At 46.4% G+C, this 51302-nt stretch overlaps 3 protein-coding genes across 3 annotated transcripts; 2 read left to right on the forward strand and 1 right to left on the reverse strand.

Annotated features, from left to right (window-relative positions):
* The first annotated feature begins 2166 nt into the window (after positions 1-2166).
* KRI1 (KRI1 homolog) lies at positions 2167-25945 on the forward strand. Its single transcript, XM_083719142.1, has 19 exons — positions 2167-2312; positions 3227-3300; positions 4523-4628; positions 4797-4899; positions 5535-5586; positions 6002-6036; positions 6640-6736; positions 9085-9162; positions 11989-12119; positions 13284-13404; positions 13620-13715; positions 15081-15251; positions 16644-16719; positions 17767-17879; positions 18805-18946; positions 20395-20525; positions 22107-22171; positions 22634-22729; positions 23944-25945. The coding sequence occupies exons 1-19, from the start codon at positions 2228-2230 to the stop codon at positions 24371-24373; spliced, it is 2202 nt and encodes a 733-aa protein (XP_083575268.1). The 5' UTR covers positions 2167-2227; the 3' UTR covers positions 24374-25945.
* On the forward strand, positions 25730-36172 carry LOC310834909 (galactose-3-O-sulfotransferase 3-like). Its single transcript, XM_083719432.1, has 2 exons — positions 25730-26465; positions 33844-36172. The coding sequence occupies exons 1-2, from the start codon at positions 26347-26349 to the stop codon at positions 34982-34984; spliced, it is 1260 nt and encodes a 419-aa protein (XP_083575558.1). The 5' UTR covers positions 25730-26346; the 3' UTR covers positions 34985-36172.
* A 1279-nt stretch (positions 36173-37451) lies between these two features.
* ATG4D (autophagy related 4D cysteine peptidase) lies at positions 37452-51073 on the reverse strand. The gene is made up of 11 exons (XM_083719311.1): positions 50902-51073; positions 49147-49448; positions 45894-45977; positions 44564-44737; positions 43758-44091; positions 42698-42762; positions 42408-42556; positions 41336-41414; positions 40357-40433; positions 39482-39601; positions 37452-38874 (listed from the first exon to the last, which is right to left on the reverse strand). The coding sequence occupies exons 2-11, from the start codon at positions 49364-49366 to the stop codon at positions 38692-38694; spliced, it is 1485 nt and encodes a 494-aa protein (XP_083575437.1). The 5' UTR covers positions 49367-49448; positions 50902-51073; the 3' UTR covers positions 37452-38691.
* Positions 51074-51302: the final 229 nt, after the last annotated feature.

Here is a 51302-nt window from a genome sequence, read left to right on the forward strand (position 1 = left end):
GGGTGGTGTCCTGCCCTTGGGAGGGCTTTGAAATTCCTGGGTTTTATGTGTACCATAGTGTTTCTCCTCTCTGCGCTCTTCCCAGCAGTCATTCCTCTTCCGGTCACTGCTATTGATCCAGTAGTGATATCTGGAAGTGAGAACTGGACCATAAAGAAGGCTGATCGCCGAAGAATTGATGCTTTTTAATTATGGTGCTGGATGAGACTCTTGAGAGTCCCATGGACTGCAAGAAGATTAAACCTATCCATTCTGAAGGAAATCAGCCCTGAGTGCTCACTGGAAGGACAGATCCTGAAGCTGAGGCTCCAATACTTTGGCCACCTCATGAGAAGAGAAGACTCCCTGAAAAAGACCCTGATGTTGGGAAAGATGGAGGGCACAAGGAGAAGGAGACGACAGAGGACGAGATGGTTGGACAGTGTTTTCAAAGCTACCAGCCTGAGTTTGACCAAACTGCGGGAGGCAGTGGAAGACAGGAGTGCCTGGTGTGCTCTGGTCCAGGGGGTCACGAAGAGTCAGACACGACTAAATGACTAAACAACAACAACGGATGCATGACCTGACTTGTGCGTCTCCAAGCATTGTGGTCATCTGCAATGGATTCCCACATGTTGCCAGCCTTTGTGTCATGTTTGCAGACATCTTTGTAACACAGCTGGTTTGCCAACGGGCTTGGTGCCGGAAGCTAGCTCCCCGTAGACCACGTTCTTGAGGAACCTGCCATCTTCCCTTTTGTGGCCATGACCATGCCAGGGTAGAGAATGCCACCTGCACCAGCACATCTGCCCCAGCTGCAACAACACATGTCTTTCCTGTATCAGTCTCTGTAACTCTTCAACGGTTTGACTTCACCCCTGAAGGTGAACTCCATTGTCTCCCAGATGCCAGCCAACCACTGAGGTGGGAGGGGCAGGGCTTGCTGATGCCAGGAGGAAAAGGTGGACTTGACCACTGCTCAGCCCAGAGGCTCTCAAGATAGGTGTGCTCACATAATACAGAATTAGTTAACCTTTCTAAATATAATATTTTGCATTGTACTTGGCCCCACTGAGCACACAGTAGCTTCCCACCAAATAAATAAATATATGCTAGCTAGCAGCCTCGTTGGTCCATATAAACCAGGGGTCAGCAACCTTTTTCAGCCATGGGTCGGCCCACTGTCCCTCAGACCATGTGGTGGGCTGGACTATATTTTTTGGGGGTGGGGGGTGGGGGAATGAACGAATTCCTATGCCCCACAAATACCCCAGAGATGCATTTTAAATAAATGGACACATTCTAGTCATGTAAAAACACCAGACAGGCCCCACAAATAACCCAGAAATGCATTTTAAATAAAAGGACACATTCTACTCAGTAAAACATGCTGATTCCTGGACTGTCCGTGAGCTGGATTGAGAAGGTGAATGGGCTGCATCCGGCCCCCGGACCTTAGGTTGCCTACCCCTGATATAAACGAAGAATTAATAGTACGATGGTTTCTATATTTTACTAGAATTAAAACTGCAGCTCCATACAGACTTAAACGGAAGCAGTGTCCACCAAGCTGGGTTTACTTCTTATTAAACACACTTGAAAATGACCTACAAGAACGGCAAAGCAGTGAACCAGCAAAAAATTAAAAAATAAAAAAATTCAATCAGATCTACAGTCTGGAAAAAAAGTAGTAATTCATAATGTGTTTCCGTGAGTGAGTTTTTTTAGAGCATCAGACTTGCAGGTGGAGAAGGCAGAGACTGAAAAGTTTTAAGACTTTAATAGCTCTGCTTCGTTAGTCACTGCAAAACTATATAATTACACGACAGTTTGACATACAGGCACACATATACATAGTGGGATGAAATCATTATGATTTTATTTACTGCACAACATTTATACTTAAAACGAGAAAGCAAAGAAAAAATCCGAAACCATACTTTTAAAGCATACGAAGGTTAAAAATATTTCTGAATCGGCCAGTGTTTGCATGCGTTTTCCTCCACGCCCCAGATCCTCGGCGACGAACCGAATATTGTTTTCCTGACTCCAGTCCACGATTCGGGACTTTTAAATCGGAATTAGCAGAAGCAACCGCCCGATCTGCAGAGAGTTCTTCTCCTCCTGCTTTCCCTTTAACGGGGTGGGCGGAGCAGAACGCGCGTTTCGCAGCCGCGCGCCCTCACGTGCCGCCTTGACCCGGAAGCGCCCCGTGCCCACGTGCGGGAAGACACGGGGCGGAGGGAGCATGTCGGCGCAGCAGGAACTGAAGATCAACGCGGCGTTCGCGGCGCGCTACGGGCGCTACCGGCGGCGAGAGGAGCTGCAGCGGCGTGAGTGGCGGGCGGGAAGGGAAGCGGACCGAGCCAGAGCAGCTAGTGTTGCTTGCACTGGCCGGCAGCGGCTCCGCGGGATTTCAAGGCAGGGGAGCCTCTCCCAGCGCTGCCTGGGCTCGAACAAGTGCCGGATTTACGTATAAGCTAAACAAGCTATAGCTTAGGGCGCCACCCTCATGGGGGACCCCCAAAATATTTAAAGGAGGGGGGGAACTGGATGTACATTTCCAAAATATAAGATAAAAAACAAATAAAATAAAACCTACCTACAGCAACAGTGTTTTGTGTTGTGTAGGCTCCTATTTGTTATGTGCACATTGCTTTAGATACCTATTAGGTCCATAAATTACCATATAGCATATAGTCAACACTTAACATCTTTCCGCAGGGCCTGCAAGACAGAGCTGTTCCGCCTGGCCTTGGGTTTGGACTCATCTGACCCTTATGTTTCTTCCGCTTATGGTTTTGATCTATGGGCTACTATTCAAATGTGGCTGCATTTTAAATTGTATTTTTAACCTGTATTTTAAATTGGTTCCCCCCCCCCCCCCCATTATGCTTTTTATTGTAATTTTACTGGTGTTGGCTACCCTGAGCCCAGCTCTGGCCAGGGAGGGCGGGGTATAAATAATAATAATAATAATAATAATAATAATAATAATAATAATAATAATTATTATTATTATTATTAAAAAACAGCGACAATTTGTTGTTGACAAAAGACAGCTGGACATATAAAGGGCCCCATTACCTTCAGTCGCTTAGGACCTCATCAAACCTAAATCTGGCCCTGCTTCTGCCTGGGCTTGAACCCAGAACCTTCAGGGGCTGGAGGGGGGGGGTCGCCCTTTGCTGCTCCTCTAACATCCTGCCCGGCTCCTTCCCTCCTTCTCTCCCTTCCACCCCCGCAGTGCAGGACCGCTATGGGGATGGAGGCAAAGGCGACGGGTCGAGTTCTGAGTCTGAGACCAGTTCCGAAGATGAGGTGAGTCAGGCTTCTGTTTTTAGCCGCGGAGAAGTATTTTCTGTTTTCAGAAGTTCTGTTTTCTCTGCTGGGAAAACTTTTGGGGTTTTTGTTGTGTGTTTTTTTTAAATGGTTTTTCATATTAAAAATTTAAAGAGATTTTTTTCAAACATAAATCATAAAAACAAGACTCCAAGGCAAGGAATCTCCTGGACTTACATCCTCCCCTTTGTGGGTCCTGTTATTAATCGAGAGGTCCGGAGGGTGGCAACACAAGAACAGGCCTTCTCTACAGTGGCTCCCTGTTTGTGGAATGCTCTCCCCAGAGAAGGTCGCTTGGTGCCTTCATATCTTTAGGCGCCAGGCAAATACGTTCCTTTTTAACCAGGCCTTTGGTGGACCAGATTGACATTCAACACCCTTTTAGAATGTGGCTTTGGGGGAGGGGGCTGTTATTGGGTTATTGCTTTTGGTTTGATTTTATTTGTTGTGGTCTTGTTGTGAACCTCCCAGAGACCTCCAGGTATAGGGCGGTGTATAAGTTGAATAAATAATAATAATAATTCCATCCTGCATCTTATTATGATAAGCTAAATCTTTCACATCTCCATTGTGTCCAGAATTCACCCTACAAGTGATACTCCAATCCCACTAACAATTCTAACTGTTTACAATGTTTATAAATTTCCCCCATTCCTCATTAAAATTTTGGTCTTCCTGATTTCTGACTCTTTCAGTCATTTTAGCCATTTCAGCATAGTGATGGACTAAGTTGTAACTTGGGGTCTTCTGGTTTATTAATCAACTGTTTCTCAATAACCATGATTTTTTTTAATATCTCCTCTTTGTTTCTGTCTTTTTTCCTCTTTAATATGCTATTCTGCTGCAGAAAGAAACCCCTCATCACTGCCTTGCTGGCATCCCAAACTGTGCCAATATTAGTACCTTTACTTGTATTCAAATCAAAATATTCTTTAAGATATTTTTGAGCCCTTTCAAAAGTCTCCACATTATCTAATAAATTTTCATTTAATCTCCACCTAAAGCATGTTTTATCCTTACCTTAGTACCGAATTATGGCCAGATAGGGTTTTTGGCAAAATCTCAGCTTTTGTAATTCTTGGACTAAGTTGATGGAAATATTTGGGTTTTGTTCTTATTGGAGAAGGCCAGGAAGGCAGGTTCCCCTGAATATCTTTTTCAGAATATATCCAATCTTAATTGTGTTCTTCTCCTGCGGCAGGAGCTGGACCCCAGATTGGATCGCGCTTTTTACAGCACGCTGGCGTTGCTGAAAACCAAAGATCCCCGGATTTATCAGAAAGATGTCACGTTCTACCGCGAGGAAGGTAATCACTGATGCAGGTTATGATTTCTTGCCTTGGGGGCAACTGTGGAACGTTCTGGCTTGGCCCAGGGAGACTTTTCGGAGCATTTTTTGATCTAGTTTGGGTCCCGAGAGCAGCTTTTTTTCTGGAATTGTCTGTTGGATCATCTATGGTTGCTTCTGCCTTCAGATTCTTCTTCAGATAGCGAAGGTGAGAAACCGCCCCCCAAGAAGAAAGAAAAGCCCATGTTTCTGAAGGACTATGAGAGGAAGGTCATTCTGGACAAGGCAGGGTAAGATTTACCAACCAAAAGAAGAGTGGCAGTTGAAATTACTGGACTATGCCAAACTGGCAAAACTGACCGGAAAAATCTGGAACCACCAGGATCCGACTTTTCTGAAAGTCTAGAACAAATTTGTGTTATATTTGAAAGACAACTGCAAACAACTAACATCGCTAGTAGGGTTACAAGAAGTTTGTAAGGTTATATTTATTACTTATTCCAGTTAATTTAGTATGCAAACAAGATTATGATCTAATAGCAATAAGCTATACAAGAAAATGCAGTACATAGAGAATAGGTTTGAAAACCATCAGTCAGGGAGGGGGGAAGTCGCAGGCTGATGAAGCCAAAACAAAAAATGATAGCATTTGATCTCATTTCATTCTGATGCGAGTTCCCTGCCACCGCTCCACGTTTATTTCTAAATATTGAAGGTGAAGAAGATGACACAAACAATCTCCGCACTTCACTCAGTCCCAGCTACAGTTAGGGTCGCCGCCCCCCTTTCCTCTGATTTGTACATCTTACTGACTTTTTACAGCTGTCGTCTCAAAAATTAATTAAGATGCATTTAAAAAAACACACACGCTTCCATGTGTTGTACAGAATGGAACTATCAACTCACTATCCCTCTTTTCCTACAGCAAATATGAAGATGAAGAAAACGATGAAGGAAAACCAGTTAAAAACAGAAAGGTGAGTCTGGGAATCTGGAGATCCCTGTAGATCCCCGCGTGAGAAACAATTTTTATCCAAATGTGATTTTGGTTTTAAATGCAGTGTAAGGTAGTCTCTGTGGGAGTATATTGTATTTAATTATGGGGTATCAGAGTTTTTAGGGGGTTAACCAGGCTGGGATAGCAGGGATAGTAGGCTTGTTGGTTTTTGAATGTTTCATGTAGATTTTTTCAATTTCGTTGTTCTGTATGGGACAGTGACAATAAAGATTATTGTATCGTATCGTGAACTGGGGCTTGGTGCGGCAGTTGCTGTACAGTTCTTGGAAACTTGTGCTGTTTCTGGCCAAGGGAATTCCTGGCCCATTCTAGGAAAGGTGCACAGTTGTGGCACGGGGTATTAACCTTCTCCCTCCTCCCCCCCAATTTTTCAGAGTTATGTAGAAGAGCAGAAGCAGCTTAAGGAGAGGTGAGCTGAGAACTGTGCCGCAGGGGAGAGCCAGACTCGTCAATATAACAGGCTTGCGGACAATATCTCCCCACCCCACTTTTGACATTCCTCTTTGAGTGTGCCATCTTTTTTCTAGCGATGAGGTGCACAAGGGATCAGGCCCCATTCCCAAATACCATGCATGGGGGGAGTATGCTGCCATTACATAATGTGTGTGTGTGTGGGGAATCACTGCAAGTGCGCAGCAGCCCCTTGTTGTTGTTGTTGTTGTTTTCAGAAAACAGATTCTGAGACTGAGAATGAACTCCTTCCCTTCTCCTGAGCTGGGCTTTTCCCATCATCCCAACTCCCATCATCCCTAGCTAACAGGACCAGTAGTCAGGGATAATGGGAGTTGTAGTCCCAAAACATATGGAGGGCCGAGTTTGCCTATGCCTGATCTATGTTGACTGTCCCTGTGCACCATGCGCACGCACAGAAGCAACACCTCTAGTTACAGATTTTTTGGGGTGCGCATGGCACCCCAAAATGAATTAAATCTGTAACCAGCGGTATCACTGTATATCCGAGTTTTTAACACTCTTTCTAAACCCGACTTTGCCCCCCCCCCCCACTATGCAGCTTCCAAAAGTTTGTGGCCGACAGTGATGAAGATGATGATGAAGGTGGAAGCTCGACATCCTTGCTGCAGAAACGGCCCAAAAGTAAAGAGGAGAAGGTGTGTGTGTGTGTGTAATAATAATAATAATAATAATAATAATAATAATAATAATAATTTTTATTTATACCCCGCCCTCCCCAGCCAAGGCCGGGCTCAGAGCGGCTTACAAGCAATAATAAAAACATGTTGAATGATTACAACTTAAAAACAAAATTAAAATACAACATTAAAATATTGAAACATTAAAATATTAAAATGTAGCCTCATCGCAGGAGGAGAAGGAAAGGAAAAAAGAAAGAGAGGGAGGGAATCAAATTGGCTCCAAGCCAAAGGCCAGGCGGAACAACTCTGTCTTACAGGCCCTGCGGAAAGAAATCAGATCCTGCAGGGCCCTGGTCTCATGAGGCAGAGCATTCCACCAGGCCGGAGCCAGAGTTGAAAAGGCCCTGGCTCTGGTTGAAGCCAATCTAACTTCCTTAGGGCCCGGGACCCCTAGGGTGTTGCTATTTATGGACCTTGAGGCTCTCCGTGGGGCATACCGGGAGAGGTGGTCCCGTAGGTACGAGGGTCCTAGGCCGTGAAGGGCTTTAAAGGTCAAAAGCAGCACCTTAAATCTGACCCTGTACTCCACCGGGAGCCAGCGCAGTTTGAAAAGCACTGGATGAATATGCTCCCATGGCAGAGACCCTGTGCAGAGCCTCGCTGCAGCATTCTGCACCCTCTGGAGTTTCTGGGTCAGCTTCAAGGGCAGCCCCGCATAGAGCGAATTACAGTAGTCAAGCCTGGAGATGACCATCGCATGGATCACTGTGGCCAGGTCAGGGTGGGAAAGGTAAGGGACCAACTGCTTGATGCAGCAAAGGTGGAAAAATGTTGCCTTGACTGTTGCTGTAACTTGCACCTCCATGGAAAGGGAGGCGTCAAGGATTACACCCAAACTCTTAACGGAAGGCAATGGCACTAATTGGGCCCCCGCAAGAGAAGGGAGATGTAAAAGAGATGCCTCAAATTGCAAGGCTAAGGGTGGCAACTTCTTCACCGTCCTATAGCAGTAGAAGTTGCTTTCCTGGCGATGCTCCAAAATTCAAGCTTGAGCATCAGCAGGCATGCTGTAAGGTGACCCTGGTGATACCTGGCTTTTGATGGCCCTGGTGAAGACATCTTTCTTAACGGGAGCAGGAGGTGAGGGGCTGAACGATGGGTATACATATTTTAATAGCCAGAAGGTTGGCAGTTCGAATCCCCACGACGAGGTGAGCTCCTGTTGCTCGCTCCCTGCTCCTGCCAACCTAGCAGTTTGAAAGCACGTCAAAGTGCAAGTAGATAAATAGGTACCGCTCCGGCGTGAACGTAAATGGCGTTTCCATGCTCTGCTCTGGTTCGCCAGAAGCGGCTTAGTCATGCTGGCCACATGACCTGGAAGCTGTACGCCGGCTCCCTCGGCCAGTAAAGCGAGATGAGCACCGCAGCCCCAGAGTTGGTCACGACTGGACCTAATGGTCAGGAGTCCCTTTACCTTTTTAAACATTGAAATAAGGACGCAGGTGGCTCTGTGGTCTAAACCACTGAGGCTAGGGCTTGCCGATCAGAAGGTTGGCGGTTCGAATCCCCACAACAGGGTGAGCTCCCATTTCTTGGTCCCAGCTCCTGCCAACCTAGCAGTGCGAAAGCATGTCAAAGTTCAAGTAGATCAATAGGTACCGCTCTGGCGGGAAGGTAAACGGCGTTTCCGTGCTCTCCTCTGGTTCGCCAGAAGCGGCTTAGTCATGCTGGCCACATGACCCAGAAGCCGTCTGTGGACAAACGCCGGCTCCCTCGGCCTATAGAGTGAGATGAGTGTGCAACCCCAGAGTCATCCGTGACTGGACCTTACGGTCGGGGGTACCTTTACCTTTAAACTTTGAAATTTTAATGTTCAGATAAATGTAGCTGCCTTTAGTCAAGGTCAGGGTGGTGTGTTTTTGTTTTTGTTGTTTAGATTTATATACTGCGCTTCGTCTTAAGTTCTCAGGGTGGTTCACAGAATAAAATACAGGATAAAAACAAGCACATAATCTCACGTTGCCACCCTCTAGGCCTCATGTGTAGGAGGCACACAAAGAAGGGCCTCGGATGATAAACAGAGAATCTGGGATGGTTTATATGGGGAGAGGTGGACCTATAGGTATTGGGTTCCTGAGCTGTTTAAGGCTTTATAGGTCAGAACCAGCACTTTGAATTGGGACCAGAAGCTAGTTGGCAGCCAGTGCAGCCAGGCCAGGATTGGTGTTCTGTGCCCAAGCCAGTGAGCAACCTGGCCTCCAGATTCTGTACCGGCTGAAGCTTCCAAACAGTTTTCAGAGGCAGCCCTGTGTATAATCCATGACATTGTTGCCTCGATTCTACCTTCTCTTCTGTTCTCTCAGGAGCACGAGGAGGCAGACTACATCAGTTGGTTAAAAGGTCAGGAGAAGCCACAAGCAGAGGAAGTGCTCCAGGACTTGGTATGTATTATTATTTTTTAATATATATATTTTATTTATATGCTGACAAACAAACATAAAACCCATAGATGTACAATATATTACAAACAAAATACAAATACTATATAAATGTAAAAATAGAAAAAAGAGCAAAAAGGGAAAAGCAAAGAACGTATCTCAAAAATAAGGTATGTATTAACCTAAATTTGAATCCATTTTCTTTGTTGACTTCCTTCGTCCTCTACATGGGTCTAATATCAACCATGGTAATCTGCTTTCTTTAATCTTCTTCTTAACTTACTTTCTATTTTGATTGTCCTTATTCTAACCATACATCAGTTTACAGAAGTTAATTAAAACAAGTCCAAGAAGTAATATGTGGGCATTGCTTCTTCAGATAATCACTATATCACTACAAAAAATCACTACAAAAAAATTGTATCTAAAGATTTTCTTCATTTCTTCAAAGACCAAGTCCCAGAAGCCCTTAACTTTTTCACATTGCCACCACATGTGTATAAGTGTGCCCTCTGATCTATTGCACCTCCAGCATAAGTTGGATTTAGTTTTATACATTTTTCAGATTTTTGTAGGTGTCAAATACCACCTGGTATGCAATGGGCTTGGGGACCCGTCACTTTGGACGACACTACAATGGGCTACAATGATTGGCAGCCCTATCTGGCTCTGTATGACCACTGTCTGGTTTGTGGCTTCTTCCTAATGAATTAAGGCACTGTTTCCCTCAGACCTAGACAAGATTTTTGCAACAGGCTTCAGGAACAGCTGCGACTCCCAGAAACGCATGATTGGGGTTGCAGTGCCTCTCCCAAGACACTCAGTGTGCTGGTCTTGGTCTTGAGAGTCTCACGTTAGCTAGGAGAAGGGATCCGACCATTTGCTGTTTCCGTAAAAGGTAAAGGGACCCCTGACCATTAGGTCCAGTCGCAGATGACTCTGGGGTTGCGGCGTTCATCTCGCTTTACTGGCTGAGGGAGCCGGCGTACAGCTTCCGGGTCATGTGGCCAGCATGACTAAGCCACTTCTGGCAAACCAGAGCAGTGCATGGAAACGCCGTTTACCTTCCCGCCGGAGCGGTACTATTTCACTAGTTGCACTTTGACGTGCTTTCAAACTGCTAGGTTGGCAGGAGCTGGGACCGAGCAACAGGAGCTCACCCCGTCGCGGGGATTTGAACCGCTGACCTTCTGATCGGCAAGCCCTGGGCTTTGTGGTTTAACCCACATTTCCAGCCGCCTCAATAAAGTAACGGAACAGAAACAAGCATCTTAACACAGAAAGGATTGGGCTCCGTTAATTCCTGAGTCCTGCTAAATCCACACCTCGAGCTGTTTTCTGCTAGTCTGAGGCTAGCAGAACATTTTTCTGCGTGAGCAGGTGCTTCCCCACATTGCTCCAGGAAAGCATGTGTCTGCCCCATTGATTGATTGATTGATTGATTGATTGATTGATTGATTGAATTTATATACTGCCCTATACCTGGAGGTCTCAGGGCAGTTCACAGAAAAGATCACAGTATATAAAATAAAAATAAAAGCAGTAACCCAATAACAGCCCCCCCCCCAAGATCCACATTTTAAAAGGGTATGTCCATCAGGTCAACCAAAGGCCTGGTTAAAAAGGACCGTTTTTGCCTGACGCCTAAAGGTGTATAATGAAGGCGCCAGGCGAACTTCCCTGGGCAGAGCATTCCACAGACAGGGAGGCCACTGCAGAGAAGGCCCCGCTCTCGTGTTGCCACCCTCCGGACCTCTCGAGGAGGAGGCATACAAATGAGGGCCTCATAAGATTATCCCAGGGTCCGGGCAGGTTCATACGAAAAGAGGCAGTCCTTGAGGTATTGCGGTCCTGAGCCGTTCAAGGCTTTATAGGTCAAAACCAGCACTTTGAATTGGGCCCGGAAACTAATTGGTAGCCAGTGCAGTCAGACCAGGATCGGTGTAGTATACTCAAACCATCTTACTCTGGTGAGCAACTGAATTCTGCACTAGCTGAAGTTTTGAACCGTCTTCAGAGGCAGCCCTACTTATAATGTATATCACACACCGTTAGGATGAAATGGTCCTTTGTTCTGAAGAAACCAGAGGCCTTCCTTCTGGGCATTGTCGGCCAATCGGTGTCAAAGAAGGACAGAACTTTTTTTATGTACGCTACAACAGCAGAATACTTATTGCAAAGCAATAAGTATTCTACAACAGCAGAATACTTATTGCAAAGTATTGGAAGACACAAGATCTACCCACTTTGGAAGAATGGCAGACGAAGGTGATGGACTATATGGGATTGGCAGAAATGACTGGCAGAATCCGGGACCAGGGAGAAGAGTCGGTGGAAGAAGATTGGAAGAAATTTAAAGACTATCTACAGAAATATTGTAAAATTAATGAATGTTAGATTGATGTTGGATAGAAATTAAGTGATTTCCAGCTGTAATGCTTTAAGAGAATATGAAAAAAAGGGTTATAAACAGGTAAAAATCTAATGGTAAGGATTTGCCGAACCAACAATTTGAAGTGGAATACAAAAAAGGGAGGTATGAGGAGGTCCGGGAAACAAGCTAAAGGAAAACTAGCAATAGAAAATCTGTGTGTTTTTAACTATTTTTATTTTGTATTTTTGTTATTTTTTTCATTTTTATTGTAATACTTTAAAAAATCTTAATAAATATCCTATAATTTAAAAAAAGGATGAAATGGTCCTTTGGGGGATTTTCTGCACAGTCCCTGTCTTCCAGAGGAGTCTTTGGGTGTGGGCTTGATGGTATGGTGAGCCTTGCTCGGGTCTTGAGGCGGGTGACTTCATTTTGGGTTTCCTCTGTTTCCCCAGGCTCCCCTTAAAGAATACTGGAACGACCCACAACTCGATGAGGGGGAGCGGTTCCTGCGAGATTATATCTTGAACAAGCGCTACAAGGAGGCAGATGATGGAGGGGAGGAAGAGGAGGAGGAGGAGGATGGGTGAGTGCCGAAGGATGGATTTTTGAGTTCCTTAAGGATAGGGCATAACTTTCCCTGGTGTGTCTCCCCCTGTCCCCAATCCAGGTGAAGGTAGATGGAAAGGAAATTTAATTTGTTGAGCTCCCCTCTTCCCCCATTCACTAATAGTGCACCTTCATGGGCAAGATCTAACACAATGTCACTTAATGGAGGTTGATAATCTCTGGGCATGCCTTCTATAGTGACACCAGGATAACCTTAATAAATAAATTTTATTTTTTTAAAAATAATTCATCCATGCTCACATGGTCCAGAGGGATGTGTTCATGGGTCCATGGGCTAAGTTATTTGCACAGTGTTCTTTCCTCTTAAAGTTTCTGATTTTCACCAGCAATACCAGGAAAGATAGAATCATAGAGTTGGAAGAGACCACAAGGGCCATCGAGTCCAACCCCCTGCCAAGCAGGAAACACCATCAGAGCACTCCTGACATATGGTTGTCAAGCCTCTGCTTAAAGACCTCCAAAGAAGGAGACTCCACCACACTCCTTGGCAGCAAATTCCACTGTCAAACAGCTCTTACTGTCAGGAAGTTCTTCCTAATGTTTAGGTGGAATCTTCTTTCTTGTAGTTTGGATCCACTGCTCCGTGTCCGCTTCTCTGGAGCAGCAGAAAACAACCTTTCTCCCTCCTCTATGTGACATCCTTTTATATATTTGAACATGGCTATCATATCACCCCTTAACCTCCTCTTCTCCAGGCTAAACATGCCCAGCTCCCTTAGCCGTTCCTCATAAGGCATCGTTTCCAGGCCTTTGACCATTTTGGTTGCCCTCCTCTGGACACGTTCCAGTTTGTCCGTGTCCTTCTTGAACTGTGGTGCCCAGAACTGGACACAGTACTCCAGGTGAGGTCTGACCAGAGCAGAATACAGTGGCACTATTACTTCCCTTGATCTAGATGCTATACTCCTATTGATGCAGCCCAGATCAGGCTTACTAGCTGCTTTGCTTCTCAATATTCTCTGGTTGGCCTCTGTTATTTTCTCCTACCGATAGAGAACCCACCTCAGGACTCTATACGGGCTTTTGGGTACCCCGTAAGGGATAAAGTAGCAGTTATTTCTTATAACACTGTCCTTGCGCTATACTCCCTCTTCCTGCTCATGTGCTTCCTTCTCCACAGGCTCCCCGGAGCGCAGCTGGCTATATCGGATTCGTCGGATGAGGGCGAGCTGTTCTTAAAGAAGCAAGAGGATTTTGAGCGCAAGTACAACTTCCGCTTCGAGGAGCCTGAGGCCCAGCTGGTGAGGGGCAACGTTCTCTGCCTGCGTGGGCCTGGGAAGTTAGGCTTTCTTCTCGGTGTCCTGGCGCCATTATGTTATGAGTGACAAGAGGGACGTCCTCTCTCTGTGAGGAGACTGGGGTGATGAAAGGGGGTGCTGCTGGGATCTCTGCTCATCTGAAGAACACGAGGCTGAAGAGTTGTTCCTTTTCTCTTCTCCGATACCTGTACTGCCAGATGAAAACATATCCCCGCAACATTGCAACCTCGGTGCGCCGGAAGGACGAACGCCGTAAAGAGAAACGGCAGGAGACTCAGGAGCGCAAGAAGAAAGTGAGTTCTGCACAGTTACGAGCGGAGGATGTTCAGCACTATTGGGCTGCCTAGGAGGGCTGAAACGTTTGCCTATTATTATTATTATTATTATTATTATTATTTGAATTTATATACCGCCCTGTACCCGGAGGTCTCAGGGCGGTTCACAGAACAAAATCAAAATATAAAACCACAAAATATATAATCAAAACGAAAACAACAACCCAATAACACATCCCAAAACCCCCCACATTTTAAAAGGGCATAGGGCAGGGGTAGGCAACCTAAGGCCCAGGGGCTGGATCCGGCCCAATTGCCTTCTCAATCCAGCCTGCGGACAGTCCGGGAATCAGCGTGTTTTTACATGAGTAGAATGCGTCCTTTTATTTAAAATGCATCTCTGGGTTATTTGTGGGACCTGCCTGGTGTTTTTACATGAGTAGAATGTGTGCTTTTATTTAAAATGCATCTCTGTTTATTTGTGGGGCATAGGAATTTGTTCATTTCCCCCCAAAAATATAGTTTGGCCCACCACATGGTCCACCATGGTGGACCGGTCCATGGCTGAAAAAGGTTGCTGACCCCTGGTATAGGGTGTCAAATCAAATCAACCAAAGGCCTGGTTAAAACGGAACGTTTTTGCGTGGTGCCTAAAGGTGTATAATCATTTCATTTCTGTACCGCTTTACATTTTTCAGAAAAAAGCTCAAAGCAGTTTACAAACCTACAATAAAACATGAAAAAAAGTAATCCAGAATAAAACGTTACTGAAGAAAGTCAAATATAAATTATACATTCCAAGCAACATAAATATCGGGAAACTAAAATATTAAAGATTTCAAAATAAAATATTGAAAAGAAGGTAAACTATGGAACACACGTTTAATGCAGCAAAGTTAACCCAAAAAATTATCTGAAACATTTCAAAAGAAAACATTACTAAAGGAAGTCCAGTATAAAATGCACATTTAAAACAGCATAATTAGCAAGGAAATAAAATATAACCATAAACGTAGAGCATATCTGCTGCTTTTGCTGCCATTTCTGCCAATGGTGGTTCATGGTGGGCGACAGCAAAGGAAGCTCAGGCTCAGTGACCTGGGTCTGCACTCAGACAGCTGAGATGATCTCTGGTCTCTTCAGCAACCTCAGCTTCTGTAGCTGGAGTCAGTCCAGACCCCACCCTCCCAGGTCAGGTGGGGAAAGTCCTGCAAAGCGGGGAGCAGGTCTCTCAGGACTCACAGTGAAGTGTAGGCGGGTTCGGGCATGAAGGCACCAAGCGAACTTCCCCGGGGAGAGCATTCTTCAGACGTAGATCTGGGTGCTGGATGGGCCAAATAACGGCCTCCTCCCCTAATACTGTGCTTTTCTTCACCCTAAAAGGAGAAGGCTCAAAAACAGGAGGAGCTGAAGCAGCTGAAGAACCTGAAGCGCCGGGAGATCCTGGAACGGCTGGGGAAGCTGCGTGAGATCACCGGCAGTGCAACCAGCACCTTCCAGGAAATGGACCTCGAAGGGGACTTTGATCCCACCCAACACGACCAGCTCATGGAGGTGAGTGCATGTTGTATACCAGTGCCGAGGGTTCTGGCTGGCAGCCAGAAGACACTGCCCCAGCCCCTCTCCAAAATGTTAGGGCCATGTCAGCTGAATCCCCTTCTCCTGCCACAATGAGAAATTGAGGGAAGTAGATTTGGCTTGTCGTTTAACAACAGCTCAGTGAATTGGTTTGAAAATGGGGCAGTGCTTTTGCCCTCTAGGCAATAGCCAACTCTTCTTTTTTTTTAGAAATCATTTTTATTTGATTTTACAAATATCAATTTATAGCATTCCAAATGCATATCCATGTATAGAGATTACTCTGAATCTCGAGACTTCCCCCTCATCCCCTTCATGGGCCCTGTTGTCAACATTTACAACTGCATATTATTCTATGCGGTCGTACCTTGGAAGTCGAACGGAATCCGTTCCAGAAGCCCATTTGACTTCCAAAACATTCGGAAGCCAAAGCGCAGCTTCTGATTGGCTGCAGGAGCTTCCAGCTGTTTGGGGACGACAAATCCCATCATCTGTGTCTACTGGGCCTGTTAGCCAGGCATGATGGGAGCTGTAGTCCCAAAACAGCTGGAGGGCCAAGTTGGGCCATCACTGCTTTAGGCAGTAGCCAATGCTTGAATTGAATTGTAGAGCTGGAAAGGACCCTGAGGACTGTCTAGTCCAGTGTTTCCCAACCTTGGGCCTCCAGCTGTTTTGAACTACAATTCCCATCATCCCTGACCACTGGTCTTGCTAGCTAGGGATGATGGGAGTTGTAGTCCAAAAACAGCTGGAGGCCCAAGGTTGGGAAACACTGGTCTAGTCTAACCCTTCTCCCGGTATGCCCCACGGAGAGCCTCAAGGTCCATAAATAGCAACCTTAAGGTCCATAAATAGGTCCCGGGCCCTAAGGAGTGAGATTGGCTTCAACCAGAGCCAGGGCCTTTTCAACTCTGGCTCCTGCCTGGTGGAACGCTCTGCCTCATGAGACCAGGGCCCTGCAGGATCTGATTTCTTTCCGCAGGGCCTGTAAAACAGAGTTGTTCCGCCTGGCCTTTGGCCTTGGAATCAACTTGATCCCCCCCCCTTTCCTCTTTCCTTTCTCCTTCTGTGATGGAACTCCTATTTGGGGACTTCCCTGGCTTTTTCCTGGCCCACGTAGGACCAGTCTGGATAGTTGGCCTTGGTGAAGACTTGACATTTTCATCGCCCAAAAAGTTTTTGATTTGAGTTTCTACTGAAACGAGGCTGCATTTTAATGTTGTATTTTAATCTTGTTTTTAAGTTGTATTTCAATTGTTTTTATACCTGGTGTTAGCCCCCCCTGAGCCCGGTGGGGAGGGGAGGCTGGGGAGGGCTGGGTATAAATAAAATATTATTATTATTATTATTATTCTCTGTTTCCTACAGAAATTATTTGGGGACGAGTATTACGGAGTTGGTGAGGAAGAGAAACCGCAGTTTGAGGCAGAAGAAGGAATTGACGGTATGTCTAGAAGATGCCGTGGCGCATGGGCAGCTTGCCCTCGGTCTGAAAACAAATTTGCTTGTGAGGTCAGCATTGGGATCCCCAATTCTAGAGCAGTCCCCCCCCCCCCCGCCGCCGCCGCCGCTCGACCTGGTGCTGTTCTGGGTGAGGATGGCAGGATCTGTTTGTCCAAACCATCTGGAGGGCACGAGGTTGGGAATGGCTGCTTTAGATGGACACCTGCTCAGGTGGCTTTTAATGATGTGTTTGTGGAGTGTTGCATAAAACTGGATTTACTTTGGCTTGATCCAGCAAGGTTCTTGTTAGTCTTCCTTTTGGCGCATGGAAGATCTGTTGCAGAACCGGGAGATGTTTGCATACCATCCATCCTTCATATTTTACATAAAATAAATCATTCAGTAATCTATTGTTACATCCATCAGAACTTATTTTCACTGTTGAATTTATCTTAATGCTACCAGCATTCTTAAATGAACACAATTTTCACCCATATATTCAGTAAACATTTGCCAGTCTACATTATTTTTGTTCTCTTATTCTATATGTTAAGTCTGCAAGCTGCATGTATTCCATCAGTTTAAATTGCCGATCTTCTTTGGTTGGGACCTTGCTGTTTTCTATTTTTGGGCTGACAAAACATGAGCTGCAGTCGTAGCATACATAAATAGTCTTTTTTGACACCTGGGAATTGAATTATCCCCAACCAAAAGGACTCTGGTTTTTTGGTTTTTTTAAAAGTACTTTTAAACATTTTTTTCAATTCATTATATATCATTTCCCAATACTCCTTTACCCTTTTACAAGTCCACCACATGATAAAACGTACCCTCAACCTCATTACATCTCCAGCACGTGAAGCTCATTTCATGCCTACAGATACCTTAACAGGGGGACGCTATTTCTTTATCCAGCCCAACTTTGGTTGAGGGATTCTTGGCCATTACTGCATGCCGGCTCCTGGGTGAGGTTCAGAAAGCAATGGGACCAAAGGAATCATTAGCTTAGAAAGCAAAAATGTCTTTTTCGTCTTCATCCTGAATGCAGATGAGTGGAATTGGGACAAGTGGACAGGAGGGGATGGAACTGAAGCAGAAGCTGACCTGGGACTGCAGGACGACGAAGAATACCACCCCCACTGCGAGGATCCTGACTTTGTGGTATGTCTGGCTTGCATTCTTAACCAGGGGGCCCAGCTCTGGTTGCTGAGGTGGTGCGGGTCTTAATAATAATAATAATAATAATAATAATAATAATAATAATAATGAAGCGATAAAACATCAAACATTAAAAACTTCCCTAAACAGGGCTGCCTTCAGATGTCTTCTAAAGATAGTTGTTTATTTCCTTGACATCTGATGGGAGGGCGTTCCACAGGGCGGGTGCCACCACCAAGAAGGCCCTCTGCCTGGTTCCCTTTAACCTCACTTCTTGCAGGGAGGGAACCGCCAGAAGGCCCTCGGAGCTGGACCTCAGTGTCTGGGCTGAACGATGGGGGTGGAAATGCTCCTTCAGGTATACCTACGGGTCCGCCTCTCCTGGTCTGCCCCACAGAGGACCTTAAGGTCTATGAATAATCATAGTTTAGAGGTCCCAGGCCCTAAGGAAGTTAGATTATCCTCCACCAGGGCCTGGTGCGTTTCCGGGGTGCGTACTATCCTGCACTATCTCTGCAGCTTTCTTATGGCACCTGGAAGCATAGATTTGATCCAAGGTGGGAAGAGTGCACCCAATTATTCTCTCCACAGTCTTTACAACCCTGGACAACATTGGTTTTCCCCTGACCGTGCAGCTCCCAAACCACACACACAGACCATAAGTTAATACACTCTCAACAGTACAATGGTAAAATGCCATCAACAGGTCCTTTGAGAAATTATTTTATGGGGGCTGGGGCTGGTGAGCAATAAGCAGCAACTTCTTGCTTTATGTCTGGTTGTGTTCTGGTCTTGTTTTCCCTGCGTGACTTTTGGCACCAGGGGAGAAGGGAGGTTGGCTCTGCTCTCCTCCCGGGGTTTGCGCCGCCTGCGTGAAATGACCCTTGCTTTTCTCCTCTCTGCTCCCCTCCACAAACCACCTCTTCAGATGGATGCCGATTACGACCCCACCCAGGAGCCAGGCCCATCCAGAAAGCAACGGAGGCTGGAGGTTCCCCTTCTGGGCAAGAAGAAACGCAAGTCGCATTTTGCAGAGGCTGTCAGTCGGGAGAAAAAACCCTTTGACCCTGGTAAGGATGGTGGTAATAATAATAATAATAATAATAATAATAATAATAATAATAATAATAATAATTTATTTATACCCCGCTCTTCCCAGTTCAGAAAACCGGGCTCAGGGCGGCTAACAACAAATTTAAAACACTTAATCGATGCAACAAAAAACAGCATAAAATACAGTATAAAACGTGAATAACAATAAATTCAGAATTCAAAAATCAGTTTAGGAGGAAAATCCATCCAATAAACATTAGATGATCACCAGGGCTAGCTGGCTAAATTAGTCCTATTTGGGCCAGCGAGGAGACCAGGGGAGAATTAGCTGTGGGATCCCAGAGCGGGTAAGATGAGCAGGCCTTATTTGCATGGCGACCTTTGCCCATAGAACCTCTCCCAGGCCAGGCGGCGTCAATTGCATTTGAGAATTGTTGGAACTGAGAGAGAAGGGGACTCTCTCTCGCTCTCTTTGGGTGATGGAGGCTTCAGTGAGAGAGTGAACGCTTCTGGGCATTTTTCAGCTTCCCCGTTTAGTGAAAATCCAAGCTTATTTCTCTCTTCCTTCCCCCCGCTCTCTCTTTTTAAAATTATTTATGCTTCTCAGGTTTATACATTTCATTAATTTCACAATCATTTTAACCTTTCAAAATTTGACTTCCTTTGGTTCCTTAAATTTATTTTTAATATCTTCTGCATATCCAAATTCACCTTAATTTGCTTGATTATTTATCTACTTTAAATACTCTTATAAAACTGCAGGTTATTACAATAATCCTGCCAATGTTCTTATCTATTTAAAATTTATTTGTAAATACTCAATAAACTATTTCCATTCTTTTATAAGAAGTTTGCTATCTTGATTTCTTATTATTCTGGTAAGTTTTGCCATTTCTGCATATTCCATAAGTTTTTGCATCCATTCTTCCTTTGCTGGGACTTCTGCTTCTTTCCATTTTGGGGCGGGTAACATTCCTGCTGCTGTAGTAGCATACATAAATAAGTTTCTTTTTATTTTATTTTTTAAAATATTTTTCTTAAATTTTATTTAACAAATTTAAATTCAAACATTAAACATCCACACCATCATTTAAGCTTCTCTGAATCCTTCAACTCCCCTCCGCCCTTCCATGGTTACAATTATCAATCTTTTTTCCAACTGCGTCCCTTATATTCTTAATTTTTTTTAGAGAATATATTATTATTTTTTAAAAGAAATAATCCATTTTTACCATAGCTTTTCGTATATTACAAGCATTACTGCAATCCTGCCAAAGTTTTTAATTGTTAACAGTGTTCTCTTAAATACATTGTAGATTTTTTACATTGGGGAAAAATATGCATCAATAAGTTTCTATACAATTTAGGTATTTCTGTCCTTATAATTCCCCAAAGAAAAGCTTCTGGTGTGTTTGTTTCGTTTTTTACAAAAATTATTTAAAACTCTCTCTCTTTCTCTTTGCAGAGACAAAGACCTTTGAGCAATACCTAGATGAATTCTACCGCCTGGACTATGAAGACCTGATAGGGGACCTGCCTTGCCGTTTCAAGTACCGAACCGTGGTCCCCTGCAGCTATGGCCTCTCGACCGAGGAGGTGGGTCACTTTACCTTTTTGCAGAGACTGAGGCGGATTTCTTTTCTCCCACTGGGGTGGGGAGGACTGTTGTCTGTTTTGGTAATACAGCGGTACCTCGGGTTACATTCACTTCAGGTTACATACGCTTCAGGTTACAGACTCCGCTAACCCAGAAATAGTGCTTCAGGTTAAGAACTTTGCTTCAGGATGAGAACAGAAATCGTGCTACAGCAGCAACAGGAGGTCCCATTGACTAAAGTGGTGCTTCAGGTTAAGTAGTTAAGTACGGACCTCCGGAACGAATTAAGTTCTTAACCTGAGGTACCACTGTATATTAGATGAGATCCAACAAACTGAAGCTCAATCCAGAGAAGATTGAGGCACTGTTTGTGGGCGGTTTGGTAGACTGGATGGATGGAAGATGACCTGCTCTTAATGGGGTTACATTCCTTTTGAAGGAGCTGGTATGTAAGCTTGGGGATACTTCTGGACCCATTGCTGAGGTGGCCTCAGTGGCACGAAGTGTCTGTTTCGGCAGGTGGCCCACAGATGCCCCTCTTTGGACAGGGATTGCCTAACATCTGTCATCTAAGCTCACGTAACCTCCGGGCTAGATTATTGCAATACGTTCTACATAGGGCTGCCTCTGAAGACGATTCAGAAATTTCAGCTGGTACAGAATGCTGCAGCCAAGTTGCTCAAGACCAGGGGTCAGCAACCTTTTTCAGCTGTGGGCCAGTCCACTGTCCCTCAGACCATGTGGTGGGCCGGGCTATATTTTGAAGGAAAAAATGAACGAATTCCTAGGCCCCACAAATAACCCAGAGATGCATTTTAAATAAAAGCACACATTCTACTCATGTAAAAACACCAAGCAGGCCCCACAAATAACCCAGGGATACATTTTAAATAAAAGGGCACATTCTACTCATGTAAAAACACGCTGATTGGTGCAACATTCGGACTGCCTCACCAGAGTGGTGCATGCTCTGGTTATCTCTCACTTGGACTACTGCAATGCTCTCTGTGTGGGGCTACCTTTGAAGGTGACCCGGAAACTACAACTAATCCAGAATGCGGCAGTTAGACTGGTGACTGGGAGTGGCCGCCAAGACCACATAACACCGGTCTTGAAAGACCTACATTGGCTCCCAGTAAGTTTCTGAGCACAATTCAAAGTGTTGGTGCTGACCTTGAAAGCCCTAAACGGCCTCAGTCCAGTATACGTGAAGGAGCATCTCCACCCCCAACGTTCTGCCCGGACACTGAGGTCCAGCACCGAGGGCCTTCTGGCAGTTCCCTCCCTGCGAGAAGTGAGGTTACAGGGAACCAGGCAGAGGGACTTCTTGGTAGTGGCACCCGCCCTGTGGAATGCTGTCCCACCAGATGTCAAAGAGAGCAACTACTTCCAGACTTTTAGAAGACATCTGAAGGCAGCCCTGTTTAGGGAAACTTTTAATGTTTGATGCATTACTGTATTAATATTTTGTTGGAAGCCTCCCAGAGTGGCTGGGGAAGCCCAGCCAGATGGGCGGGGTATAAATAATAAATTATTATTATTATTATTCAAATAAGAAATGAATGATTCTTTCTCCCTAGATCCTGGCAGCTGATGACAAGGAGCTGAATCGCTGGTGTTCTTTGCGTAAGACCTGTATGTACAGGTGAGGCACGGGAAGGATGCTGTGTCTGTCTATACTGCAAAAGTGAATAAAAGTGGGGATCCTGCTGTGTGCAGTGTGGCTTGGGGACCAGGACTCCTGGGAACTAGCCCAGTTCTGGTTGTGCTGGTCGCCGCGACTCGTGCTTCAGTTTTTTCGAAGAATTCAAGATTTTCTGGCAAGCGACAATGAACAAAGGGGCCTGCGAGTTTGGGAATGGGGCGGAGGTGTCGGCTTCTGAGTCACAGAGCAGCTCCACCGCAGCTCCAGTCTCTAGCTAAGAGGAATCTTTGCAGACCTCTTGGTTTTTGGGGGGTTCTGCACCTGCACAAGGCAGCTGCCATGCTATTGTCTACAATGAGATGGTTTTGTTCCTTGCTCTTCCCCTCCCCCCCCATCAGGGTGGGAAGGCAGGGGAGGAGGGCACCTTTCATGTGACACCTGACAGGTGTATTCTCCATGCAGGTCTGAGAAGGAGGAACTGCGAGACAAGATGGCCTATGAGCAGAAAGGCCAGAATACTTGGAAGAAGAAGCAGGTTCTCAAATCCCTTCAGTCAGAGTACGTTCTCTATTCTATATCTATCTATATTACTATTTTATTTGGTTTCAAGATTGCATTTTAACACTCAATAATTATACTCTTTCAATGCTAATGACTTTCTGCTTGTCCATCCTCAAAGTTCATAAATATAATTTCACATAACTGCATTTTAAAGTACCCTCATGTCAAGCTTCATCCTCTTTAACAGGTTTCTTAATATAATCTACTATTTTTCCCCTTAAACTTCAAACCCCACTGTGGACTTCATGTATAAAGAATTACTTTTTAAGTCAGGCATGTCTAAAGTCCGTTTTGGGGGCCTAATCCCGTCCACCGGTTGGTTTAATCCAGTCCCTGTGGCAGTTTATTTCCTGAGGTAAAAGCCTAAAAAAGGCCAACAACTTTGCTCGGCCCTCACAGCCCTTCGCATCATCAAATCTGGCCCTCTTTGAAAAAAGTTGGGACACCACCGTTTTAAGTAAATTTGGCAAGGGTTTTCCTGTCCTCTTTGCAAGGATCTAAGCTTGAGTCTCTTATCGGTGCCATCAGTTTGGTCATATCTGCGTATTCTTTGATTTTTGTCAGCCATTCTTCCTTGGATGGTATTATTTCCTCCTCCCCCTTACGAGCATAAAGATTTCTTGCCACTGTGATTACTGTATTTCTCGCTCCATAGGGCGCACCTAGTTTTTAGGGGGGGGGAATAAAGGGGGGAAAATTATCCCCCTTCCCCACCCACGGGGCTGGGGCGGGGGAAGCCCGAGCTTCCCCCAACCCCAGCCCCCAGAACAGGCTGCTATCCGCAAGCCTTCAGAGCCCGAAGGCTTGCGGATAGCTGCCTGAAGCCCGGGGAGTGCAGCGGGAGTTGGTTCTGTGCTCCCTGGGCTTCAGGCTGCAGGCTGCTCTCCGCAAGCCTTCGGAGCCCGGCGGGAACTCCCGCCGTGCTCCAAAGGCTTGTTGATAGCTGCCTGAAGCCTGGAGAGTGAGAGGGGTCGGTGCGCACCGACCCCTCTCGCTCTCCAGGCTTCAGCGAAAGCCTGCATTCGCTCCTTAGGACGCACACACATTTCCCCTTCATTTTGGGAGGGGAAAAGGTGCGTCCTATAGAACAAAAAATACGGTACATTCCCTCCTGAGGCCATCTCTTTCACTCTGCAAGGCAGCAATAGCCCTCCGATATCCGCACGAAGTGTTTTTGTCCTGTTCCATTCATCCGTTTGCTCCCCTTTCAGGCCGGAGGAGCCAGAAAGCGAAAAGAAAACACCAGGCAAGAAAGGAAAGAAGGGCAGGGACGAGGCCAAGCGCCAGGAGCTGCCTTCTAAAGAGCTGCAGCCGCCCAGCGCCGAATGCGAGGAAGAACGGCTCCTGCTTCCCAAGGGAGAACCCGGACCGAAACCAGCGCCAGCCACAAGCAGCCGGGTGGAGACTGCCACTCCACAGGACCCCTCTCCTGCCCTCCCCAGAGTCCAGAGGCCGAAGAAGAGAAGCAGGAAGGGGGTGGCGCGGGTGCGGGTGGGCTGCTTGGAGTTCAGCCGCCAGCGACTCCAGGCCTACGGCCTCAACGCAAAGCGCCTGCACTTCTGCCAGCTTCTCCGCGAGAAAAGGCGGAGGAAGCCTAAGGAGGGCACTCAAGACCAGGCCAAGAAAGCAGCTCAGGCCTGAGCTATCCTGCTGCGGCTCACCTTCGGAGCAAAGGTTTTCTTTCCTTGGACAAGCGACCTGTTTGATGGCTGCAAGCGATGGCCCAGAAGGTAGCGCTTGGTACCTCTGGGCTTCAGGGCAGGATTTGTGCGGAAGAATGATTCAAATACATTGCCGGTTGATACCTTTGTCCCTCTTGGCATTTTGTATCGGCTCAATTGCGTCCTTCTGTTCGTCTACCCCAGTGTTTCCCAAATGGATCTCCAGCTGTTTTGGACTACAGTTCCCATCATCCCTGATCGCTGGCCCTGCTGGCTAGGGATGATGGGAGTTGCAGTCCAAAAGCAGCTAGAGACCCAATATTTGGGAAACCTTATTGTAGCCTTGTAAGTCTGGGCCCATCACAGTGTCTGTTTTCTCGTCAGTCCTTATACAGCATCCAGACCATTTCTTTCCAAGACCTGATTGGGCTTGGTTAGTTTCCTGTAAAATGCAGTTGCAGAACCAGCTGGGTCCCATGTGGATTGGCAAAATGCTCTCAAAACCTTTCAGTGCTCCTGTGACAATAATGAAGCATTCCTCTCTTTTTCTCTTCTTCCTCTTCTTCTTCTTCCTCATCAGTATGGGTAGGAGGTTGTTGGTGAATAGCTCATTAATTTGTCCTTTAATATCTCTTGAATTCCACTATCTCTTTCTGCAGGGACGTGGGGGCCTTTAATTCCTGGTTTCTTTTTCCATTTTATTTTTTGGATAGCTGAATAGCAGTATTTTTAAAAGTGGGGGAAGGAATCGTGAATTAAAACCCACAGAAACTGATGCTGACATTGGGGCAACGGAGAGGCTGTCACCAATTGGCTACCTAGCTACTTGTTGGGAAGCAATAAAACCAGGCTGTGAACATCACCAAGGCTTGCTTGAGAGTTAAAATTACAGAAGGCTCATGGTTGTGAGGGAAGGGCATTGCTGGATGATCTGCTAAAATGAGTACTATGTGGAGCCTTCATTTTAATTTTGCCTTCACCTAATTATAGAAAATCATGGGCAGTGCAAAAGTGAAGCAGATAGTATTAGATATCTAGTTTCAAGTTGCAAGCAAGTCCTGCAAGCTGTTCTCCTTTTGTAATTTGTTCCAAAAACCATTCAGGACGAAACTATTTACGTACGCAACCACGGCTGCATGGACTCTCTTAGCCCAGAAATGGAAAGATGGTACAACTCTGAGCAAAGAAGAGTGGCAAGACAAAATTGCTGAACTATGCCGAGATGGCAAAGCTTACAGGAAAAATTAGAAACCAGGAAGAGGAGGTCTTTAATAAAGAATGGGGAAATTTATAATTCATTTGAAAAGCTGTTGTAAACAATTACATATGTTGGTAGGATTGGCAGAAAACTTGTAGTAAAGAATTGAACTATGGATTGACAAAGGATTTATAAGATATAGATTTATGGTAGAGGTGCAGAGGGGAAAATTGTTACATTAAGATCCACAGTTGGGGGGGGTGAGTCAGAAGGGCTTATATGTTTATGTGTTTAACTCATTTGTTTATGCAAAATAGAAAAGGCAAAAATAAAATTTGTTTAAAAAATCAAAAACCATTCAAGAGGCTATGCTCAAAATAAGATGTACATATTTTCTTTGCGGGAAGGGCAGGAGGGTCCAGAATTGGCTTCCACAGTCACTTGAAGACTCCCTGTTAAGACTGTGATCACGGAAGACAATCTTACTCGGCCACAAGTGGTCACCAAGGAAAAGAAAATATAGTTAATGAGAGGCGAGCAGATCAGGAGCTGTGTGCCCTGGACACTCGATCACTCATTCACACATACAATCTGCAAAACAAAGGTGGGATTCAATCTAGACTCTGTTCAGCCCATCTGGTTGGCTGGACTACATGAAATCAAAAGAAATCTTTTCTTAACAAACCACAGAAGGCAGGCCTCTCCCGCTGGCTTCTCTAGTTTGTGACCTCGAGAGAACTTGCTAAGGCAGCTTGATGCTGGCATTAAACATGTCCTTGGGATCTGTAATCCTGAAGTGGGTGTATTGCTCCACAGGGGGAGGCCAGGGCAGAATGCAGAGAGGAAAATGCCACGTAGATGGGACCCAGAACAGGTCAGTTTGGTTCTTGAAATTCAACACGTAGCATCTTTTATCGGAGGGCTGCTGTGCGCCGCTTTTCCCTGAGTGCGTTCTTATGCTGTGGTGAGGCCACTAAGTCTTTTAACTTGCCTACAGCTATGCATTTTGTGTTTTTTATATTGAGATGTGCTCTTGTGCACCACCCTGAGGCCTGCAGGTACAGGGCGGTATACAATTTTAATAAATAAGAAGAACAACATCTAGAAATGTGTGTCGGGACTAAACAACCGACAAGCTTCTTTTTTATTCTTAGATTTATTTTGACAAAGTAATAATCATAAATTAGAATAAAAATGTGCACCCCACCCCCAAGACCATTCCATTGTAACCAACCTCCCAAAATTTCAACACCTCTTGCAATAGTTTTACCCCTTTCCATTTTAACGGTACAAATCCTACAAACGCCCTCTATACCTCCTGAAAATAATTTCTCCTGCATATTCCCCCATCTTACCTTAATGGCACATGTTAACTTATCATTAATAACTATATTCCCCACCTCTTTATACCATTCTTCCCTGTTATATTTTGCTTGCCCCTTCCTAGCTATCATAATCCATGCAGCTGTGAATAAGTTTGTGAGCAAGTCCTTCATAGCCTGTGAACCTTCCACCCCATCGTAAACTGATGATAATGCTACCTCTGGACTTTTGGTCAGCTTTAGCCTACCAACTTCTGAAGCGCTTTGAGAATGTGCATCGGAATCAGTTCTGCTTCCAGGGAGCTGGGCAGCTGTGGGATCCTGGAGCTTGTGCTGACATGAAGGTGGAAACTGGGTGTGGTGCTTGGGTTTGGCAGCAGGAATGGGGAACTGGTGACAAGAACCTTCCCCCCACCCAGCTGCTGTTGGGCTCCAGGCCCTATTCTCCCAGACCATGCTAGCTAGGACTGTTGGGAGTCTGGAGGACCACACAATTCCCACCAAATCTCTCTTTTTTATATATATTTATTAAATTTTTCATTTTACAATTTAAAATACCGTACTCGTTTTACATCCTTAAGATATCAATGACTTCCCTTCTCTTTCCACGGTTCATTTTACATACCATAAATCCCTGCATATTTTACAAAAACTATACCATTCAGTGGGACGCAGGTGGCGCTGTGGGTTAAACCACAGAGTCTAGAACTTGCGGATCAGAAGGTCAGCAGTTCAACGGGGTGAGCCCCCTTTGCTCAGTCCCAGCTCCTGCCAACCTAGAAGTTCAAAAGCACGTCAAAGTGCAAGTAGATAAATAGGTACCGCTCCAGCGGGAAGGTAAACGGTGTTTCCGTGGGCTGCTCTGGTTTGCCAGAAGCGGCTTAGTCATGCTGGCCACATGACCCGGAAGCTGTACGTTGGCTCCCTCAGCCAATAAAGCGAGATGAGCGCCGCAACCGCAGAGTCGGTCACGACTGGACCTAATGGTCAGGCGTCCTTTTACCTTTATACCATTCAGTATTCCATTATAAAAAGGTAAAGGTAAAGGTACCCCTGCCCGTATGGGCCAGTCTTGACAGACTCTGGGGTTGTGCGCCCATCTCACTCAAGAGGCCAGGTGCCAGCGCTGTCCGGAGACACTTCCGGGTCACGTGGCCAGCGTGACATCGCTGCTCTGGCGAGCCAGAGCCGCACACGGAAACGCCGTTTACCTTCCCGCTGGTAAGCGGTCCCTATTTATCTACTTGCACCCAGAGGTGCTTTCGAACTGCTAGGTTGGCAGGCGCTGGGACTGAGCAGCGGGAGCGCACCCCGCCGCAGGGATTCGAACCGCCGACCTTTCGATCGGCAAGTCCTAGGCGCTGAGGCTTTAACCCACAGCGCCACCTGCGTCCCATTATTCCATTACAGCATCCATCAAAACTTGTTTACGCTGATGAATTTATCTTCATGCTGCCAGCGTTTTCAGCTGTACACTGTTATTTCCCATATATTCAATAAACGTTTTCCAATCTTCTCTAAACGTGTGTTCTTCTTGATTTCTTATTCTATATGTTTAAGTATCTGAGTTGTGCATATTCTGTCAACTCATTGGGATCTCATTCGTTTTCCACTTTGGGGCTAACAAAACACGGGCCGCAGTACAGTCGTATCTTGGAAGCCGAACGGAATACATTCCGAAAGTCCGTTTGACTTCCAAAACGTTTGGAAACCAAAGCGCAGCTTCTGAAGCTCCTGCAGCCAATTGGAAGCCAGGGAAGCCCTGCCGGATGTTTGGCTTCCAAAAATAGTTCTCAAACTAGAACAGTCACTTCCAAGTTTGTGGCATTCAGGAGCCAAAATGTTCGAGAACTAAGCTGTTCGGAAACCAAGGTAGTTGGTTTAGCATACATAACCTTTTTTGATTCCCACCAAATCTCAGCACTCTGGTTTTTTTTTTTTTTTTTTACTGAAATCATTTCTGTCGCTTGCAGCCTTGCAGGTATTGGTTTCTGCTTCCTTCACTGTGCAGCGAAGTGCTTGTCACGAGACAGGTGTTTACATTCCACAGTCAGCGTACTGTTGGGCTTCCCACGGGAAAGGGAGACTGGATGTGACGTACACTGGTTTCCTGTTTTTTTACAGTTCTCTCTGTGTTTCCGAAGAGAGAGGAAGCTTCTCTGCTCGCAGCAGAAGCAAGATGCATGTATGTAATCTCTCAGCTTTGAAGTGTAAATAAAGTAATGTAGAGTATGTGGCACGTACTGCTCATTATTCCACTGCGTAAAAGACTCTGCAAAAACAACAATTTTCAGGGCACCTTTTCCAGGACCTGGGGCGCCTGTTCCCTAAACTGCCCATCTCCCTTTTCTGATGCCTTTCAGATAACACGAAACCCTCCGCACCCAGGGAGGCTGCGTTACTCCTTTGCAACTCAGTCTGCATTTTATTCAAAACTTGGGGCAAGCGGCTGGGTTATTTAATAGGTTTTGGGTACCGCCTTGCACCGGGTCAGGTAAGATGTGTCATTCCTTAGCCTCTCACGAAGGGGGTCAAGCTGCTTTCCTGTCCTTTGGGTCCCCCTCCTTAAGAAGCCTCAGCCCCCTGTGCCCAACAGCTGCGCTCTTGAGGCCGGGAGACTTTGACGCGTCAGATCTTCCATCTGCTTGTTTGGCTGCTTCGTATCTCGTAATAGTCTGTGGAAGTTCTGAGCCGCTTTAGGGAGGTGAGGCGAGGTAAGACACCCATTGACTGAGAGGCTTAACTTGGCCACTGGGCAAAAAGCGTGATTTGGTGACTATTCGGAGCTGAGCTGCGCTGAGCGTGGGGAGCCTCTACCCCGGGCCCTGAAATTCCAGAGGGGTGCTGCCTTGCCTAACCACTGCTCTGAAGATGAACTGCTTTTGCCTCTCAGTTGCCATCTGGAGACACCGCTCCTTGCTCCTGGGTGCCATTTTCCTGCTTCTGCTTCTGCTCCTCAGGCAACTGACCAAGCAGTGAGTATTGGTATGTGGGGTACAAGGGAGCTTTGTAGAGAGAACTGTCTTGGTACTGGTACGATCCTGACCTTGAAAGACCATTGCTCACCTCTCTGCTTGATTTCTGAAAAAGGGGTTCAGAGCCAACGCAGAAGAGATGTGTTTTTGAGCAGGTGTTGCGGAATAACCACAGCCAGCTCCTTGAATCTGGTCCCAGAGGGAAGGGTTGCCAGTCTGCAAGAAATGTATTCCATCCTCACTTTTGTGTGTGTGTGTGTGTGTTTAATAAATACACCCCTATCCTGCTCTTCCTCACAAAGCAGCTCAGGGCACGATTAGAAATTAAGCCTTGTGTAAGAAGACCGAGAAATAAATTAGTCCTTGGTACTGAGGTATCCTTAACAGTTGCTCTCTGCAAAACTGCCTTTTGGGTTTGTTGGTTCTTTTGGATAGCTCTAGAGATGGCACTCTGTAATTTTCTGTTCCAAGCATCCAGATGGTCTCTTTCTGGTCCATGTGTGGAGCTGGTTGTTGGCCCAGCAGTTCTGTAAAAGGCTCTGCAATTTATCACTAGGTCGATTCATTACCCCCTCCATCTTTCCTTGAGCAATGTATTATTTCTTTTTTTAAAAGTGCCAAATAAAACTCTGAACTTTCAGACAATATGGATAGATTATAGAGATAGATAGATGATAGATAGATAGATAGATAGATAGATAGATAGATGATAGATAGATAGATAGATAGATAGATAGATAGATAGATGATAGATAGATAGATGATAGATAGATAGAGATAGATAGATAGATAGATAGATAGATAGATAGATAGATAGATGATAGATAGATAGATAGATAGATAGATAGATAGATAGATAGATAGATAGATAGATATAGATAGATATAGATAGATGATAGATAGATAGATAGATAGATAGATAGATAGATAGATAGATAGATGATGGATATCTAAAAGGGTCCACAGCTCCCTTGACCAACTCCATTCTTTCTGCAGCACCCCTGTGGGGCTCAGGAGCCCAGTTATGTCACCCCTTTCCCACAGAGCTGGCAGCCTGTCACACCTTTTTGAACACCCTTGTCTAAGGTTCCCTCAGCCTCCTCTCCCCTCTCCTTGGGAGTCTTCTGGGCAGCCGCTGCTGCCGCCCCAATCTCTGAGCTGCCCCCCTGCCCCAAAGAGAGGTGCCTTCTCACACTGCCCCACAGGGGCCTGGGAAGCACCCCCTGGCCAGCCTCAGAGGCACCATTCACCTGGGGAGCTTGTAGTCAGGGCCGCTGCAACCAACAGCTCTGCAAGCTTTGGGAGAGAGAGACGCAAGAGGGCATCAAAGGAGGGAGGGAAGGGAAGAGGGACAGAGGCCAGTGTTGCCCACAGCACCCCTGACCATCATTCAAGACACCCCAGGGTGCCATGGCACACTGGTTGAAAACCACTGATACATAGATCAGTGATATTTGCGTGTCATCCTTGTGCAAGGGCCATGCTGAACTTCTTTGTATAGTTCCAGTTTTAGTATATGTGCTGCCGACGCAAGTAGCAGTCTCAAGTTAATTGAAATGAAGATGCACCCAGCAGCTATTGTAATGAGCACAAGCAGCCTTGTGTTGGGTGTGCCACCATTCTCTCTGCAACACAGCTCCCTGCCTGGATTGGGCCATCTGAATATGGGGAGAGGGCAGTGTCGGAAGCTATAAAGTTTTGCAGATTACTTCCCCATTTAGCTTAAAGTGGCGTAAAATGGTTCTTTTTAAAGAGATGTTATTTTTACCCTTTCCCCTTAGGGTAAATTACAATACTAGAGAGCAGTGTAGTTCACCCCAGCTCTGCTCCTGGGCTCAAATTTCTGTCTGTGGAGGAGAGCAATAGAAGCTTGCTGTCAGGAGCAATTTCTTTGTGTGAAACCAGTTTATCTGGCTTCCAACTTCTAGATACCCAGTAGATCAGTGGTAGGAAATGTGTGGCCATCCAAATGTTGGTAAGCTCCATCTCCCGTCAGCCCCCTCCCCACCATGGCCAAAGAGTTGTAATAGATGAAAATCATGCTGTGTGATAAGCCTTCCAAAATCCTCTGCCTTAGGGTTTACTTAACCAAGAGATTGATGAACCCAGGCATTCCCAAACTTGGGTCTCCAGCTCTCTTTGGACTGTCAGGCTTTTCAGGAATAGCAATGCAGCTGCACAGGGTATCTGTTGTCATGGATATGGGGAATGGGAAGTATCCAGGTAGGATTGTCAAAGGCCTGTAATGTACACAAGGGACTAGTTTATGAGCATTTAGCACACACCCTCCTGAAGGCATTTCCCAGTTACTAGCAGAGCACAGAACTTAACACGTGGCATTGTTCAGTCCTGACCAAGAAGCCAGAAACATTTTCTCTCTGTCTTTCTTTGGCAATAATTCATGCACAGTAAGATTGTCTTCCATGAACACAGTCTTAACAGTGAGTCCGTAAGTGACTGTGGAGGCCAATTCTGGATCCACATGCCCTTCCACAGTGGGGAACATAGGTTTCTGGGCGGGAGTTGATCACGGTGAGGGTTTGCCAAACATGTCTCCTCTTAGCGTGTTTTTCCCTTTCGTCCTGAGTTTGAGCATCAGCCCATGACACCTTTGGTAAAGGCTGGTCTCCAACTGGAGCGCTTGCAGGCCAGTGTTTCCCAGTTGTTGGTGTTTATACTACATTTTTAAAGATTTGCCTTGAAAAGAGTCTTTAAACCTCTTTCGTTAATCCACTGGCGGAGAAAGAGGAGTGGGGGGGAGAGCGCACTGCCCCCGGCAGCGCGATCCCGGGGGGGTGGGTGCCATTGTGGCTGCCTCCCCTCCCACACTGGGTGCCACACCTCCACAGGACATGCGTCACGCCCCTGCGGGCAGCACACCATGCCCCTGCCTGCTCTCTGCCCCTCCCCCCCCCCCCGGTACCAGAGCTTGAAGCTTCACCACTGTGTTGATCACCAGCATTACACTTTCCATTTTAAAGTTTTCTCTCTAACCCACTCAAGACAAGCTTCAGATCATTTCTGGTATGTACAGCAAGGAGTTTGGCCATTCAGCCATCACCGAGGGGCAGAGTAGTATAAAGTAATCCCAAGGCTGGTCCTACTTATACATTATCCTTAAAGTGACTAGACAGATGATTACAAAAATATCCTAATACCCCAAAGACCCCTACCCCAAGCTGTGCCAAAGTAACTGTGCTGCTGTGTGCCTCTTGCTGTGGCACTCCGGTCTAAACCACTGAGCCTCTTGAGCTTGCTGATCAGAAGGTCGGCAGTTCGAATCTGCAATGGGGTGAGCGCCTGTTACTCTGTCCCAGCTCCTGCCAACCTAGCAGTGCAAGTAGATAAATAGGTACTGCTGCAGCGGGAAGGTAAAAGGCATTTCCGTGCGCTCTGGTTTCCGTCACAGTGCTCTGTTGCGCCAGAAGCTGTTTAGTCCTGCTGGCCACATGACCAGGAAAGCTGTCTGTGGACAAACACCAGCTCCCTCAGCCTGAAAGCGAGATGAGCGCCACAACCCCATAGTTGCCTTTGATTGGACTCAACTGTCCAGGGGCCATTTACCTTTTCTTACCTTTGCTAGTAAACTCCTGGAGAGCATTGTAGTTCATGCCAGCTCTGTTCCTGGGCTCAAATTTCTGTCTGTGGAGGAGAGCAATAGCAGCTTGCTGTCAGGAGCAATTTCTTCATGTGAAACCCAGTTTGCCTGGCTTCCAACTTCTAGATACCCAGTAGATCAGTGGTAGGAAGCATGTGGCTATCCAACGGTGTTTCCATGTGCTCTGACTTCTGTCACAGTGTTCCGCTGCTGGCCACATGACCCGGAAAGCTGTCTGTGGACAAACACCGGCTCCCTCGGCCTGAAAGCGAAATGAGCACCGCAACCCCATAGTCAGCCTTGACTGGACTTAACCATCCAGGGGTCCTTTACCTTTTCTTAAACCTTACCTTGCAGAGAAATATTGCGGATCAGCCCTGCAGAAGAACTGCTGAGTCTGCATCGGAAAAACGCATCCACTCGCTCTCTGGCTGTTCAGCAGCTGCAAGGGAAGCCGGGCTTGGAAGAGCTGGTGGGCCTTAATGTTGTCTTTCTGAAGACCCACAAAACAGGTGGCAGCACGGTGCAGAACATCCTCTTCCGGGCTGGAGAGCGGCGGAACCTGACCGTGGCCTTTCCGCTCTATTCCTACCAGTTTGCCTACCCAGAGGCCTTCTCCAGGACATTTGTGGAGGACCTCCCCACCGGGGCCACCCATTTCAACCTGCTCTGCAGCCATATGCGGCTGGCAGTTGGCGAAGTCCAGGCGGTCATGCCGCCACACAGCATCTTCCTCACGATCCTGCGCCACCCCATTCAAACGTTTGAGTCCGTCTTCTACTACTACCTCAATGTCGTGCCTGCCTTCCAGATGCTGGCCAACCACTCCAGGCCGCTGGTGGCTTTCCTGGAGGCATCGGATCGCTATTACGATGCCAGGGATGCCAGCAATGGGCTGGCCAAAAACCCCATGGCCTTTGACCTAGGCCTGAACGCCAGTCAGGAAGAAGCGCTGAGCGGCTGGTGGCTGGGAGAGCTGGAAAGGCTGAATCGGACTTTTCAGCTGGTGATGATCGCAGAGCACTTTGACGAGTCGCTCCTCCTGGCGAGAGAGCTGCTGGGGCTGGACATGGAAGAGCTGGTGTACGTCAGGCTCAACGTGCGCCACAAAGAGGGTGAGCCTCTGCCCAAGGCACTGGTGCAGAAGATCCAGGCCTGGAACTGGTTGGACATGCAGATCTACAGGTTTTTCCAGGGCGTTTTCTGGCACAAGGTGGAGCGCTATGGCTACATGCGCATGAAGAGGGAGTTGGACGCCTTCCATGCGCTGCTCAGGGAGACGGGGGCCAGGTGCCTGTCAGGGGAGCCTGTAGGACCTGAGCGCATGACCGATGAGCTGCGGCCTTGGCAGCCGGGCAGTGTCACCATTCTGGGCTACAGCCTCAAACAGAACCTCACCTATGCCCAGTACAACGGCTGCTTCCGTATCATCCTGCCTGAGCTCCAGTATCACACTTACCTCTATTACAGACAATATGGGAGGGACATGCGCCCTTAGTGGGTTCCTGGCTATTATTTGGGGGATATTGGGTGCAATTCTGCTCTCCTCTCTATCCCTTGACCTCACCTGTCTTACTCATTTGTTTTCCATTGGTTCTCTTGGGTACGATTCCTGCATTGCAGGGGTTTGGACTAAATGATCCTAGGGATCCTTTCTGACTTAACACCAATTATACCCCACCCATATGACTGGGTTGCCTGAGCCACTTTGGGCAGCTTCCAACCTATATAAAAACATAATAAATCATTACACTTTAAAAAGCTTCCCTAGACAGGACTGCTTTCTAAAGGTTATATAGCTACTTGATATCTGATGAGAGGGTATTCCACAGGGTGGGTGCCACTACCAAGAAGGCCCTCTGCCTGGTTCCCTGTAGCTTCACTTATTGCAGGTAGGGAACGGCCAGAAGGCCCTTGGAGCTGGATCTCAGTGGCCGGGCTGAATGATGAGGGTGGAGATGCTCCTTCAGGTATACTGGGCCGAGGCCATTTAGGGATTTAAAGGTCAACACCAACACTTTGAATTTTGCTCGGAAATGTACTGGGAGCCAATGTACTGTAGGTTTTTCAGGACCAGTGTTATATGGTCCTGGCGGACACTTCCAGCCACCAGTCTAGCTGGACTCGATGGCCCTTGTGGTCTCTTCCAACTCTATGATTCTATGCCACATTCTGGATTTGGTGTAGACTCTACAACTAAGCAAATGTCAAAGATTCTCCTGGATAAAACACTCGATCCATTTCAATCTAGTGCCCTGCTATACAGAGACAGAATCCAAGCCTTTCTTGGACGACCAAAGAGAATTGGCTTTTCTTCTACAGTTCTCCACAACATACTGTTGTGAACAGGGATTTTCAGATATGAAAGATCAGAAAAGAGAAAGGCTTCTTTGTGCTGATGAGTGTTTGTCTCAAATTGAGATTACCTGACAAATGATTACCTGACAAAAGCAAGCTCACGCCTCTGATTGAGTTTGTATACCTACTTGAGGGACATTTGTAAGAGGCTTGTTTATTATTATATTATATTCATGTTATTATGTAGCTGCACTGTTTTATACTCCCTGGATGTCCCATGATCGTATTATAAAGTAGTTGTGTTCTATGTTATAAATCAAGCACTGCTAGTTGTCTATTTTTGTTTTCCAATGTATTTTTTATCAATTAAAAAATTGGAGTGCTGCAAGCAAATTTTTATTCTGAAAGTGTGGTCCAGATGAAAAAAGTTTGAGAACCACTGACCTGAAGTTGTCTTCTGCCACCTCTGGTTAAGAACCCTTTAACACTAGTCTCTTGTTCACCAGCACAGAAACTAACTGTGAAAAATCTGAAGTTCTAATGTTTAAGTCCAAACTCTATCACCCCCAATCCAGCCTGCGATGCAATGCATTTGCTTCCTCTTTGCCTTCCCAGCCTATTCACCTAGATTCAGAAAGGAAGGGACCATCATGCCAATTCCAAAGCGATTGGCTTGCCTGCCTTGGAGAACTTTCAAGGACAAAGAAGTGCATTCAGGAAGATGGGCAAAGTCTATGAGTAGGAGGAGATCTTGAGGCTCCTCTTAATGGTATTTCCGATTACAAGGAGTCGATCCCATTAGGAACCTAACAAGGGGCAGGATTCAATTAGGCTTCTGCACTAGCTGGTCCCATGCTCTTTCCAAACTGGCACCGTGGGTGGGAGAGAATGTTCACCTTAGTGCTATGCTGAATACAACCTGGCGTAAACACTTCTTCATTGCAGGCTTCAGCTGCGGCCTATGAACCACCCTAATATGGAGGCAAGTAGCCAAAGAGCTCTTCTCTTTCACAGGTAATATAGCCGATAATTTGCTTTGCAGGTACCACGAGTTTGGTCATGGTCTGAACTCTACAGGCTGGGAGTTTGGGGGGAGGGCAGGGGAGCAGCTGTTGTGCTTGTACCAGGGGCGTAGGAAGGGGGGACGGTCCGCCCCAGGTGTCATCCCAGAGGGGGGATGACAAAATCCCCCCGGGCGGATTGCTGCCGCACTGATCTGCCCCCGTGGGTAGTTTGCCCCACCCCTGGGTGAACAGCATGTGTGACGCTCAGGGTGTCCGAGCGGCTAGCTCCACTGCTGGCTTGTACCCTGTTTATGGGCATCTATTGTGTAGTGGTTAAGAGCGGTGGACTCGTAATCTGGTGAACCTGGTTCGCTTCCCTGCACCTCCACATGCAGCTGGTGGGTGACATTGGGCTAGTCACACTTCTTTGAAGTCTCTCAGCCCCACTCACCTCACAGTGGGAGGTGGGAGAGGAAGAGATAAGGAGATTGTTAGCCGCTTTGAGACTCCTTAGGGTAGTGATAAAGCAGGATATCAAATCCAAATCCACTACAAGAACAGGGGGTTGGACCAGGCAGTCTCTGGTTTGGAGAAGCAAGGATTTTTGCCAGTAAACTGGTTCCTGAGTCATAGCCAGGTCAATGAAAAGCTACACCGTAAAAGTACACCTGTTGGAGCAGAGCTTTTATTGATCAAACAGATCTGGAAGGAGGAGTGTTGCCTCTGAAGGGGGGAGTCTGGGTTGCCAGCAGAGTCATCCACACAGCAAACTTGGCTGACCACAAACACACCTGAGTTAAGAAAAGCAGAAGAGCACCCAAGCCCACTTCTGAGAGTTGTCAGTCTAACCTTTGCTTTAGCAGCTGCTGAAGACTGATAAGGCAGGAGGAAGTGCAGGGAGGGGAAAGAGAATTCAAGCAACTGCCTCCAGGGTAAAGTATACAGGTGGTTGTTTAATACCCCTTTGCCATGGATCTCTCAACCAATATGCAAGGCTCTATCTATCCCAGGGATGTATCTCTGTAGGGAATCCTATTCTCCACCGATAACTAACCTGAACTGTCCCCTCCACTCTTCTTTAGCCTCCTTCCAATGGGAGACCTTCCTCTACACTTTGAAACCATGTCATAATACTAATTATTCAAGCCCACCCAATACATCATTAACCAAACAGGCCTTGTGTCTCTTTTGTTCTTCCCCAGCCACCTGTTAACCAGTGAACAACCTCTATCTTGTAAAGTCTTCATCCCTCAATTTAAGTGAATACAGATTTGTCTCTATACATACACCTCAGTTAAAAAATAGACAAGACAAGCTGTGCCCCTCCCTCTTCTTTCTTTTATGGGCCTATGGAGTGCACTGAAACAAATTGATGGGGAGAAGCAACCACACAAGCAAAGAACCTCAATTTGAGCGCAATAATGCACGGGTTAATAGCCTGGCCCTGAGTTCAGGACTGAGTTCTCTGTGTACTTAATGAAGTTGCCTTGAACTCTCAGTCGCAGAGACAGAAACCTACTTTTAGAAAATCAACCCAGAACCACCTTTGCCAAAGGTTTCCCTCTCCTCACTGTGAACTGCCTTGGCTCTCGCCATTTTACAGTCATTTCAGTGCTCAATATCGCTTGCCCATGTTCTGCGGGTTATTCCAGTGTCTTGACTTCCTTTTAGCAGCATCCTAATGATCGAGGAGTTTGGTAACCCCCACAAGACATTTAAATTGCAGCCTCTGACATGGAGTGCTACCTGACTGCTACAGGCTGGAGTAGCAGAAGACAAGTCTCTGCAAGAGCGACACAGGGACTCTCCCTCTCTCCTGGATCAAAAAGGGAGAGGGCTGCCATAGACATCTACATAAATAAAAATAAATATGTCAGTGGTGTTGGGGCTGCCTCGCCAGCGATCATAAGACGACAAAATCCTCTGTGGTTGCCTTTTTCGCCCTGCCCCTCTTGCTGGGCCGCTGCCCTTGCACAGTTTGCTGGGAGAATCGGGAACAGAGCTCTTCTAAACCATAGTCCTGAGCGCAGCCATCTACAATGGAAAACATGGGGTATTTCTCTTTGGCAGCCGCAGAATTGAGGACCTGCAGTAGACACAAAGGAGGACAATTGGCACAATCCGAATACTTGAGGCAGAGACAACATGAGAAGGTCTCTATGCCGGAACAAAATATAGCTAGAGTCTATTTCTTCTCTGTTTTGTGATAGTCCAAGTACAGGGTAGAATTACAGGGATCTAACACCTTGTGGTAGAACCCCTGTACAAAAGAATTTGCACATCTTCCTCTCCATTTGTGAGTTATCATTAGAAAAAAAAACATAGCTCACAATTCCCATGTACAGGGAACAGGGAAGCTCCTGCAGCCAATCAGAAGCCACGGGAACCGCGCTGGACGTTCGGGTTCCAAAGAACGTTCGCAAACCAGAACACTCACTTCTGGGTTTGCAGCATTCGGGAGCCAAAATGTACGAGTGCCAAGGCGTTCGGCTTCCAAGGTATGACTGTACTTCCATCATTCCCTCAAATCACCTCAACCAGATCCTCACCATCAACATTTCCACATTTCAGAATTCTGCAAACCCCGCTCCCAGTAAACCCTGGGAGTGTAGTTTTTTCAGATCCACAAATCAATTCAAAGCTGGCCCCACTGGCAGGGCTTGGAGTTGCCTCAAGGCAAGCATAACCCTCACCTGTGTCAATTCCACGCACAGGCCCTCAAACTCTCTTCTGTGGCTGACGTAGAAGCCAATGGTGCAGCTGGGATCCACCTTGCTGAACGCTGTTTTCCGGGGTGAGTTGCAGTGGAAGGACTGGAAAAAGGGGATACAGCAAAACGTGACATTCACAGAGCTGTCTCACATCAAGATGACCCAGAGACTATGTATTTAGTACCGCCAATTTATACACCACTGAGCACCGTAGCTTCTAAGTGGTGTACAATGAGGTTGCAAAAGATCAGTTAAAATCACCCATGAAGTCAGAAAATCTTGTTCAAAATGCCTGCTGGAATTTCAGAGAGTATTCACCAAGTGCCTGAAGTTCAACCAGGGTGTGTGTGTGTGTGTGTGTGTGGCCTGTCTGATCTCAGCCAAGAAGGAAAATCTAGCGGAGAATTTATCTTGCACAAGTAAAGCCTTCAATATCACCCTGCATCTCAAAACATGTTTTAAAAATGCATCTGTAGCATATAGACCCAATTATTCTCCTGTTTCTCCTCCACGTAGAGAATTTATAAGTATCACAAGTTACCTTGAGGGAAAATTAAAATACCTTTAGTTTTTTACTCCACTGATGAAAATATGCCTTGCCCAGTTTTGTTCTTTCTGTAAGTGTCAGAAATGTAACACCAGCTCTTGCTTTGACTACTTACTTTTTACCATACTTCTCTTAAAAGGGCTATTATGCTTCCTCAATTTTTAGCAACAAAACACATTTATGTTTTGGCAGTTAAGCTGTAAAGTCTCCACACCGGATGCAAGGTTAACTATTTTGTCACAGTTGTGCCTAAGGTGCAATGGTACATACTGGCTCCCATGCCATCCTGGAGCTCTAAGCAGCTGCTTACCTCCAGGGGGAAATTCTCCTTAGTGGTGTCCACAAAGAGCTGGCAATAATGCGGGTCCAGGAACAGAAGTGTGTCATCTGGAAGACAAGAGAAGTGGGAGATCAATTATGGATCCTATTTTGTCTTATGGGAGGACAGATCCTGAAGCTGAGGCTCCAATACTTTGGCCACTTCATGAGAAGAGAAGACTCCCTGGAAAAGACCCTGATGTTGGGAAAGATGGAGGGCACAAGGAGAAGGGGACGACAGAGGACAAGATGGTTGGACAGTGTTCTCGAAGCTACCAGCATGAGTTTGACCAAACTGTGGGAAGCAGTGGAAGACAGGAGTGCCTGGCGTGCATAGGGTCACGAAGAGCCGGACACGACTAAACGACTAAATAACAACAACATTTTGTCTTATGAATGAGTGTGGTGGGGGTATGAGGGAGGAAGGGACACCTTTAAACTGTGCACCACTAGGAAATGTTTACGAATGTTTACGTACCTTGGTTTTCAAACAGAATGCGTTCCAGAAGTCTGTTTGACTTCCGAAACGTTGGGAAACCAAGGCACGGCTTCCGATTGGCTTAAGGAATGTCCTGCAGCCAATCAGAAGCCGCACCAGACGTTTGGCTTCTGAGGCAAAGTTCGCAAACCAGAACACCTACTTCTGGGTTGGCGATGTTCAAGTTCCAATGTTTGAAACAATGACCAATAACAAAAATGGCAAAGTTCTGCATGTTAACTTACATTCAGTAACTTCTGCAATTGCATTTTGGTCCATACTGAGCATATGAGTGACCAAGTATGGATGAAAATGTATGCAAATTACAGAAATGGATGAATGTCATGTCAACAATTTTGGTGAAGCATTTTGGTGGAGAATTTGGGGTGCCTGCCCTTGTTGGGGAAAAGCAAAGCAGCACATAATAACCCAACATCTGGAGGAGGAGAGGGGAGACCAGACATTTCTGCACCTCAGCAATGAAGTCTCTTACCTTGATATCCAACGAAGTACAGGGAATGCCTTGGTTTTCCTCCAATGATCCCAATACAGAAATCCAGCCTCAGAAGTTCCTGCACAAGAAAGCAACTTAAATCACACCACCTTTGACCAGCTCCCTTTCCAAGGGATCGCCCAGTGATATAAGGAAACAAATAGCTCAGTTGGTAGAGCATGATACTCTTAATCTCAGGGTCATCGGTTTGAGCCCCATGTTGGGCAAAAGATTCTTGCATTGCAGGGGGTTGGACTAGATGACCCTGGTGGTTCCTTCCAACTCCATGAGTCTGTGATTCTACTCTGTGGTATGCCCTGACGCAGAATGACCAGGAGACACACCAAACACCACCACCCACTTTGAGCGTTACGCAGGGCAAGAAGAATGCAACTGGTAAGTGCACTTGGGTGGGCAGGGAAGTAGTCAAACATGTTTAATTCACTGCTCTTCTTGAGTAGTTGCATTCATGAGAGCCAGTTTCTCTGTCGTGGCTACACAACTTGGCCATCGTTACGCAGCAAAGGAATCTCCCACCCCACCCCTCCTTCCACAGAATGGGCACAATCCTCGTTAAAGAACTGTTACATTTTCATTCTATCCCATAGAGCCAAAGACATAAAGGACCCATGGATGGTTAGGTCCAGTTAAAGGTGACTATGGGGTTGTGGCGCTCATCTCGCTTTCAGGACGAGGAAGCTGGCGTTTGTCCACAGACAGCTTTCCGGGTCATGTGGCCAGCATGACTGAACCACTTCTGGTGCAACGGGACACCGTGATGGAAACCAGAGTGCACAGAAATGCTGTTTAGCTTCCCGTTGCAGTGGTACCTATTTATCTACTTGCACTGGCATGCTTTTGAGCTGCTAGGTTGGCAGGAGCTGGGACACAGCAAAGGGAACTCACCCTGTCATGGGGATTCGAACTGCCCACCTTCCAATCAGCAAGCCCAAGGGGATCAGTGGTTTAGACCACAGCGCCACCCGCGTCCCATAGAGCCATCAGCCTGGATTCCAACAAGGATGTGCCCATTTGAGTCCCAGAGTCCATCTCACACCTATTCCCAAGTCACCTTAACACAGTCCACGTAGGCGGGGTTAAACGTCTCTCCCCCTAGCCGCATGGGCACCAGGATGATGACTGCTTTCCATTCGGCGCCAGGGTCCCACGCAGTCCTGTCTTTGCTTCTATTGGCCAGGTTTGCCACATCATCTTTGTACACTATGGGAAGCAGCAGAGCAAGGAATTCAGGTCCTGCAACCAAGGGGATCTCAGCCCAGCTACCTGGGCTATGACCTCCCAGGTGCTTCATGAACCACAGGCAGGGCTGCTTACCCCCCACCCTCCTTCAGCTCCTTTTACCTGTGCAGTCCTGAGACACATACACCGCCAGGTTGCCTGCTTCCGAACAGCAATCCACTGCTTTCCTGCAGGGGGGAGAAGGTGCACTTCAGTTGGACACAGTTGGACACAGCGTTGCTTCCCAACCCCACTCTCCAGCCAGCCTCATCCCTGCAAGACCACCACCAGAGGATTGAGGACAAAAGGAAGAAGCTATAGATTTCTAGCTTCCGAGGTCAGCAAAGGAAGTGGAGCAGCAGAACAGCCCGTCTATCAGCTTCAGGGCTCCTTTGCTTTTGATGCTTGGCAAAATTCCCTCAAACTCCCCCCCCCCCCGCCAATACAAACAACAACAACAACAACACCAAAGTGCTAAAGACTCAAAGCAGAAGGCAGGCTGGAATCTGTGCCCCTCCCACTGACTAAACACTGCTGGATCAACACACAAAAGAAGGAAGGAAGGAAGGAAGGAAGGAAGGAAGGAAGGAAGGAAGGAAGGAAGGAAGGGGGCAGAAAAGACTGACTGTTCCTTTTGCTGAAACTTCTGGGTCAGGACCACATACACACACAGTACAGAAATATGCAATTTAATATTCTGGAGGGACACACATTCTTCTTTGATTGCAAACCTTGGCAGCAGGCCAAGACTTGTCTCTTAATTTTAACACTGTGGTCTCAGCCCCATTCACGATATAAAACCTTTGCCTGTTCTCATGGCTTAAACTTTGAATCGCCTGATGCCATATGCAGTGAGATGATCCACACCCCAGTCAAAATGGGGTGGCAGAGGCAGGCCAGTTCTGGATGTTCTGTAGATTGGAAAGCCTTTGCACTGCCAAATCTCGAAACACTAAATATTCTTGGCCGAGCAGCTTGATTTGACTTGTGCACTAAGCATAGTCATGCAATAATTGGCAAAAACACACGGCAAATGAGCTTTTACAACAAATATAGGTCTCCTGATCAGAGCTGGCAATTCGCCCCACCCCATTGCACAAATATTCCTGGTCAAAATCTAACACCCCTACCCCCACTTATTTCCTGGAAGTCAAATCATTTCTTGTGTCTTATCACCTCTCACCTGATTATGTGGGCTACAATAGAAGGCCCATACCAGTCCCCTGCTTTCTTCCCTGAACTGCGCCCCAGATCAACCAAACGGTGAATTCCAAAGGGTGCTTGAGGCCGATCAGCAAACCATGAGATAATCTTCCGGTGGTAACGCTCCTTTTCCAGTTCATCAGGACTGCAGGTGCGCCTAGGGGCCTGCAGCTCCCAGGGTCCCCTGCTCCTGTCAGTAGGGATAGGTGGGACCTGGCGCAGGTTAGCTGTGCTGGGGCAGGGCAGAGGGGTGGCTTTCATGGGCTCCATCTCCGCCAAACTGGGGGTATAAAGGGCATCTGACCAGGTCCAATCTGAAAAGCGGAATAGAAAACCAAAAAGCAGGCTAAGGACTAGGGCACCCTTCATTCCCATTAACCACCCAAACATTGAAGCATCCCAAATGTAACGCCGTTTCACTTGCTCAAGATTGCAAATAATTATAGCCTACATTTTGATTGGGATGGCAGTTGAATCTGGTGGGCTGAGCCATTTGGCTTTGCAAGTAAAATCAACTATGCACAACTCGTAGTGCTATTTGTTCTGCAAAAAACTTTTCCACTGCTCAACTCTCTTTCAATTATCGATTTTGGGGTAGGGTGGCAGGTGCAATGGGAGGAGGGGCTGTTCAGACTAGATGGCTCTTTGGGACACTACGTGATTCTGGGGCACACTGCAGATACCTGCATGCGTGAATGCATGCTTTAAGATGGGACAGGGGAATGGGAAGGGGCGGGCAAGAGGGATCCCCTCACGACATGTCACACACAGAGCTGTGCCCCTCACCTCTGCCAAGGAAATGGACGACGAGACCCTGAGCCAGCAGCATCTGACCACTGCGCAGCATGCAGCCCCAGCCACAGTCCGTGGTCCACATAGTGCCTTCTAACTGCTGAAATTCCCGTCGGTAGGTTAGCCAGATGCGTGAGGCAAAGTCCTTCTGAAAGCACTCCACATCCTCTGTAAGGCAGAACAGAGACCGGTAAGGAAGAGGCCTAGCCAACAGCAGCACACAAACAAGTCCAGAGGCAGAACTTTTCCTTTCTGCATCACAACGCCCCCAGCCATATTTACTGGGAGATCCTCTAGCTCACAGACGGGGGAGTTCAGGCCCGGCACAGGTCTGTTTGGCCTGTGAGGCTGTTTTCCCCAAACCATGCAAACCATGCTCACCTGACATCTTATGGGCAGGTGGAGCTGTGGCTGCCAGTGCACAAATGTAAGTCCCAAAGTCCTGATTGTGCATTGGCTAGGCTGGCTGTGCTACTGGCAGTCAGCCAGTTCCCAACAGGGCTCTCACCAAGTGCCGACAATTCAGAGTACCCGTCCCCTAATGCGGTTTTTCACAAACCTGTGGTCAGGGATGATGGAAGCTGTAGTCCAACAACAGCTGGACTAATGAAACATTGCCCTAATGTCATTGCGACATCAGATGATCATCAGGTGGGTGACCATGTCCACTTGTCAAATCTGGCCCACAAAGGATCTGTTGGCAGATCCAGTCCCCCACCCCCTTTCTCTAGCTGTACTGTCAAGATAATCCTCTTCATCTAAGTCAGGCTTCCTCAAACTCAGCCCTCCAGATGTTTTGAGACTACAATTCCCATCATCCTTGACCACTGGTCCTGCTAGCTAGGGAACATGGGAGTTGTAGGCCAAAAACACCTGGAGGGCCGAGGTTGAGGAAGCCTGATCCAAGTAGTTAGGATAAATGAATAAGGATCAGAACAAACTGAACTAATGCTATACATCTCAAACGTTAAGGAAATAAAGGGCAAGTATGAGCTTGTAATCCCTCCTTGGCTATCCAAGACAAAGAAGAGGCAGAGAGAGAAAAGCAACAAAGGGCCGGCATGAAAGGACTTCTTGGCCTTGATCTTCAAAGTCACCATCTCCTATCCGTACTCCTGCACTGCTAAGAGAATTGGCAGCCTCTTTCAGAAATGCATCTATTGTTATCGACTGAGGGATTTTACACCAAATCAATAGTGTCTTGTTGGGGGTCAGAGGAGGAGGCAGGCAGAGAGTGCATGAAGGAACTGCACAATACCACTGCAAAACGAAAATGAACCCAAATTCTGGGAATCCCCTCCACCCTGCCTCCCAAGCCGCTCACCTTCACGTTCAAAGCGGTAGATGTGTCCAAAGAGGTAGACTGGGGAAAGCTTGCTGAAATTAGTTTTGGTCTTGACCGTCCAACCTCGGGAGGAAAAGGAGACAGGTAGGTTTGTTACAAACCATGTGGCATTCAACACTGGGCCTCCACTTCCTTCCTGCAGATTGGTACGGAGATCCAGGCTTGACTTAACCTCCAAACCAGTGGCCTCCAGTGGCAGAACTCCCCACACCCAGCCTGACTGCATAACACTCTGCAGAGGGAACACCTTTCCCTGCACATTTCTGCTTAAGATGTTGCCTTCCATAGAGCTTACCCACCAATAAACATCCACCAATGGACTAGAAGCCACCCCTCAAATGTCATTTATTGCAGTTTGCGTTCTCACATTCACCTCAGTCCTCACGTGCGTGAATGCATGGCTGTAGTTGGGAGCATCTATCCAAGAATAGCCTGCATGAACAGATCTCGTTCTGCACATGCAACAACTATGTTAAATCTCACCTGGTGTTATTTAGACAGGCCTTGGAAATGGGAATTTTCTTTTAACCAACCACAACTTATGGAAGTTTTTACTAATGCTTTATTGACATTCTTATGATTGTATCTTTTGTATGGTGAACACTGGCTTGTAATTATTATTATTACTACTACTACTACTACTACTACTACTGAAGTGTGGTTTATATATATATTTTTAAAATATTTATTAAAGATTTTATTAATACAATAAAGAAAAAAGAAGAACAAAAAAGAAAAAAAGAAAAAACACTTACACCTTATACAAAAAGCATACCACAACAGAATCAATTAGATAATAACCATATTTTCTTCGCTTTTTGGACTTCCTCACATCTCTCGTTCCTGCGTTCCTGATTTATAAAACTTTAACCAGCAATTTATCACCTTGTTTCAATTCTTATTTTGTAATTTTCCAATATTGTGTCCCTAACTTTAGATACTTTTATCTAAAACTTAAATACTTAATTTAGACATAAAATTTATCTAAAATTTATCTTTTCTTAAATTTCACTTGTACTCTTTTCAACTAGCTCTTTTCAACTTGTACTCTTTTCAACTCATACTCTTTTCAACTAGCTTAGTGGTGCCATGTTATTTTCACTCTTGCATCCTTCTTAACACTCATACAATTTGCAATATTTTTGTAAATAGTCCTTAAATTTCTTCCAATCCTCTTCCACTGCTTCCTCTTCCAGGTCTCGGATTCTGCCAGTCATTTCTGCTAGTTCCATATAGTCTATCAGTTGCATCTGCCATTCTTCCAGTGTGGGCAAGTCTTGGGTTTTCCAATGTTTGGCGACAAGTATCCTTGCTGCTGTTGTTGCATACATAAAGAATGTTCGGTCCTTCTTTAACACCCTCTGAAGTGTGGTTTATAAATACTTAAATGAACAGATAAAGTATCCACCAGCATGTGCCTGCAATGGGGAATTCTACAATGTGCTGAAGCTCAGTGCTCAGGTGTAGAAAGAGCACTATAAATGTTTTATTTTTTTCAGCCCCTCAACTACAGATTAAAAGCAACCCCGTCCAAATTGCCCCTGTTCATTCCTGACAAGAGAAGCTACCTGGAATCATACAAAGCAGGTGCTCTTAGTGCAGGAAAAAATACAGGGAGGGAAGATACGGTGGATTTCTGCTCCCATCGCCAGAATAAAGCAATCAAGTTAAACATTACACAAAAAGAAAGCAGAACTAAATCTCTCCAACCCCACCCCTGCCTCTTGGATTAGTTTTTAAATGCCATGGGGTAAGATACGAAATCCTTATCTGTAAGCACAAAACACACAATCAGTGTTGTAAGTAGAATTTAATAGGACATTTTCACCAACCCAGATAGATCTGTGCTCACATTCACTCTCCACAGCCATGATTCAAGGAGCTAATGCAGAAGCAGAAGTTGGCAGAGGAGGTGTTCTCAAACCAACCAGAAAAGCATGCAAGAGGTGACAGCTTTATTAGCCCAGCAGAGGCTAATGACAAGATGACAAGAAAACAGAAGTAGAACCTGCTCTCCAAATCATATTATCTTCCCCACCCCATGATCAGTAAGGCTAGCCATATTTGTTCAAGGTGTGTAAGCCTCCTACACACATTTGCTCTCTGCTCTTTTCGTAAAAACACACTTGGCAGCTGTTCTCAGAAACAAATACTGACATATCAAAAGCCTGTGCTCAGCCTCCAAATCTAACAGGGATTTTGGGTCAGCTTGGCATGAAAGTGCCTTTTGTCAATGAATGAATGCTTTTGTTGCAAGACCTGGAGATTTGCCATATCCCAGAGGACATGGCAGAATTCCAGATCTCAACATATGGAGGAATTTCAGAGGAGCTCTTGCAGCACAAACAAAGGAAGTCACTCCATGGCACGACGAGTCGTGCCAAATAAAGGAAGTCACTTCATGGCACAACAAGACAAAGGCCAACATGAGAATCAGGCCTCTCAAGAGTGCAGGCTCCAAATTGTATTGAAGTTTGGGGCCATCTTGATTCTCAAAGACAACATCTACCCACAAGCCTTATGACACTGAAATCTGGGGATATCCTGGGTCTCCCAAAATCATACAAAGCCAAATGCTAATAATTCTACTGAGTACTCCCAGAGCCATACCTTCTACGTCACTGTAGGCTAAAACTAGCACACTGCCAATTTAGTATTTAATTCATTAAAATTTATATACCACTTGATTGCAAAAAACAAACACCTTCAAAGTGGTTTAAAAACAATAAAACAAAATTAGTTCAAAACAACTATTTAAAATATTTTAAAAATAAATTAAACATTCAGTTAAAAACCTGATTAAAACACAATTGAGATGCATATATGTTTAATTTCTGGTTTAAGATTCTAGACATAGATGATTAGTGGCTAACAAAGCTTTCCCAATAAACAATTTTCAATTGTTCATTTTTTAAGATAAGGATGCATTGTTGAAAAAGAGAATCCAACCACTATCCCCCTTTTTGTTCTGACTTAAAACCATAAACTGCTACTATATTTTGGAATATTGGAGCTAGAAGTTTATGGTTCATTTTTTCTAGCTTTTAATATTTTTATAATATTAAATATTTTTATAATTGTACGATTCTGTAATTTAATTGTATGCCACCTTTGGTGGGGTTTTCCCTCTTAAAGGAAGCACAAACATTATTTAAACTTGTCAAGTGGAGGACTAAGCAGAAGAAGGATAATTTCCCTTAATTTCCATGCAACAACCGTAAGTCTGACTCACCATATTTCACATTGTTCCAGACAGAGAAGAGTTTGCTTTTGATCTTGTCCACTTCGTCAGGCTCGCTATGCTGGCTGCGTGCGGCACCCCCTCCGGGGAATAGCCCTGGGTAGTTCCCCCCTTGACTGCTGGACCTGGGATTGAAGAGTTGCCTTCCGTCTGAGTGGCGCAGCTCATCCTGGCTTAAGTACTGCACTGAGGTGGGTGACACGGAATTCATTTAACAACTGGGACCAGTGCAGGCTGCGTCTTCTGTGGGGGGTTGGGATGAAACTTCCATGTGCCTCGCCAGGGAAGCAGAACTGCAGAAGCATCAGAAACAAGGGTGAGAATCTCACTAAAAAAGCAACTAAGGAAGCTCAAAGGCCCCAAACATTTTAAAGTACAAATCAATGCATTTGCAAACAAGACTCATGTTACCCCCACCTCCTGCTCTGTCTGTCTGTCTGACTCAAACCTTCATGGTCAGCAGTATGAGATGTGTCAAGGAAAAACATTTAAGGGACGCTAAGCTGTAAAGAGCAAATGGGAGAATTCATCCAACGTCTGCCTCTTTTTCAAACAATGGCTGTGAATCCCTGGCATTTCCAGTTTAAAGGATCTCTTTCACCAGGACTAAGAACAACTGTGCCTTAGACTGGACTAAGAGAGTGGAAAGGAATCAGAGAAAATCCTACAGCTCCCACCCCCCACCCAGCACCCTCTGCCTCCTTTAAATGAAAGCTGTGTAAACCAGGGGTCACAACCTTTTTCAGCCGTGGGCCGGTCCACTGTCCCTCAGACCATATGGTGGGCTGGACTATATCTTTTTTTTTGGGGGGGGGAGGAATGACTGAATTCCTATGCCCCAGAAATAACCCAGAGATGCATTTTAAATAAAAGGACACATTCTACTCATGTAAAAACACGCTGATTCCGGATTGTCCGCGGGCTGGATTGAGGTGATTGGGCCGTATCCGGTCCATGGGCCTTAGGTTGCCTACCCCTGGTGTAAATCATGGTTTTTATCAGTCCAGAGACTGACCACCACCATCTCCCCAGCTGAACCTTTTAGAGCAGCATACAATATTCTGAACCAGTAACAACAGGGTGGGGGGCGGGGAGAAAGTGAAAGGCACCATATTTCAAGCAGTATACAGTGGTACCTCGGGTTAAGTACTTAATTCGTTCTGGAGGTCCATTCTTAACCTGAAGCACCACTTTAGCTAATGGGGCCGCTGGAGCACAATTTCTGTTCTCATCCTGAAGCAAAGTTCTTAACCTGAAGCACTATTTCTGGGTTAGCGGATTCTGTAACCTGAAGCGTATGTAACTCGAGGTACCACTGTATTGGGAAGTCTTTAATGTCTAATGTTTTATCGTGCTTTTAATATTCTGCTGGGAGCCGCCCAGAATGGCTGGGGAAACCCGGCCAGATGGGCGAGGTATAAATCTTCTTCTTATTATTTTTACTATTAATATTATTATTATTTCAGCAGGCAGGAAGAGTGAAGGGAAAGGCGCCTGCTTGATCTCCATAGACAGGGAGCTCCCAAATGCAGGCGATGCCCCTCTAAGCGGCCGAGTCCTCGCAGATGCGGGAGCGGCCGAGGAACCCTCTCCCCCTCCCAACCCAGCAAGCGCGGCCCTAGCAACCCAGCTCGCCCCCAGCAACCAGCGCCCATTCCACCGCCACGGAAACCTTCCCCTCTCCCTCCTGCAGCGACACACGGCCCAGGCGAGCCCCGCTTCTCCCCGGACCCCCTCACACCCAACCTGGGTGGGCATGGGACGAGGTAGCCCGTTTCCCCGGGGCGAGCCGCTGCCGTTCAGTCCGCCATGACTTGGGGAGACCCTTCCGCCCCGAGCGGCAGCGACAGCGCCACCGCCATCTTAGATCCCCGGAAGCAGCTGAGAAGCACCCGACGTCCGGGCGGAAATGGTCCTTCGCCCTCAGACGGCTGCCGGAAGTGGCTGCTCTCTCCTTGGCGAACCTAGAGATAGAAATGTAGAGGAGGAAAAGCTCAACCTTGGCGAGCCTCACCACCACAAAACTACAACTCCCACCATCCCTAGCGGGAAGGACTAGGGGTCAAGGATGATGGGAGTTGTAGTCCAACAATATCTTGGGAGGCTCAAGGTTGAGCAAAAATCATAGAATTGGAAGGGATCCACCA

The sequence above is a fragment of the Podarcis gaigeae genome, assembly GCF_964106915.1.
Source record: "Podarcis gaigeae genome assembly, chromosome: 17".
Lineage (NCBI taxonomy): Eukaryota > Metazoa > Chordata > Lepidosauria > Squamata > Lacertidae > Podarcis > Podarcis gaigeae.

Bases quoted from the DNA above. Each gene is read 5' to 3' on its own strand.
- LOC310834909 (XM_083719432.1), top strand. From the start codon at position 26,347: ATGCTGGCATTAAACATGTCCTTGGGATCTGTAATCCTGAAGTGGGTG. The intron at 26,466-33,843 runs GTCAGTTTGGTT...CTTACCTTGCAG, and splicing joins GTAGATGGGACCCAGAACAG to AGAAATATTGCGGATCAGCC.
- KRI1 (XM_083719142.1), top strand. From the start codon at position 2,228: ATGTCGGCGCAGCAGGAACTGAAGATCAACGCGGCGTTCGCGGCGCGC. The intron at 18,947-20,394 runs GTAAGGATGGTG...TTCTCTTTGCAG, and splicing joins GAAAAAACCCTTTGACCCTG to AGACAAAGACCTTTGAGCAA. The intron at 22,172-22,633 runs GTGAGGCACGGG...TTCTCCATGCAG, and splicing joins CGTAAGACCTGTATGTACAG to GTCTGAGAAGGAGGAACTGC.
- ATG4D (XM_083719311.1), bottom strand. From the start codon at position 49,366: ATGAATTCCGTGTCACCCACCTCAGTGCAGTACTTAAGCCAGGATGAG. The intron at 44,092-44,563 runs GTGAGGGGCACA...TCCGCTTTTCAG, and splicing joins CGTCCATTTCCTTGGCAGAG to ATTGGACCTGGTCAGATGCC. The intron at 38,875-39,481 runs GTGAGGGTTATG...TGTCTACTGCAG, and splicing joins TGTGCGTGGAATTGACACAG to GTCCTCAATTCTGCGGCTGC.